The 70,601-nt window shown below is 36.0% G+C and overlaps 8 protein-coding genes across 10 annotated transcripts; 3 read left to right on the top strand and 5 right to left on the bottom strand.

Moving 5' to 3' along the window:
- Positions 1 to 1,212: 1,212 nt before the first annotated feature.
- Positions 1,213 to 2,770, bottom strand: LOC135133927 (chitotriosidase-1-like). The gene is made up of 7 exons (XM_064062475.1): positions 2,665 to 2,770; positions 2,438 to 2,611; positions 2,159 to 2,376; positions 1,988 to 2,106; positions 1,625 to 1,937; positions 1,462 to 1,578; positions 1,213 to 1,413 (listed from the first exon to the last, which is right to left on the bottom strand). Exons 1-7 carry the CDS (start codon positions 2,720 to 2,722, stop codon positions 1,288 to 1,290), a joined length of 1,125 nt encoding a protein of 374 aa, XP_063918545.1. The 5' UTR covers positions 2,723 to 2,770; the 3' UTR covers positions 1,213 to 1,287.
- Positions 2,771 to 20,360: 17,590 nt separating this feature from the next.
- On the bottom strand, positions 20,361 to 21,524 carry LOC135134640 (uncharacterized). Its single transcript, XM_064063366.1, has one exon. It carries the CDS (start codon positions 21,522 to 21,524, stop codon positions 20,361 to 20,363), a length of 1,164 nt encoding a protein of 387 aa, XP_063919436.1.
- Positions 21,525 to 29,004: 7,480 nt separating this feature from the next.
- LOC135133926 (acidic mammalian chitinase-like) lies at positions 29,005 to 30,500 on the top strand. The gene is made up of 5 exons (XM_064062474.1): positions 29,005 to 29,296; positions 29,349 to 29,691; positions 29,749 to 30,055; positions 30,103 to 30,219; positions 30,337 to 30,500. Exons 1-5 carry the CDS (start codon positions 29,059 to 29,061, stop codon positions 30,460 to 30,462), a joined length of 1,131 nt encoding a protein of 376 aa, XP_063918544.1. The 5' UTR covers positions 29,005 to 29,058; the 3' UTR covers positions 30,463 to 30,500.
- A 4,387-nt stretch (positions 30,501 to 34,887) lies between these two features.
- Positions 34,888 to 40,023, top strand: LOC135134639 (uncharacterized). The gene is made up of 4 exons (XM_064063365.1): positions 34,888 to 35,137; positions 35,195 to 35,635; positions 36,065 to 36,120; positions 36,175 to 40,023. The coding sequence occupies exons 1-4, from the start codon at positions 34,888 to 34,890 to the stop codon at positions 40,021 to 40,023; spliced, it is 4,596 nt and encodes a 1,531-aa protein (XP_063919435.1).
- Positions 40,024 to 42,507: 2,484 nt separating this feature from the next.
- On the bottom strand, positions 42,508 to 43,206 carry LOC135134638 (uncharacterized). Its single transcript, XM_064063363.1, has one exon. It carries the CDS (start codon positions 43,204 to 43,206, stop codon positions 42,508 to 42,510), a length of 699 nt encoding a protein of 232 aa, XP_063919433.1.
- A 50-nt stretch (positions 43,207 to 43,256) lies between these two features.
- Positions 43,257 to 52,349, top strand: LOC135134637 (acidic mammalian chitinase-like). Its single transcript, XM_064063362.1, has 7 exons — positions 43,257 to 43,290; positions 43,851 to 43,874; positions 51,070 to 51,240; positions 51,298 to 51,640; positions 51,690 to 51,999; positions 52,050 to 52,166; positions 52,218 to 52,349. Exons 1-7 carry the CDS (start codon positions 43,257 to 43,259, stop codon positions 52,347 to 52,349), a joined length of 1,131 nt encoding a protein of 376 aa, XP_063919432.1.
- A 1,395-nt stretch (positions 52,350 to 53,744) lies between these two features.
- LOC135134468 (phospholipase A1-like) lies at positions 53,745 to 56,243 on the bottom strand. Of its 3 annotated transcripts, none has more exons than XM_064063154.1 (4): positions 55,130 to 55,300; positions 54,543 to 54,923; positions 54,110 to 54,471; positions 53,745 to 54,046 (listed from the first exon to the last, which is right to left on the bottom strand). In XM_064063154.1, the coding sequence occupies exons 1-4, from the start codon at positions 55,182 to 55,184 to the stop codon at positions 53,903 to 53,905; spliced, it is 942 nt and encodes a 313-aa protein (XP_063919224.1). In that variant the 5' UTR covers positions 55,185 to 55,300; the 3' UTR covers positions 53,745 to 53,902. The 3 variants fall into 3 exon arrangements, with proteins under 3 accessions (XP_063919224.1, XP_063919223.1, XP_063919222.1); XM_064063153.1 differs by lacking the exon at positions 55,130 to 55,300 and adding an exon at positions 56,169 to 56,243 and having other exon boundaries at positions 53,746 to 54,046; positions 54,097 to 54,471; XM_064063152.1 differs by having other exon boundaries at positions 53,747 to 54,046; positions 54,097 to 54,471.
- Positions 56,244 to 58,262: 2,019 nt separating this feature from the next.
- Positions 58,263 to 61,315, bottom strand: LOC135134636 (phospholipase A1-like). Its single transcript, XM_064063361.1, has 5 exons — positions 61,245 to 61,315; positions 61,130 to 61,194; positions 58,950 to 59,321; positions 58,524 to 58,898; positions 58,263 to 58,468 (listed from the first exon to the last, which is right to left on the bottom strand). Exons 1-5 carry the CDS (start codon positions 61,313 to 61,315, stop codon positions 58,263 to 58,265), a joined length of 1,089 nt encoding a protein of 362 aa, XP_063919431.1.
- Between the last annotated feature and the right edge of the window lie 9,286 nt (positions 61,316 to 70,601).

Here is a 70,601-nt window from a genome sequence, read left to right as displayed (position 1 = left end):
ATGTTTGGAGTTACAGATAACAACGATTAATTTTTTTCATACTTATCTGGGTGTACATATCGTTTTCATAAAAATAAATTCGGAAAAAACTAGTTACAGATCTTGAAACATGATCTATTTGTCTTGTTTAAATTTGAAAATAATGTTACGATTTACGGATATTTAAAATCGGTTTGAGTAAAACTCAACAATTTATTTCTCGGTAATACACATTCATCCAACTAACAACTCGGCGATTATGTTCAAAATAATCTCGACGCAACTTAGACTCTAATTCTCTCATTGACTGGAGTAGACCAGTTTGTTTCGGATGTGGTCCCTATTTAAAGAGCCGTACGCTTATTTAGGAAAGATCGTGAACGCTACCTTCGAGGTTGTTCTGGAGTCCACCATCGAAACTTTCCGTGACTTCCGGTGGACCGCTTCTAGGTTTATCTTTATTCGAGCACCGCCGCCTCCCATGATGAGTCACCGTGGCGTACATACCAATAGGCGTCCTACCGGAGCGGCGTATGGCTTACTTTGTAATATACATTCTGATATCTCAAGCTATAGGTAGATAGGTAGTTTCAAGAAATAGAACTTACAAATAAAATAGTATTTAAAATGGAGGTAAATAATGTAAGTTAAGTTCTTTCTTGTAAAGATCTGAGATATAATGAAATTTTAACTTATTATTAGACTTTATCTTTCACTGCTTTCTTAAACTAAAGTTTAATTGGTGTTGTGATAAGATTAATTGTTTTATAAGTTATAGAATACCACAAGTTATAAAATATTTTTGGTTCGTTCTAAGTAATTTATCGGACGGGAAATACTTGAAATTACCAAACCCTATACTTTGTATAACATAATATAAATATGATCCTTTGTATGTGGTTTAACAATCCACCACTGTTCTTAACTATATACAGGATTCTCTAAAATATGTATTAATGTACAAAACGATTTATTTTATTTTGTTAATTTAAGAAACTTTAATTTCCATAAATAGTAGAAACACAAAGACGTTATGATTAATTTCACAGCGTGTATCTAATTTTTTTTATTATTATCCCCAATAAAAATTTGCTGATGTCATACCGCAAAATTATTAAATAAATTGCATTTGTTATTTGCAATTTTTTGTGCTTTGGGACAGTTATCTGTAATTAAATTAATTTTTGAAGCACTAAACAGTTATTAAAACAATTTACAAATAACAAAACTGGCAGTGTTGAAATTAATTTCATTTATTTGATTTTTACTGTATATTTTTTGTAGTTTATAATACTTCCGTTAACAGTTTTAATTAATGTTATCTTTAATTGCATGCAACAGAGGTCTTGCATCCCCACAGTGCCCGTGAATATCATCCTGATCAATAGACCATATCATAGCACCACCTAACCCATTTGAATTAATGTAGGCAACCTAAAATAAATTTCTGTAGACAGAACTTTATAAATTCCTCAAAAATACCTTGTTACGAATAGACCCTTCATCATCAATACCAAGCCACTGATTGCCATTCACGCAAACAGGCATTTTCTGTTCTGCGTCCCAAGTACAATGCCAAGAATCTCTTTGTTCACAAAACTGTAACAACAGATAAGAATGCGTTTATGAAAAAAAAAACACTTACTTCTAAATAACTCCAGCTTCCCTCTTCTTTAATAATAGGTCCACCTTTTCCGGGTCCAGTAATTGGAGCATGTAACCAGTTATTATCAGGATCTTGAAGAGTAAAACTGTGCCCATAGAACGCTATTCCTGCTATAAGTTTACCAGCACTTGCCCCAGAGTCTATCCATTGCCCGATGGCAGCATCCATATTTAGATTATTTTTCTCCCAATCGCTTTCAACAGAAGAAGCCCAAAGAGGCGAGTTCTGTCCTGTGTAGTCGCTCCAGGGGCCATACATATCGTACGTCATCACGTTTATATGGTCCAAAGTACTAGTTTAAAATTAATTGTTTCTAATTTTGAAGAAGTTTTTCAGACTTACTCAGATATCCTGGAAACGTCGTAACCATCGCTGACATCAGCACTGACAGCAGCACTTACTTCCCATCCGTTTTTGTTGAAGTCGTTCTTGAAGTCTTGAAGAAGAGAAACAAAGTTATCCTAAAGTAGGTACTGAAATTATTTTTGTATAGAGGTTTTCGTCTGGTTTTACCCTATCACCGCTTCCAGGAACTTCCCAGTCCAAGTCTACCCCATCGAAACCATAAGTTTCCATAAACCACCTTGCGCTACCTACCATAGCAGCTCTTTTTCCAGAACTAGCAGCAATGCTCGAAAATGTCTGAGAAGGTGCATCAGCACCACCGATACTGAGGAGTACTTTAAGACTTGGATTTTTTTCTTTCAATGCAATGATTCTTGAATATCCACCTGGGAAATATTAAACGTTAGGAATAAACTTCTACTACTTATTTCAAGTGGTAGGTACTACCTTGATCAATGTCGGCCCATTCGTCTTCAGCTGACAAACTACCATCACTGTTAATAGCAACGAACGCATAGTTTATGTGTGTGCACATGTTCGGGTCCAAATCTTCAGGTTGTACCGCACCATCGCCTCCATAATAGATAGCCCATGATGAGTAATAACACACAATTTTTTTAGCTACAGTTTTTATACTTTTTAACGGTTCTTCTATTTATAAGGAGTAAAAATACCTGCAGATGCAGCAGAAAACGTAGTAGCAACAAGGATAAAAGCACTAAACACCTTCATTGTGGGCGTTATTTTGTGACTATTCGTTTTTGTTGTTTATATAGTAGGTATCTAATTTTGGATTATCTCAACACTTATGTTTTGAAATAAGTGATATATTCCGCTGGAATGACTTGGTATTTACAGAAGTTGTTGTTGTTGGATTGAGTACCTGTCGGAGTGATTTTTGTTTTCACGATTTTCCAAAACCGTTATCAGTGCTAATTATTTTTGAATAGCTGTTGAGAACTTAACAAAAATATATAAAAAAGTTGAAAGTAATTGTGGATGATGAAACTTTTGTGTGTACTTTATCGTTCGTTGTTGTAAAATTAGCCTTTGAGAAAAATATATCTATCCGTAAACTAGGTATATACTTTTACTACTTATAGACTTACTTAAAAGGTGCAATCGAATTTTGTTTTGCAAATTTTTAATACAAAAGTTAATTATTTCTTTATTAAAAGTTGTCATAATTTTGTTGTTCCAAATGTGTGCACAAACTTTTTGTTTACTGATGTAAAATAATATTAGGAAATATAATTTTCAGTTGTTAAGATGAATTTTTATTTATACTTTAAACACTCATACAAATCTCATCTTATACTTCTTTTATCTTATCTCTCGAAAGATTTGTGAAGAAGTTTTCATTATATGTAGTCACGTTTGCCATAAAATCTTGTTTATCAGTTATAATATATTAAGTGCATCGCAATGTTATCGATAATTTTGAGCAACAATAACTCGAATGCTTGTTGCATTGAAAACGCACGAGTGCTTTAGCACGAGTGCATTTTTCTTAGGCAACAAGCATGAGAGATTATTGTTGTTCAAAATTATCGATTTCATTGTGATGCACGCAATATATTCAACAGATTATTGCAAGAACAAACATTTTAAAAATAATTTTATAATGATTTACGAAGTAGTTTGGTGTGCGATACTATGGCGACGCAAGTAAATAAGAACAGCCATTTTGCAAAATTTGTGTGGGTTTAAAAAACCATGTCCAATTTTCGTTTTGGTCGTAACACGCCAAAAGAAATTGATGATTCTATTACAAACATTACGCCGCTAAATACGAAGAACTCACGAAATTCAATCTGGAGGCAATTTGAGAAGTTTTGCGGTGAACGCAAATATGTTTTTGATGGAAACACTTCCACGGAAAAACTAGCATTCATCCTCAAAGATTGGGGGTACAATATGAAAAAAGTCGATGGTAATGACTACAAAGAAGCAGTAATAAAAACGATGTGGAATGTAACGGCAAAGCAGTTGCAAGAACTGTATTTCAATAAATTTGGTATAAAGTTTGATCCTTTTGTTGACCTGGAATTCAAGGGTAGTAGAAATGCACGCGACGCAAAACGCCGGAACCTACAAATACAACCGGAAAAACGCAAAACTAGTTCCTCAATTTTGACTCTAGAAGAATACAACAAGATTCTAAAGATTTATAACGAAGACACGCCAGATGGTTTACAGAAAATGTTTTTTTATGTGGCTGGATTAGAATTAGCTTGGAGGGGATGTGAAGGTGTTAACGTTACTATCAAACATTTTAAGGAAGAAAGTGATAATTGTGGTTTGCCTACGGGGCGAATAGAATACAATTGTATTTTTTCCAAAACAGCTCAAGGAGGTAGCCATAAATTAACAGACAGCAAATGGCTTGCAACAAACACCACAGATCCTAGAATTTGCCCTGTTAGGTAATTAAATACTGTTTCAAATACAAAATAATAATTATTTTATTATTTAAGGCTCTACAAAAAAATGCTGAGCAAGAGAGGTAAACATATAACCACCGATCGTTTATTTTTAACGCCAAATCCTGCATGGAGAGAACCTAGTTCTGTAGGATGGTTCAAAAATTCACCCGTTGGAAGGAATGAAATGGGGAAATGGACAAGAACCGCCGCAGAAGAAATAGGCATCGACATAAAGAAAAAGAAGATTAGTAATCATTCATTACGGTCAACTGCAGTGTCGCAACTTGCAAAAGCGGGAGTCGGTGAAGAACAGCTTATAAAGATTACCGGTCATGCCAATACTTTCTCCATCAAACCATACCTTCAGCTCGATGGAGATCATCATTATCAAATGATTGACAAATTACGCGCCAACTCAACGGCTATGGAAGAGTCTAATAACAAATCCACAAATTGCGCACCGTCTGCTTTGGTACAAATGTCTAAAAATATAGTTACTACTTCACCAAGCACACAAACCCCTGTAAATTACTACAACTGTACCATAATTAATTACAATTCTTAGTTTCATAATTAAATATTTGGTTAGTAACCTCTTGTTTTTTTTTGCAATTAACTGGTACTTGCTTATCTTATAGTTGGCACATCTGGCTAGTGATAATTATCGGTAGTGGTAATTGCACAGTGTGCAATTATCACGTAATTGTATGCTGATTGGTTGAATTTACAAATATTGACGCGTTTGATTGGTCAGTTGACATCATGTGACATGTGAGTGCAATAATCTCAAAAATAATTAAAATGTCAATGATATAATAGTACATTATGGAACTAGTGGATGAAGTTGAATTTCAACGGCGAGAGTGATTTTTTCACACGAGCGAGTGCAACGAGCGAGTGCGAAAAAGAAACTCGAGCCGTTGAAATTTCTTCATCCGCGAGTTGCATATACTATTTTTTCTAAGAAATTAGGAAATAAATGTTTGTTTATGGTAGGTATTTTATTTTTGAAATACATTAACTGTAATAGAACAATTTGTGCAATTATCACCAATAATATTTACACTTTTATCGTAAGTATTATTTGAACTTGTATCTTTGTTTAAACTTAGTTGGCTGCTTCCTGTATCAATAACTGCACTTGTATCAGATTCGAAAATGCCGCATTGGCAGCATTCAAAATTTCTTCAGAAACTTCGTCAGTCTCACTCATGTTCATTGTTTTCACTTGTGTAAACTAGCAGTATTAAACGTCAAACACTAACGGGTCGTCCAGCCTAGGCGTCATGATTTTCGAAGCGCGCGAAGCGGACGGTGCGGTCGGTGCAGGCGATACGCAACACGTTTCGCTAGCTGCGAAACGCTCAGGCTGGACGACCCGTTAAAATCGTAGACGGCCGAGTATTTTTCCACTAGAGGGTGAAATGAAATTTCATCCACTGCCAGCGATGGGAAAATGACAAACTTCAACCTTAATGAGTAGAAAAATGTATTTTTTTCACTAGCAGCCATGAAGCATGCAAATGTCGACTCATTTAGAGGTAGCAAATTCAACTTTTGCGACCACGGTTTCAAAAAGAAGATCGAGGTTATGTACGCAATACTTGATGTGATTATTTCTTAAAAAATTGGTCTAAAGAGTTTCGACAGTACTTCCCTCGCTGTCGGAAACGTGACGACTGCATGCCTATTATGGTTTTTTTTTTCGCAAAAAATATGAATGAAATGATAAATTGCAAGTACTCATCATATTTTGTATATTCTAGATAGGATTTATTCGGCAAACTTTTGAGCTGACGTCATCAGTTTTTTGGAGAAGATATCCAAATATATTTTGACTAAAAATTTATTATGCTCTTTATAATCTTAAAACATCTGCAAGATTTCAAAACATTCGGTTCTGTAGTTCCTGATTAAATCAATAAAATACATTTACGCATTCATTAATTTTTTTGGTTTACCCTGTATATGCAAATCCAAAAAATATGAATGGAATGATAAATCACAAGAAGAGACTCTTCATATTTTGTACATTTTAGATAATAAAATGGATTTATTCAGCAAAATTTTGTGGTGACGTCATCAATTTTTTGGAGGGGGCAAGCAAATATATTTTGACTAAAGATTTATGATGCTCTTTATAGCCTTAAAACGTCTGCAACATTTCAAAACATTCGGGTTAGCAAATTCAAAATTAAATTGCAAAATGTAGTTTTATACTTTTGATTTTTTTCCAAAAATTTCGACGTTTCGGGGAAAAACTCAAGTCGGAGTCGTAAACTACATATGTAGGACTATGTTAATTTATACAATTTAAAACCGATTTACTATGTACAATTTTGAAGTGACGTCATCGCATTAGTGATGGGGATGATTAGACAAATTTTGGTTAGCGTTTTACCATCTACATGATATTTCTAATATAACTACAAAATTTCATAACAATCGGTCCAGTAATTTCGGAGATTATCTGTCAAATAAAAATCCGGGACGGCAGACAGACGGACAGACGGACAGACGAACAGACGGACAGACGGACAGACGGACAGACAGACAGACGGAAATGGGAGACCTATTTCTTCGTCTTCTAGGGATCATGAAGGATCGAGAAAACGTAAAAGTAGAGAGTCGGCCGACGGACTCGATTACAATACTTCCTTTGCTTGCGCTCGGGAAGTAAAAATGAATAAATATGTGCTACTAACATTACTTGAGTATACGCATGGTACTTGGTAGACGGTAGAAGATAAAATGATTAATTCAGCGACAAATGTAAACGATTTTCTTTGTGTTGAAGATTTAGATTAAGTTTGATTAGAAATCAAAACAAAATCATGTTGCATCAAAAAATTCAACGTTTATTTTTTCAATTTATTGTCTTATGGTTTCTACTAGTGAAAAAAATAGTATATTAACCACGGTTGCAAAACCACTTCTATACCTCGCGTTTCAGAGCCCTCGACGCTGCTCGTCTCGGGGTCTAATTTGCGCTCGGTCTAGAATGCTTGGCTTTGCAACCTTGGCTAATAATATACTAATTGTAAAACAAAGCACTGTTGCCCCATGAAAAATATATATCCTTTTAAAGTATAACATTATAAAGTAAAGTACGGTAACAACAGAAGTAATTTTTGTAAGTAAATATGCGGTCTAATCTTGTAAATTTTATAATCGTTCTTGTAAAATTCTAAAATGCAGGTTACCCGTGTAATATATTTTGTATACAGACAGACAGACTCTGATACTATTGAACCTAGTAAGTATTTTAAAAATAATGATATGGTGGAAAAATTCTAATTGTAATTTTTCTTCTCTCTGTTGTTCTGTTGTCAAAAAAACAGAAGGCAATCTCTTAAGTTTTAACAAAACATGTGTTCCTGAAGATGAGAACTGAGGTTCTCAAAACATGTCCTTGTTTTAATAATTTCCATTTAAAAAATGTAGAGTTTGACCGAACACGTTTTTATATTGTTACGAAATAAACTCATACGCCGCCCCGGTACGATGCCTATGGGCCGTTGAGAACTTTCTAGTGTATACGGAGATGACTAATCGTCGAGGAAAGCGGCCGACACTCGCTAGAGAAAGGGTTGGAAGCGGAAGTCGCGCTGGATTCCAGAAAGACCTGGATCACAAAACTTCTAAAAGGTGAGGCCACCTTCGGGAACGATTATTATTCAGTCAAGAAGTCGAGTCCAGCGAGTGAGCGAAATCATTCAAGTTGCACCACGAAGTTATTTTGTACATAATAGCTGTAATAGTTAGTCGTGTAAATTCGACTTACCCACGCCGATTTTAATCACCCGTTCAAAATAACAATATTAATTTTTAAACCTCCACTTTGAGAAATCCGGTACAAAAACAATTTCAATATCTTTTCATTCAACCTCCACGTTGGGCGCCTTCACAACACTTCAATATGCACTTTATTGAGAAAACTATACAGGGACATCTTTTTAACTCTGAACATACACCAGAAAGTCCCTATGTTCAATCTGAAAAAAAACACATCAATGTATTGAAAGTATACAACCAAGATTACAATAAACCTACGTGATTAATAGAAAAAAATTAAGCTTGTCAACTTGTCGACTTGTCAAAATATGATTTGGAAATTGAAGAAATGAATACAAAAGAAGAAAACGTACAAATATTAAATTGGTACTATCGCCACTATTCGAATTGTGGGTAGGTACGTGTTATGTTTTTGGTCAATTGCTCTAAAAATTTCGTGTAAAAAAAAATGGACCTGGTTTAAGGTTTGGTTTATACATATTTCCTTCCAACATTTTAGCCCTACGGTTATATTGTGCTCTTGTCAAATTTTGCAGACGAGGATTAGCATTTGACTAATATCTGTAAAGAAAGGAAAAATATATGAAGGGACAAGGGAGTTAATAGGACTAACCGATAATTTTGGGAATAGACTTCACTATCTAATGAGAAGAATGCTTCATCTGTAAATACGATGTTTTGTAAAATGTTTTTATTGTTTCTTAAATTAAATACTGTTTCTCAAAAATTCGTCTTTTAATTTTACTTCTCGACTTAGTTATTGATTTGGTGAATTTATAACATTTGTATTTAAACTGTTTTAAAACTTTGCGGGGATAACATAAGATGTTTAATTGTATATTAATACTTCTTCAGTTAGGACATAATTTGATCTGTTTCTCTAGCGATGTTTATATTCGACGCATCCGTGGGTGTTGACACAGTTGGTCTATTGGCATAATTGACTGAAAAAAGATCACGTACAATTCTGTGCCTACGATACCAAGTTAAAATTTATACTTTCTCTTCCGTTGTATAAAACATTGTTTGTATTCTCAAATTTTCAAATTATATTTTGACAAGTTGACAAGTTTAAATGATTTTTTACTTCCCGAGCGTAAGCAAAGGAAGTATTGTAATCGAGTCCGTCGGCCGACTCTCTGCTTTTACGTTTTCTCGATCTTTCATGACCCCTAGAAGACGAAGAAATAGGTCTCCCATTTCCGTCTGTCTGTCCGTCCGTCTGTCCGTCCGTCTGTCCGTCCGTCTGTCCGTCTGCCGTCCCGGATTTTTATTAGACAGATAATCTCCGAAAGTACTGGACCGATTGTTGTGAAATTTTGTACTTATATTAGGAATATCATGTAGATGGTAAAACGCTAACCAAAATTTGTCTAATCATCCCCACCACTAATGCGATGACGTCACTTCAAAATTGTACATAGTAAATAGGTCTTAAATTGTATAAAATAACATAGTCCTACACATGTAGTTTACGACTCCGAATTCAGTTTTTACCCGAAACATCCAGATTTTTTGAAAAAAAATCAAAATTATAAAACAACATTTTGCAATTTAATTTTGAATTTGCTAACCCGAATGTTTTGAAATGTTGCAGATGTTTTAAGGCTCTAAAGAGCATCATAAATCTTTAGTCAAAATATATTTGGTTATCCCCTCCAAAAACTTGATGACGTCAGCTCAAAAGTTTGCCAAATAAATCCTATCTAAAATGTACAAAATATGATGCGTCTGTGCTTGTGATATATCACTCCATTCATATTTTTTGGATTTGCATATACAGGGTGACTCAAAAAAATTAATGAATGCGCAAAATTTATTTTACTGATTTACTCATTAACTACAAAACCGAATGCTTCGAAACCTTGAAGATGTTTTAAAGTTATCATAAGCATGGTAAATTTTTTATCAAAATGTATTTGGTCGTCCCTCCTAAAAAATGTATGACGTCACCACAAAATTTTGCCGAATAAATCCTATCTAAAATGTACAAAATATGGTGAGTCTCTTCTTGTGATTTATCATTCCATTCAAATTTTTTCGATTTGCATATACAGGGTGACTGAAAAAAATTAATGAATGCGTCAATTTATTTTATTGATTTAATCAGGAATTACATAATCGAATGCTTTGAAATCTTGGAGATGTTTTAAAGTTACCATAAGCATGGTATTTTTTTTATCAAAATGTATTTGCTCTTCCCCCCTAAAAAAATCGATGACGTCACCCTAAAATTTGGTGAATAAATCCTATCTAAAATGTGAAAAATATGATGAGTCTGTACTTGTGATTTATCACTCCGTTCATATTTTTTCGATTTGCATATATAGGGTGACTGAAAAAAAATATTGAATGCGTCAATTGATTTTATTGATTTAATCAGGATTTACAGAACCGAATGCTTTGAAATCTTGGAGATGTTTTAAAGTTATTATAAGCATGGTAAATTTTTTATCAAAATATATTTGCTCATCCCCCCTAAAAAATTGATGACGTCACCCCAAAAGTTTGCTGAATAAATCCTATCTAAAATGTACAAAATATGATGAGTCTGTACTTGTGGTTTATCATTCCATTCATATTTTTGGATTTGCATATACAGGCTGACTCAAAAAAATTAATGAATGCGTGAATTTATTTGATCGATTTAATCAGGAATTACAAAACCGAATGCTTTGAAATCTTGGAGATATTTTAAAGTTATTATAAGCATGGTAAACTTTTGTTCAAAATGTATTTGTTCATCCCTTCTAAAAAAATTGGTGACGTCACCCTTAAATTTTGCTAAATAAATCCTATCTAAAATGCAGAAAATATGATGAGTTTGTACTTGTGATTTATCATTCCATTCATATTTTTTAGATTTTCTTAAAGGGTGGCTCAAAAAAATTAATGAAGTCAATTTATTTTATTGATCAAATTAAAGGCAACACTTATTATTAGTATTACATTGGACCAACCCAATTTGGTAGACACAAAATTTTTTAAAGTTAAAACTCGGTTGAAACATAGCTGACTAGGTTCCGCGAATGTGGTATAGACATGTTTTAAATCAATCAATTGTGAATTCCACCGTCAAAAATTAAAATAAAATCCAATGTTTTATATAATAAGCGGAAGTCAACGCAATAAAACCGATTGTCGTTTTGTTTACAGTTTCTTTGTTTGACTCTCACGTATGCTGTTACGCCTGTCATCTTAAATTAAGAATGTTTATACATACACGATTTTCAGTTGCCTCTGATATGTATACGTGAGTAAATTGTTTCGTTATTTTATTGATTATTACAAATCAATATTCAAAACGACCCAATTCATTTTCCCGAAAATTTGAGAATATAATAATTTTATTCTTAGTATTACACTACATCTATCCCAACTGATATACGTGTCCTTGCAAAAATGTTGATGACGTCATCGCAATTTTTTTTTAAATTCCCACTACAAAAATGTAATGAGAAAAAAAAACACAATAGGCATGCAGTCGTCAAGTTTCCGACAGCGAGGGAAGTACTGTCTAAACTCTTTAGACCAATTTTTTTCTAATTATCACGTAGGTTTCATGTAATATTGGTTGCATACTTCCAATACATTGATGTGTTTTTTTTTTTCAGATTGAACATAGGGACTTTATGGTGTATGTTCAGAGTTAAAAAAATGTCCCTGATGTACAAGAACATTTTATTGTATTATGTAACGCTAATGCTCTTTTCTTTTGAGAAAATGCATTTCGTGAGCTTCTTGGTTGAGACAATGGATCGCCACCCTTTTTATAGAAGCGCTAACAAAAACGTTCGAATGAGTCAGTGGAGTACGGGTATAAGCGGGGATTCTTTAGTAAGGTTATTTAGATCAACAAATCTGATAGTGTGCCTGATAATAAATTTCTAACCACAATTATTATCAACACGAATATTCTCGTCAATAACATAATGACGTCATTTTCAAAAAATAATAAACAAAATTGTTAAATAAAAAAAGCATTTCTGACATGCATATGATAGTTTACGCGCTTTGAAAGAAAAGCAAGTTTTGTGTAATAACTGTAGCAGAATCCTTCGACAATAATCGAAATCTGATAGGAAAGAATGGAGCAACGATGTGCATCTTTTTAGTTTTGAGGTACTATACAAGTGTTGGTAAAAATTATTAGATGCAAAACATTTTTATTACTAAACTGAAATTTTTGTTATAAATGGCAGTTTTTATTTAAAAAAATATTATTTACCTTAAAATAAGAATAGGATACCTTACGGTAGAGTACGACTAAATTACTTATTGTGAAAGTCTGGCGGTAATGAATTTGACAACCCTGTCTGAAAGGCGAAAAAGGGGTGACTTAGTGACGGCTTTCCAATCTTTGTCCAATTCACAGTCGCCTATTCATCATCTGTTTACTTTGAGCACGGATCAGCGAACCCGAGGACATCGTTTTAAATTGGTAAAAGATCACTTTACAACAACCGTTCGACAGTTTTTTATCGTCAACAGGGTTTCCCACGACTGGAACTCGCTACCCCAAGAAATTGTTGACAGTCAGTTAACTGCGAGTTTTAAAGTTAGATATGATGCCCAGTCCCGTACATTGCACAACAACTAACCTGAATATCGCTAATCGTAAGCGAGGGCATAACAGGCCTCGGCCTCTGCCCGGTCGCATCAACTAATAAATAAGAGTAATAATAATAAATGCTGAATGCAGAATGTTTCCTTTAAAGTCACTACATCCACTATTACGATTGCTTTTAAAACTGTTTTTGTGAGGACTTAAGCAATTTATTTGTGAAAAATATTAAGACATATGCTTAAAGAATGTGGAATTTTGATTTAGACCTACTGGAAATACACTGACCGGCAAAAAAAACCGGCCACCCTGAAAAATTTCCCAAAACCACTTTAAAAATTATTAATTTAATTAGTGATCCTTATTTTAAGAATCATTCACTATTGACACATGATGTACAAATTAGCAAAAAAAAAGAAGACAATTAGACGCAAAATTAAATTTAATTTAACAAAATGACAGGTACAGGCCAAGTACGATATTTTCTTAAAAAAAAAAAAACAATAAAGGAGGCTGTTGTTGTAAAACGTGTTTTTCATTATTTAATTATAAGTTTGGCAATTAATAAACGTAAAAATAATTCCGTTAACTCTTACAGATGTCTCTCAAAGTGTCGCTCTGTTTCTGTTATTTTGTTAAATTAAATTTAATTCTCCGTTTAATTGGCTTCTTTTTTTTGCTAATTTATACCCCATGTGTCAATAATGAATGGTTCTTTAATAAAATAACGATCACTAGTTAAATTAATAATTTTTAAAGCTTGGTTTTGCGAAAATTTTAAGGATGGCCGGTTTTTTTTACCGGTCAGTGTATCTAATTTCGTCGCAAAAATGTTTTGTCTGAAAATAGTACGTAATGACATGAATTAAAACGATTGCAATGGTTTCTGTTCGAACACCGTCTAAACCACGGACACAACAATTTTTTTTGTGATTTCCGAAATCTACATGCTGAATAGGTAACTATGACGTCACATGCAAAACCTCTAAGGGAAAACTGGAAGCGCGGGACAAATGCTGTTTATTGTGCTAAGATTCCTTTTTACTTCCCTAGCGTAAGCTAATCGAGTCCATCGGCCGAATTGCCACTTTCATATTTTCTCGACGTGTCATGAGTACGAAAAAAGTGGTCTCCCGTTTTCGTCTGTCTGTCTGTCTGTCTGTCTGTCTGTCTGGTGTCTGTATCTATTTTTATTAGACACGTAATCTCCGAAACAGCTGGACCGATTGTTGTTAAATTTGGTACATATATTAGAAATATCATGTAGATAGTTAAATGCTAACCAGAGTTTTGTTAATCATCCCCCCAACAATTTGATGACGTCATTTCAAAGAATTCTATCTTTATTTGATATGCCTGTTATATAATAATATACTCATATTAGTGTAACTAACGAATCCGCTTTGAATTTTTTTCCTAACCGTTAAAATATTTGCAAAAAGCATAATCTTGCTTATAATAGTAGTTTACCACTATTGTACTTAAGGGGGTACTGACTCTTACAACGTTTTCTAATTCCGCTGTCCCAAAGAAAAAACACGTCAACCAGAGGGCGGAGTTTATGTTTACTGTTTCTTCTCCTCTCGAATATATCAATACGTCTGTTCTTTTCGCACTATTACAGGCACCCATATTAAATTTACAAAGAACGATGCTAACATCAATAGTGAGAAACGAACTGGACTGAACTGCTCATAAATCAAAGTGAAGTGACAATTTTAGCACCCCGTTTTAGGTCACATTTCCGAAGAAGATGAGGTTTTTGCCGTAACTTATTAGACAAGTACTTGTTTTCTTGTTCAAGTATCTATGTAGTCACAAAATTTCAGTACGTACGGTTGTGTAGGAAATTAGTGATGTGATATGTGGTATCTGTCAGTCAACTCATCAATTCAAGTAATAATTTTATACACCTTTGGATTTATAATAAGGCACACTAGGCACTGGCCTAGGGCATCAAAGCTGGAGGGGCCCCAAAACCTTTAGAAATGCATATTTAAAATAAAAAATTGCAACATTTTATTATCTTAGTACTCATTGCCAAATTTTTAATTGTTCGGGTAATTCTTTGTGGTAGGTCACCGCTGCCGACACAGGAAATCACATGTGCAAAGGCGGCCAGTTTGCGAGCAAATCAGTACGGAATACTGAACCTTAGAGAGCGGATTTTATGAAATTTGCATATCCGTTATTTTTTGCATATAAGTCTTGATATTTAATATGTGGACGAATCAGGCTAATTAAAAATGAATACAGCTATAAAAAAATTGCATATTTGCATATATTTGCCTTCTGCTGCATATTTCACGTACCGGGTGCATATTTTGCATTTTTATCAAGTTTTGTGCTAATTTGAAAAAGAAAATGATTGTCATTCTATCGGCATTTATCTAGAAAGACGAAATTTCATGAATCATCTTGCAAATATTGTCCTGAGCTTCATGTAACTAGGAAAGGTTTGTGTTTTATGGTAGTTTGGAGAAACCACTGGATGTTAAGCAATCCTTCCAGGTAAATTCGCGCCCTAATTACTTTTGGAAATACGTTCGTTCCCAATATTTTTGTTCGTTACTTCATTGTATTAATGATACGTTTTGTGGTGGTCGAAGAGACGTTATCCTATTATTTTTCATCGTGAGTTTGCATTGAAAGCATTTAAAGCGATACAGGTGTGTCAATATGTCGAAGATAACTCAAATTAATTTATGGATTAAACCTTTTCCTGAACTTATTCTTCAAGAAGGAACTGTGTTTTGTCACGCCTGGTCTAAACCAGCAAGTATTTTTACATCTGTGGACGTAGTACGCAGTTTTTCTATTTACAAATACATAATACTCTAGATTCACCGGAAAAACTTTTTGTTAGAAGATTTCGAAAAATATTTAAAAATAAATTGTTACCTAAATAGTAATTAAATCGTCGATTACTGCTATTTTTTAATTTGTTCTGTTTATATTTATTTTTTAGTATAAGAATATTATCAATAAAAATGTGATTTGTGTGTTAATGAGATGTAATTAAACACTTTGCAATGTGATTTATGTATTTTTTGTAATAAAACGTAAGCTCGGGAAACCTGTTTTTGTAATTTGTAAATAAATTTAGTTCGCTTATTAATCTTTTTTTTTAATTTTTGGCGCAGATGCAACTGCATATCTCTGCATATATTAAGAAAGTTACTGCATATTTGCATAAATTTGGTGCATATCATATGATCATATTTCCCAAAATTTTGCTGCATAGTTTCCGCTCTCTACGTGAACCTTATAGAACCCGTCTCCTTATTCTAACAAACGTTGGTTTGCCGTACAAACCGTGTGCAAAGTAGTTTCCGAAATTCCTGAAAATTTAAATAGGAGATCTAAACAGGTCATTTAAGAAACAATATATTTCAGCATCGTACAGTAGCAGATTTAGTAGCTTTCGGTGCTTCGCAATTTGTGCAGTAGCATTACAATTTGATTTTTATTTTAGTACCTTTGTACTGTAAATGTTATTGTTGTCAGTCATATTTAGAAAAGCTAAGTTTTCAGTTCTTGTAATTTTCATAAAAGTGAACCCCATTACATTTTTTATTGAAGAATTTTTTATGTTTAAAATAAAATTAAAATTCATAAATTATTAATAAATTTAAAAAGGCCCTTTGACATTGCCACAAATTTTAAAAAAATGTCAAATTGCTGTTAATTTTTTTGAGAAAAAAAATCACACGATTGCGGAACCTACAGCTACTTACCGACCGGTAACTGTAGGAAAAATCTTTCTTTTTTTTTTATTGTACTGGTGCGGTTGCAGTGAGGAGTAGGAAGGTCACTGTGACCCCGTCCAGGTTTTATTAGTAAAAAAAAGTAGTTTATTTCCAACAGGAAATATAAAAATTAGAACAATTAATTTTAAAGTGGTTGGTTAAAAATAAAAATAAAAATATATAAAAATTGGAGCTAAACTAGTACACTTAGTATATGAACAAATTATAACATATTACCAATCCAAATTTATGAGTCTTTTTGTAAAAAAAAAAACTGAGTGTGGTCAATTATTTAATTAGAAAATCTATGTCGTCTTCTTGGGTTCTCTTTTCCTCAAATCACGAATTGGCAGATTTTTGGGATGTTGAGGATAGAGTAGCTCAGGCAATAAACAATTGTAGTAAAATTGTTCAAGACGGTATTCCATTTTTTGTGACCAAAATACGTCGTCTCTGGAAATCTGTAAATGAAAGGTAAACATATTTTTTTGTTTTGATTATACTGATAGCCACTAGGTTCTATATATGATCGTAGCATAATATTTACCCTTTCAACTTCTATACCGAGAGGTGTCCATATTACAAAATGGCAAATGTCACGCCTCGTAATATGCAATTGGCCCTGAATCTGAAAATAGTAATCGGAAGATTTTTTTAGTTGTATTTTCCCATTATTTGAAGTGCAATATGCAAGCTTTTTTTGTAAAATTGCATCTATTGGTGTCATCTGAGCCGCAGAGTAGGGGCATTTAATCTCTATGATGGCGTTATTGCCTATTAATCCATCTGGAGATGCGGCCAAAAATCCAAAATTAGCGTCTATAAACAACCCGCAAGGTTCAACAGTTACATCGTTCGCAATTGTGTGTCTTTGGTTCCTGTGACAACGTCTTTGCCCGAGCACATATGAAGCAGTATTTATTTTTGATGCCCAAATAAAGAATTTTTTTGGTACGTTGACCAATGATAACTCCCTAATAAAAAATTGAAATGAAATGCTTCTTGTCTTTTGCGATGAATTATAGGTACTCACGACTCCTGAAGGTGCGTTATAATTTGTCTTGTAGGAACGTTTACACCACGCTCCATCGGCAATGACAGTAATTTTTGGGATGCCATCGTTATCAATGTCACCAGCGTCTGTTGCTAGTTGCGCTTCTTCTTTCCCGGCTAATAACATTAAATCATGTGCTGTTTCATAAATATGAGAAGCCACATCACTTTGACAGTGAGAAAATGTCCGAAAAGACATACAGGGAACATCGCAAAAAGCAAGAAGTTCTTCTAACTGCGAATGGCCTCCTCCGGTTGAAATTGTTCCCAGTACTGCTGCCTTGTTTATATCCATATGATTTGGTTCAATTTTATCCGTGGAAACGATGGCAACTTCTTTACACATAGAACATTGCAGAGTAAATTTGCTGATTAGTCCTATTCGCAACTCTTTGACAATGCGTAAATGGCACGCACCGCATTTAAATAATTCGAGATGTTTGAAGCTTGTAATAGACTCGAAAATAAGTTTAATATTGTGGTGAGATGACAAATTATTCTTCAAAAATGAAGAAAAACAAAATTATCAAAGTCCCCTCTTTTACGGAGAACCAGAAAAAAATCGAATATTGTAACGTTATAGTGATTAGACCTGTGATCGTCATTTGTCGCAACTTAAATAAAATAAAATTTCACTTACCCTACGTTGTGTCTTATTAATAACAATTGCACTAATATTTTAGTTGTTTTCTTTTCGCAAAATTTACCACTAAATTTCCAGATTTGTTTTATAAAGTAGTGTCATAACGCATGGGAGAACATGTTTTAAAGACAACACAGAATTATATTTAATTTACAAATTTATTAATTAAATCACAGAAATCAACATATTTCCAGTCACAGTTTCGGAAATTAAAGATAATAAAATAACAGAGGCAATACATCAATATTGTACCCCTAATTATGATTTGGTCAACAAAGAGAGGTCATTTGTGTGACTAAGAGAATTTTTCTTCAACAATTTTCAGAGAGTTAGTGTTTGAATATTTTTAAAACAAAGTATTACTAACTATTATTATTTACTCTTTACGAGTTTCCCCATCTAGTTAAGAGTTTTTTTTTTTATTGTTATAATTTCTTTAAGTTAATTGTTTTATTTATTTGTTTTTTTCTTAAGTAGATGAGCGGTAAGAAACCAAATTTTCAGCCCTAACAACAGGTACATTTAGCCGCTCCGATCCAAGAGAAATGCAAACGACCAACAAAATAATAAATTTCTCTAATTACATCAAATCGTGACGCTGCCACAAGTTTACGCCCTATCATCCGAAGTTACGCTGTCGACAATATTTCGCTTTCGCTTAGCGCTTATGAAAGGGTTAATTCATGCCACAAGTTTAGTTTCGCCCTAGCAACGCGAGCAAAATCGAGTATTAGTTACGCTGAGCAAAAGTTACGTTTACGCAATGCCTTACGCTCACATGCTATCTCGCCAGGTGATGATTAAAAAACATTTCTCGGAACGAGGCGTACCAAAAGAACCGGCGATTTATGTGGACGCGCCTCGGCGAATTGCGATGGGGTTGTAACAACGGCACCATCGACGAATTGGCCAGTTTATTAACGAATGACTCGCTTACATAAAAAAAATGATGTTTTGAGCGGGAAACGGGGCTTCTATAGTTATAGGACGTTTCTAGCGCTCTGTTAATTTTTTGAGAAACAACTTCCTTTTTTTTGTTTCTGTGTTTTTTTTTGTGTGTGTGTGCTTTGTTTTGTGTATCCCGCGGTGGCAAACGAGCTCGTAATTTCAGGCATTCAACAATTAGCAAAGACGGTCCACGTTAACACAACAAAAAAAAAATAATCAAATTAATTTATGCAATGCAGTAGTACGCATATGAAATTTACTCATTATGCGTCCAAGTTTTGAAAGTCATTAAATTCGTCCTCATTCTTTTTTATATCCTACTAGCGCAACCCGGCAGACGTTGTCCTGCTTGTGTATATATTTACTTTGTATATATGTGGATATAAATGTATGGTCTGGAGCGCATAATTGTGTCGTATGCAAGTCGTTGATTCTTTGTTAAGAGCCTTTTCTGAGTTTCAACATAAACTTGTAGCGCATCGACGTTGTATTGTTTTTCTCGCAATACGTCTCTATCGATAACATCGTTTCTGTCACGTTCCGGTGAAAACAGCCCAAGCTGATTGAGGATTTTGTTGTTAATCGACATACACACATCCTCAAGTGATATCAGTGCTTCATTGAAAATGTCTTCCGAATACTGTACATCCAAGCCGGGATTATTTCTGCGTGCTCGGAGAAGTATGTCTTCGCTCATACTCTCTTTGTGTTTTTCCCATAAACCTTTCGGATCAGAAGGTGCGCAGGTTGTCAAAATTATGGCAAACAGAGTTCGTATTTGATGGGCATGACATGTCTCAGATGCTTCCGCTAATGTGTTGTCCCAATGTTGATCATTTTCAAGCAAACCAAGTTTAAAACATGCTTCTCTGTATGTCTCACACTCTTGACCATCGATTGTTTTGATTGCTTGAAACGATGTTGGTCCTTTGACCACGTGAAGCAGCATTCGCAAATACTAGCATTCACCATTATTTGGATGAACAGAATATACTCTTCCCAGTGCACCAGTAGAAAATATGCCAGCTATAGAAGAATGCCTGGCGTCTCGTTTTCTTCTGCAAAATTTCTTCGTCGATTGATTCCAAGTGTAGTACTGCGGGACTTCGTGATACATTAATATTTTTGCGAATTCGTCAGTTGCACACAATTGGAAAAAAGCGGTCAACGTTGTATTTGGTGGATCTGCAACTCATTGGGGTGCGTTGTCTTCCGTGAAGTAGACTCGTTGACCGTTTTCCAAGTGAACACTGAGATGCATGACAGCAGGAAAGCGTTCATGAATGTCGAAACTAAGAATTCTCCATACAGCTTCATTACTGCTAATATAACGTCCCATTTGAAATTGCTCGTTTTCATTGACGGGCGCATTGGGATTCGCAATTCCGAAAATTGCCATATCGCTGCCTTTATTCACGTATTTACATATGTATTTTATTGACTTAACTGAATTACAGGACTCCACGTTGATATGTGCATTGAATGATTTCGAAAGGATAGGAGAGTAGGGCATAATCCATCGATTATCAACTTCGAAATCAACGTTATTGATTTTGATAGTTGTGGTGTATCCTCCATCATCTGGTTTTCGTCGTCTGTACAACGGATAACCGTCGCCACCAGTTTGTGTTTCTTGCAGCAGCTGGCGTGGATACTTTTTGGTGCATTTTCCGTCTTTCATGCATGGCGAGTGTGGGTTGTGTCCCCCACATGGTCCGTGAATCATATTTTTTTTCACAATTTCAAATAATTCTGGATCTTCTTCTGCGTTGGGCAGCTCAGCAGTAATGATATCATCAATTTGAGTTGGAACAATTTTTTCAACCAACCAAATTAAGATATGAGCATGTGGTAGACCTCTTTTCTGCCATTCGATGGAATACATCCAACAGCGAGTTTCTCCAGATATATGGTTCTTAGTGATGAGATCCATAAAACGTATCAATTTTTGTTTGAAAACTCTCGCTGTGAGGTCATGCCGATCAGATGGTTGTTGGGCAGGCAAAAGTAAATATTTGATTTCACACCAAGATGGATTGCATGTGAACGTGATGAAAAGATCTGGACGTCCATATCTGAGAACATATGTCAGAGAATCCTGAGCATATTCTTGCATATGTCTTAGACTTCCAGTATACGAAGTTGGAAGTATAACCGTTTGTCCAATGTTACCAATTGTTCCATCATTCGCGATTGCATCTCGCAAATGAATATAATCTTCGACTCGAAGCTTCGATTGATTGTAACGAATGTAATTGAGTCGTTCGCTTTCGACTTTGGCGTACATATCAACGATGAATTGTTGAAAAACATGACGACACTTTAAGATATGGTTGGATTGTTCGACTCGAATCATGATGCGATATGCATAAAAATCCATACAACTGACTTTTTTCGTTGTCGCAGCACCTGTGACGGGATGAGTTTGATACAATTCGAGATGATAACCGTCTTCTCCTCGCGGAAATAGAATTGGATATTGAAGTGCGTCGTAAGATCGATGTGTTTCAGCAATACGTTGCTTGGTTTGATTTCGTCTGCTGATAACAATATTTCGCCGAGTAATTTCTGTACCGACAATTACAGCTGCTACTTCAGGGGCTATTGGAGCATTGAAGCGTCTTTCATGCTCATTCGATGGGGTTTTGTCTGCTCTAATAATGAGTTTGAAGTCATCGCTCTTACATTCTCCAATGCGGATTTGAAATCTCGGACCAAATAGTTGTGCTCGTGGAATAATGCTCGTAATTCAGCAATAATCTTTCGATGTTGCTACACTAAATGCGCATCGTCGATCAATCTCCTTCTCCACATTGTCCATGAAATAAATTTGCAAAAATTGCGGATCTTCTTTGGATACTGGAAGGAGTGTACCAATCTGATGATACACTTGTCCTTGCACTTTAAATGTGGGCATAAAATTATTATATCTCACAATATTCGTCGCTCCAAACGATGTCATCTGAAAGCATGAGTTGTATTTCCGAATATGCTGTAGAAAGTGTTTGGACTCCCGAGTAACTCCAGCAACGTAAGTGAGCAGTGGTTCTGGTGGTTCAGTCAGTGGTGGCAAACTGATTTTGAGGTTGGAGCAACACATGCCAGGCGCTTCTTTTTGAAACTTCAAAGTGCGACAGTGTAGACACAATTTAGTCATCGGACCAATGACAACATCGCGATGCATTTTGTAGTCATATCGTAATTGAACGCTGTTTTCTTGAGATCGATTCTTGTTCTTGATCGAGTCTGCCGTGAGCGTTCTGCTTCACGTCGTGTGTCTCGCTCTTCTGGTGTTGCAGAAGCTCTTGACGCAGACGCTCTTGCTCGAAGATCTTAAACACGTACATCATGCTGTTGTGATGTTTCGGCAGCTCTTGACGTAGAAGCTCGCACTCGCAAGTTTTCAACTCGTGCATCTCGCTCTTCAGATGTTTCGGTAGCTCTTGACGTAGACGCTCGTACCCGCAGGTTTTCAATTCGTGAGTTTCGCTCTTCGGGTGTTTCGGCAATTCTTGAAATAGAGGCCCTGATCCGGTCAGTTTCCAGTCGCGTGTTTCGTATTTCAAAGGTTTGACCAGCTCTACTGGCTGCCACTTGCTGCGCATGTCTGGTTGATCTTCCAATGTTTGATTTTTTGGGTGGCATTTTCAATAATCTCTAGTAATTCACTTTTTGTTATTACTGAGGATTATAGACAGTGAACATCACTAATTATTTTCTTTTGCGGTCAATACGATTTTTGTTGTAATACCAACGAAAACAATGTTGTCATTGGTCCCGCCATATATCTAATACTTGCTAACTCTTCAGAAGTAACATAGAAACGGTGTTCACGGACAAAGGGAGACGGAAGATATTGTTTTCTGTCTAGAAAAGTACCGAGGGTCTGTGCGCACGTACACAAAATAGAAGCGAACGTATGAAATGTCAAAACACATCTAGTCACGTTATCGACTAAAAATCAAGCAAGTACGAGTATATGAGCAGTACTGTTTGGTACTATAGAGAGACAAAGAGGTCCGATATATTGCTCTGCCGTTGTGTTTTCGGACTCTTTTGAGGCCTGATAGCAATATAGTAGTATTAGATATATGGGTGCCGCTGATTCTCTAAGTTCATAATACTTTAACAGAGAGGTTGATGTGCTGCAGTGCCATCTAGTGGCAAGTTACAGCAAAATCGATAGCGCGAAAATATTCTCCATGGTCAAATACCAACGTATATCAATTTTCATGAGGATCGGTTGATTGGTACAGAAGTTGATGTGTTGCAGCGCCATCTAGTGGCGAGTTACAGCAAAATGGATAGGGCGAAAATATTCTCCATAGTCAAATGGCAACGTGTACCAATTTTTATGAGAATCGGTTGAACGGTGTAGAAGTTGATGCGTTGTAGCGCCATCTAGTGGCTAGTTACAGCAAAGCGGATACCACAAAAACCTTCTCCATGAAAAACCACTTACATGTACCAAATTTCATGGTGATCGGTCAAGCGATTTCGGAGTCTATCGATCACAGATATATATACCAACATCCATTTTTATATATATAGATTTGTGGTGAAACCCCTTTCTTTTTCTATCAATTTCTTAACTGCTCATTTTAGATTTTTCGTTCATGTTATAAAACCTCAGCAAGTAATTTAACCACCAAATAAATTTCAGATAAATTTTTTTTATGTTCCTAAATTTTGAAAGTGGACAACAAAAAGAAATGACATATTTAAATTTGGATAATGGCAATTCTTTTCCACTCAAGGCTTAATTCAACAAAAAACATTTTATCAACATTATTTGTGACCTACTGGAGTAAGTTGATTTTTGGTTGTTTTTGAAAAAAAAAAATGACTAAACACGTCTAAGTGTTCAGGATTGACGATTTTTGAATTACCTGTGAATACTGTTGTACTGCAACGAAAGAACCCTCTGGGTAACTTCACTAGCACCAAATTTTAACTAACTGAAGTTAACACACAATTTTTCTTTTTCACGAACTACGCAAACGGCTTTTAACCCCCAGAAGGCAAAGTTAAAAAGTTCCTTTCTTTCACCCTACTTTTACTTAAATAGTGACGCCAAAACTGGAGACGTCGCAGTACCAGTGGGGCAAAATTTTGCGAATTCTGTGCCGTGATTGGCTCATTAGCTGGCTTAAGCTCAGCTCTTCTACTCCCCTCTCTTAAATTGACCGAACCAATTTTATGTAACAATCTAATTATTCATTATAATCGTTTATGACAATTAATGTCCTGAAGTTTACAAAATTGTTATCCAACAATATCCGTTGGATAACTGGCGTAATCAAAAGTTATAATCACCGAATAAATCTATACAAACTTATTTCCCAAAAGTTGTTGTAGATGCGTTTTTTTTTTTGACAAATTTTACAAAGCATTGACACTGAAATGTCTACAACAAATTTTGTTTATTATTCCTGAAAGAAAGATTATTGAATTTAAATCGATTGTTCTGTGTAAAGGAAACTGGAATAGTTGTTAAACTACCCTCTCAAAGAGGTCGCCCCTTGTCTAAAATCGAACTGCGCAAAGAAAATCGATGATTTTTCCTATTTCCTCACACCCAACTAAATTGTTAAGCTATGTTATTGCTGGGCGACAATCGTTTACACCTCTCGCCTACAATTTTATACCTGTCTCTATCAAAAAGGGTTGACTCTATTCTTGAACAGCAGAAAAAGATATTCTAATTTCCATTCAAAATAATGCTATTATTAAGTTTGAACCATTCTAAACCTCATACCTACATGACATTAAAATTAATGGGATAAAATAATAAAAAATAAAACAAATAGCTAACTAAATTCTGCCCCTTGATTGTCGCCTCACGCAAAGGGTTGAACTAAATTATTGAATTTAGATCTTCTAAACAAATCAGAAACAAATTATTCCTTTCAACAGATTTTTGTTTTTGTGTTTATCTAATTGTTTCCTAAATATTTCAATTATTTCATGTTTAACTAATTGACTGAACCTGCACTGTAATCTGATACTTTTTCACATTTCGCGGAATGCAGGGCCATCTGCACCCTTATTGGGATCAAGTGGATGTTGACGCTGGGAACCTGTCGACTTTGGCTACGCTTTATTATCGCGCATATGTGCATTACAGTGGACCATCCCAAAGTGGCCAATTGTTGCAAACTCACTAATAAATGGCTAGAAAATTGTTACCGGTGATTTCAAGTTAACAGAATTTATTTAATTCTAACTGGATGTGTTTATTTATAATGTTTAGTGTACTTAAACTTTGAGATTTAAAACTGAACCTTCATTTAATTTTAAAAGACAAGAGCAAATATCACAAGATCAATTATTCATGTTGTTATTACACTTTGACTTGCAATTAAGGTTATTTGACTAAATTTGACGATTGCAATTACTTTAACAGCCGCTGAAAGGGAATATTTTAAACACTGCACTGGAACCAATATGCATCTGGACGATTGGACACACCCCTAAATTTTAACACGACGCAATACTTATTAAGTGGATTTCGTAGCTTTTACGATTTCCAGAAATCCCTAACATTTTTTTTGGCGCCGTGTGCAACCGAAATTCTGAGAAAGAAATAATCTGGTCCTACGCTAACATGCATACAAAATTTCTTAAAGTGACCCATGACAGATATTTTCCAGATCTACGAAACACATGTGTGTTTGCTTAAAATTTCAAGTCGTAACGTTCAACATACGTATTTTTCTCAAATCGAGATCAAATAATTGCACTATTAAATGATTGGCCGCTCGGTATAATTAAAATATACTGGCGCTTACCACAACATCCACAATTCTTCTACCACAAATTTCGTAATCACTTGACGGATTAGAAATATTTTCAATTTCAAGTTGACTGCTACGAATAACAAAATTCTTACAAATATGCAGATAATTTAATTTCGTAACTTTACCTGGAACTTGGTTCATCAAATTCTCCTGTTTCAGTTCGTTTATCACTAATTTCGTAATCACTTGACGGATTGCAAATGCTATCCACCTCTAGTTGATTGCTGCGAATAACAAAATTGTAACAAATGTACATTGTTAATTTTTATTCCGTAACTTTACCTGCAACTTGGCTCAACAAATTCTCTTATTTCTGTTTGAATGCGTTTATCATTTATTTCGTAATCATTTGACGGATTACAAATGCTATCCACCTCTAGTTGATTGCTGTGAATTAACAATCTTAACAAATGTGCATTGTTAATTTTATTCCATAATTTTACCTGCAACGTGGCTCAATAAATTCTCTTACTTCTGTTTGAATGAATTCACTTTCAGAACACTTTTTTTTAGATATGCGTTTTCGGCTTTTACGCCGTACGCTTAGCCGCGGATTTTTTTTCAAATTTCGGTCACCTCTCGCCATGCTGTCTGTACCTACTACACTGCAGTTGCACGTTTTCTGGTCTGCAATCTGCATCGACCATAATAATTTCCAGATGTTTTTCTTGGGTTTTTTCAGTTTAGGGAAACATTTGACCAGTCAAGTTATACAGACAACAAAAGGCAGCTAAGAGCTGCCGACACTATTGGGGAGATGCAGTGGTTCTGTTTCAAATAACTCCCTCTACACGCCAACCCGTTGGCAGCAGCTCGAGCTGCTGATACCAAATCGTATTGTGCAGATGTCTAGAATTTTGCAAAATACAAGCGCATTGTTAACTTTTTACAAATTTTTATTAACCATAACTGCAATTCATGAATGACACTACACGGCCAGCTATGCTTATATTTAATTGCTGAATGCTGTTTATCTATATTTACGTTGAAACATTACAATAAAAACGCTTATTTTATACCGACTTATTTCAACTGATTTTTAGAATTATAAGCATTCATGAAGCTAGCCGTGTAGATAAATCCTTTCTACAGGTACAATCCAAATTTTGTTAAATTCCAATGAAAATTCGACTCGCTGTTTGCAAAATTCTAGACCCATGTAAGTATGCTTTTGCGAAGTGAGTCAGTACCCCCTTAAGCGGGCCGTGGCCCAGTGGTTGAGGGCCAAGAATTCGGATTGAATGTTGGGCGCTCGATTCCAAACCTAGCTATTCTTTTTTTCTCTTAGATTTCTCTCGCATTGTGTATTATCAATGTTTATGACGCCATAACAATTTTTATTTGGGTGACAGTATCCCATTTCTTCGAAAACGTAAGAATACGCCCGTCTTTACTGAATAAAAATTGTAATACGTAATAATTAGAGCTGTGCGGTTGAAATTTATTTATCCCCACTATCCGTCCCATCAGGCCAGCAGTGCAGGCCGCTGCAATCTTGCCTTCCTCGCTTCTCGCTTCCCATTGTGTATTATTTTTCGTAATTCACATCAATCGTTTTATTGTCAACGAGACCGACACTTGAACATTATTAAAATTATTATTCTTATTATTTCGTGGATATGGATTTTAAAATCATCAACTGACTTTCACTGAACATTATTTTTCGCGTAAATTTCTTCGCGATACGTAACATCGGCTGTGAGCCGCTGGTCTGCCGTAGTAGGGGTCGATTCGAAGCGTTTAAATTTCGACCGCACAGCTCTAGTAATAATATTCAGAATATCATGGTCGACTGTGACTATATCAATAATTTTACTCCCCTGTTTTGTGGCGACAAACAGATTCAAATGTAGAATAATGGAATTTTACCTACTGTTACTACATATATTAAATTTGTTTCATTTAAAGGGTGGAGTGACGAAGAGATGTTTAAGGTAGCTTGACCCGATGTGCTAAACTTTTTCTCAATGGGGAATCATTTTAAATTTTACGAATTTATGAAGAAAGTTTTGTTTGGATAGTTCTAAAAAGTTGGATCTGTCACTAATATAATATAGCTCGCTTCACTCGTTTCAAGAACTTGAAGGGTCAGTTTATTTTACTTTTAGAAATAAATTAAAGAATCTTGATACTCATTTATTTATCTCTCTAGTTCCCTTTTCTCTTCGGGGTTTTCCATGTGTATGTTTCTTATCGTTGTCACAAAAATAATTTCTTAAAAACTTCCCAGACACGATAAAATTTCTAACTTTATTTGGTTCCTCGCCAGTATATTTCCTTCTACTGTGATTATGTTTTATCAGTTATAAATTCAATGTAAAATCAATCATTTTTAACTGAAATGATTTTGAATTTTTGATTAAAAAATAAATGAAAAAGTTAAATTTATACACAAGATATTACAAAATAGTAACATTCTGAGCTGGCGATAAACACCGATAAGTTTATTTTCGTGACACTAGATGGGATATCTGTGCAGTAAAACTCCTTCCAAGTATTCTACATACTTCCTAAAACATTAAATTTAAGTGATTCTATGTTGAAAGTGTTACTGGTTACGACACGAAATAAAACCATTCTTATATATTTTTATATGGCTTTCTAGTATCGACTTGTTACAGTAATCAGATAAACAAAGTAGGTAATAATTAATATTTATCTCTAAACAATATTTTTACAACAAAAGTATTTTGAAAATTAAATATTAAGCTACTCCCCCTACTTTTTAAAAAGTGTTAATGCCCTGAACTTTTTAAGAGAAACGTCTAAATTTATTAACCCAGGGTACTTCTCTCTTAATAACAAGAAACTTTGTTAAGAAGTTGATAAGAGAACTAATATTTTGAAACATATTTTAAAACTTTTCCCACTTTTACAAGTGTAGTACCTACTTAAAATGATAAACAATTGTATAATACATAGCAAAACAACATGATATCAGTGTGTTGAAATCACACATGATCTGAGTGTACAATCTTCAGAACCTGATTTAATTTAGACAAACATCAAGATAAGCAATGCTACTTTAAGCAAGATATCTATAAAAGCTTGGAATACGTCAAAAGGGTACACTTTTGCTAAGATTGCAAAATGGAGTCAAAATTCCTTCTCCTTTTACTATTGTTGGGCTTCTTGGGGCACACATGGGCCGCCACCGATAAGGTAATTTGCTATTATGCAAGTTGGGCAGCCCTAAGACCAGAAAAAGGTGCTTTTGTGGCTGAAGACATCGACCCAAATTTGTGCACGCACGTGAATTATGCGTTCTTGGGACTCAATCACGATGGTACTTTGCAAATCCTGGATGAAGAGAACGACGTAAACCAAGGTACGTAACACAAAAATCATATCTTTCCCTTTGACTGTTTTTAATTTACAAGGTGGTTTAAAGAGAGTGAGTGCTCTGAAAGAAGTCAATCCTAATTTGAAAGTACTGCTGAGTATTGGTGGAGCATCTGCTGACACTGGCGTTTTCACTACAGTAGCAGGAACTCCGGAACTCCAACAAGCTATGGCCCAAAGTGCTATAGAATTTTTTGAAACGTATAATTTTGATGGTTTAGATGTGGATTGGGAGTATCCACGAGGTGGTGATATAGGAACATACATCGACCTTCTTTCTGCTTTAAAAACTGCTTTTGAACCAAATGGCTATCTACTAACTGTAGCTGTCAACTCCATCCCTGGAGAAGTTGGAGGATACGATATCCCAAAAATGTCTGAGTAAGTATGCCAATGGTTTGTTTTCCGTGAAAGAAATAATTAGGGGTCTTTATTTAGTATCCTTGACGTTATTAATGTCATGACCTACGATTTCCATGCTCCTTGGGGCAACACTGCTGAAAATTCTCCGTTATATGGAGGAGACAATGAAAGTCAATGGAACAGAGACAATCGAAATGCTGATGCTGCGATCAGGTACTGGCTAGATGGCGGTGCTGATCCGCAAAAACTTGCCATTGGCATCGCTTTTTATGGTCACACTTACAAAATTAGTCCAGAAAATCATGATCTGGACTCTTCTGCTGAGGGTCCAGGAGATCCAGGACCATACACAAATAACACATTCAGTTTGGGTTACAATGAAGTATGTTGTTTTTTATTATTATAATTTTCTAAAATTGGTCTGTGCAGGTTTGTGAATTCCACCCGGATGGAACTGTAGTATTTTTGGACGATATGAAAGTTCCGTATCTTTACGATGATGATTTTTGGATTGGTTACGATAACGAAGAATCTGTAACATACAAAGTACGAATTATTATGGTTTATTTTACTATTAAGTTTTGTGATACCAGTATTAAGAGTTACATTGAATTTTAAGTTTATTTCGACAATAGAAAAGATATTTAAGATTTTTTGTTGTAGGTACAATATGCCCAAGAGAAAAATCTAGCTGGCGTCTTCATTTGGTCAATAGACACAGACGACATGCAAGGACTTTGTGGAGAATCAAATGGGCTTCTGAAAGCTATAAATAAAGCTATTCAATAAATGTATCTATAGTGGTTAATAAATTAAGTTTTATTACATCAACCTATTTTACTTAACCTTAAAGTTACGCTAAAGTACACCGAATCAAGTGGAATCCAGAAAATCAATAGTTGATGTTTAAACTTGCTCAACAAGTCGAAAAAATGTAGTCCAAAAATTCAAGTTAAGTACATTGGTTTTAAAAGTTTATTTTTTTGTATCTTTTCATTAATCATTCGAGAGACTAAAAGAGTACATTTCAAAGTTCGAGAATGCATGTTCATCAATAAAATAGTATATTATTAGCCAAGGTTGCAAAGCCAAGCATTCTAGACCGAGCGCAAATTAGAATCCGAGAAGCACAGCGTCGAGGGCTCTGAAGCGCGAGGTTTAGAAGTGGCTTTACAACCGCGGTTAATAATATACTATTTTATTGATGAACATGCATTCTATTTTTTTCACTAGTAGAAACCATAAGACAATAAATTGAAAAAATAAACGTTCAATTTTTTGACGCAACATGATTTTGTTTTGATTACTAATCAAAGAAAGACTAAGAAAACCGTTTACACTTGTCGCTGAATTAATCATTTTATCTTCTACCGTCTACCAACTACCATACGTATACTCAAGTAATGTTAGTAGCACACATTTATTCATTTTTTAAGAAATAATCACATCAAGTATTGCGTACATAACCTCAATCTTCGTTTTGAACCCGTGGTCGCAAAAGTTGAATTTGCTACCTCTAAATGAGTCGATATTTGCATCCTTCATGGCTGCAAGTGAAAAAAATATATTTGTCCAAAATATGTTTGGTCAGTTGGAGCAAACTAATACTGGACCATACCTGTTTGTCCTACTCTTGAAAGATAGACGGCTCGATTTGTCACTGCAAACATGTGACAGCATAGTGAATATAATGAGAAACTGCAGAACGTACTTCATATCAATTTTCGTAAAACAACTACACCACTTAGACGGTTACGCAATGTTAACTGAAATTTGGTCATTTATACACTCCATACAATTAATGACGTTTTCTTAAAAAAATTATGAAATCATTGGTAAAACATTAGGCTGATTTGAGGAATTTTTGTAACTCACGCACATGTTTTTCTTAAAATCTCTTAAAAATTAATGTATGAGTTTAAATAGTTTTGCGATTATTTAAGAAACGGTGAAAATACTGGCAACCCACTAAAAGTATGAACATTATTAAAACAAATATTAAAATTGACGTAACAATAGTTACTATACCAAAATCATTATAGGAAACATTAAATACCCTATATCCCTATAGATCTTTAAGAAAAGATAACGAAAGCTAAAGAGAAAAGAAGATAAGTAGAGTAAGAGGAAGTAAAGGAAAACAAAAAATGCTTATTTTTAAAGTACATAAATTTATACCAAAAACGAGAACACTGAGCAAAAACAAATCACCCAAAGCTACCACTGTCACTCGGTCGGGGGTGGAATTGGGACTAGAAAGGTAAAACAGCTTTAATTTTCTGGAGACATTAGCGGAGGTTATGAAATTCGTTATGTGGGTGGTAGCGGGAGAGCTCCCTGCTTTTTCGGGGGTGTCGACTCAACTGCCGTTCTGGTTTTTTTTTGTGGTGGAGGGGAAATGTCTACCCAGATCACCGTAATGGTTCTTGGCCTCTTCTGCGGCCTACGGTGGTATTGGGGGAATAGTTACCGCCCTAAAACCCCTCCTTCTTCTGCTCGGGTATCAGAACTTTGTCCCTTTCACCCATATCGCGCTTCTCGGATAGACACAGCGGATGATGCGCTACCAAGTTCGGTTGAGCTATTGATTGCCTAGGAGTTGGCCCCCATCGTCGGCTTTTCCTCGCGGTTCCTGCGGCCGGTGGAGATCTGAAACAGAAGAAAGTGCGCTATACCCTGTCGTTAGTTGTGCATTACCTTAGGGGCGATGCGGTCGGGGTGGTGGGGGAGGCTGGGAACGGCCGGTCGGTGGAGACGGCAGCTGCTGTTACTTGCCGATTTGGTCCTCAAGCAGCGCCCTATGGGGCCGCTTGTGACTGGGGGGGGGGGCTTCTCCGTCGAACTCGTAGTCGACGGCTTCTCGCACCAGGGGGTTGGGGTGTTCTTCAGCTTTCCTGAAGGATCAGAGGGCGATTTCGTGCAGAAATTCCTGCAGCTTCGGGAGATTGGCCTCTCGGAGCAGTTGGGCGTTTCTGACGAACCAGAGGGCTTGGAAAACCTGTCGGAGGGTTTTCGTTTGGATGACTTCCAGACGATGGAACTGGGATTTGGCCACTGAAGCATAGGTCATGGTGGGCGCATGATTCTGCCATACAGCAACAACTTCTTCCTGATGGACATCTTGCTGGGCCAAAAATCTCTTTGTTCTCAGACAAATGCATGGTGATGTTGCACTTGAAACATTGTTGACTGTGTATCATTCTTGTGTTGGTAGCCTAATTTCCTATGGTATTCTTCTGTGGAGTCATTATCCCCATGCCGCAAGAATCTTTTCATTTCAAAGGAAATGTATACGTGTCATAGCTGGTCTGGGATACAGACAAGAATGTCGACATGTATTTAAAGATTTAAGGATCCTTACCGTCCCTTCCGTTTATATACTTCATTGTTTAACGTATATTCATTCTCATATTACAGAATTTAACACTGCCTTTCATATGTACATGACAAGATCTTGTGATCTCTTTCGCCCTAACTTTACGCGTATAAATAAGTCAAGAGGATCAGACTATTTTGCTGTTAAATTTTATAACGCTTTTCCACCTGTTATAAAAAGCTTGAGGAAAGAGGTTTTCAAAAAAAAGAATTAAATCATTTCTAGTGAGAAAGGCATTCTTTAGCCTTGATGAACTTTGTGTTGTTTCTCAACTTAAAGAAATTTGATTTTATTGAGATATATTTTGAATTAGTTTAATTTAGTATCTAAGTGTGTGACTTGAGTAAACATTTGTAATGTATATTAGCTTTAATAAACTTATTATTATTATTATCCGCAGTAGAAATCGCGTATAGGAGCGGGGAGAGCGCCGAGCCCTGGGGGACTCCGGCGCTTATTGGATGTTCCGCAGATAAAGCGTGACCAATGCGTGATTTAAACGTACGGGCATCCAAAAAGGAATGGATGAGCTGCACCATCGCCAGCGGCACGCCTGCTTAATGAAGCTTGTAAACAAGTCCATCATGCCAGATGGTACCGAAGGCTTTGGCAACGTCGAGAAATACCGCGCCAGTCAATTGTTTCCATTCAATTGATTTTGCGGCGAATTCTACTACTCGGAGGAGTTGTTCGGAGGTAGGGTGTTGGGGGCGAAAACCGAACTGTTCATCGGGGATGACGCCTAGTTCGTTGACGAACTCGGCTAGTCGGACGAGAGGCGGCTGATGGGGCGGTGGTTTTCCGGAAAAATGTGATTTTTACCAGGTTTCGGGATGAAGATGACCTAGCTGGAAAGAATCGGAATTTGAACATTGCATTAATGATACCTGCTACCCAAGCAGCAGACTGTCGTCTAATTCACGTCAATTTTTGGTCATAACTCGTCGGCGACGTCATTCGCCCAAAAAAATCACGTGATAATGACGAGATTTTTATGACTTATTTCTGACGTCAAGTAATGACGTCAAAAGGCCGTCCTTTCTTCGTCATGTTTTATAGATTATATGATCAATTAGATGTGGGTCGTCGTATTCTTTAAAAAGTGGCCTTCATAATGCTTAATTATATTATATTTAGAGCAAAAAATACAACGGCTTTATTAGAAATACACCAAGTTTTTTCATTCTAATAATTTCTAATAATTATTTTTGAAAACGTGTTTACTCTGGAAGTGGCATTTTGTAAGTACCTGCTTGGCAAATTATAAATAGAACATCTGGGGTTGAGCGTAGTGAAGATCCAACAACACAAAGTCATAAAAATTTTTTGTCCATTGTCCCTATAACGGGACAAGGTTTTAAAGAGTTCATTCGTCGAATTTTGATTTTATAAAGACGTTTATAAAGTGATGATGGTAACCAAAAAAATTAGAGAGTGATTCATTTTTAGTTTTATTAAATTTATTTCATCTAATGAAAAAATAATGCTCAACTTCCGTATTTACTATTGTTCGAACAGTAAGTGCTCCATTCCGGCGCACGCGCGAGTGAGCGGAAGTAGTACGCTACTGAACGTAAAAGGTGCATGAGTGAACGTTTTTTCCTCTCGCGTGTTCCTCGTTGTACTTCTCAACATCAGGCTACCAAGAACCAGGGGCCCCTGTCACCGCCAGCAGGATACTCCAGGTTAGTGGTACTTCTCAGTTATTCTCGGTCCTTCGCGCAAAGTTAAGTCACGGCACCCCGCGTGCACATTTGGTCCTAATCGAAGCCGGATCATAACCTCAAATTTGTCGGTTTATCGGTTTCTCGATCGACGCTTTATCGCGTATCGCCGCAATGACTAACGAAGAATTGTTGCAATCTCAAATTAAGAAGCTCGCCGTACTGAAATCTACACGGGAAAAGTTATTTGCTCAAGTTCAAAACTGTTATGACTCCGTGAAGAGAACCACCGTTGATACAGCTCTTCAGTTCAAGCCTCGGTACGAAAAACTAGAGGTTATTGAGATAGAAATGGATAAGACTCAGAATGCAATTATTCAGCTAAATGCAGATTTATTGGATAATCGCCATGCTCTCGAAGTCTGTAAGGTGCAAACAGCTTTCGATGATTTAGTATTTAACACACGTGGTCGTTATTTAGACCTGGTGAAGACACAACCTCCGCAGCAAACCAGCAGTAATTCGGTCGCCAACAGCAACCAGCATTTGCCCAGAATAAATATCCCTACGTTCACCGGTCGCATCGAAGAGTGGTCGGCGTTTTTCTCACTGTTCGATTCGGTTGTCCACAAAAACGATGCGTTATCAGAAGCTGAAAAATTCCAGTATTTGCGCTCTTATCTGCGAGATGACGCATTAACAGTCATTGCCAATTTTCATTTAACCCCCGAAAATTACGCACTGGCGTATGAGGCATTGCAACTTCGCTACCAGAATAAAAGACGGTTGGCGACTCACTACGTCAATCAAATTCTAGGTTTTACTCCTTTATCATCCCCAAGTTCTAGAAGTTTGAGACATTTTTTGAATATTCATTCGAATTCCATTAATGCTCTTAAGGCTTTGAATCTTCAAGACCTTGGTGATTTTTTGCTGTTTCAATTATCGTTTGCAAATTTGGATCCTGTATCTAGAAAAGCTTTTGAGAACAGGCAAAGTTCAAATTCCGTTCCCAGCTATCAGGCGTTAATTGATTTCATAACGGATCAGAATCGAACGTACGAACTTCTCTCTCTCAGGACACCAAAGCACCGAAATGTAAATCTCTATCAGTTAAGTCATTCCGTGCTTCACTCATGACAAATGCCAAATCCGATGCCTCCTCTACGTGCTCTGTCCCGTGCGTGCTCTGCAAAGGTTCACATCCCTTTCCGGCATGCAGCGAATTTCTCCAGAAAACAAATGAACAGAAATATGATACGTTGAAGAGATTGAGACGATGCTTCAACTGTTTGGGTGCTCATAATCGAAATGAATGTCAATCTCGTAAAACTTGTCGTATTTGTCACAGCAACAAGCATCACTCCGTGTTACACCAGGAGTCCAAGGTGGATACCTCCGAAACTAGTACTTCTCCCTCTGTAGAGGAAAAAAAAATCTCCCGTTGTGTTTTCGTGCAAGACCTCAGCGGAGCGCAACACTGTTTTACTAGCGACTGTGACAGCCCAGATCCAAGACTGTAATGGAGATTATCACAAGATAAGAGCTGTGGTTGATCCCGGCTCTCAAGTATCAGTGATTACTTCATCAACGGCGCAACATTTGGGATTAAAAAGAAGCAGATCTCCCATTGAAGTTACTGGCATCGCCAGTTTTCCTGTCCGAACTCAAGGTCTCATTCGTACCACTCTACGCTCTAGAACTCGTGCTGATGTCGTAAACGTTCACGCTGTTGTACTTTCGGATATTCCTAATAAATTTCCTAGTCAGACGTTACCTTCTCACATTAAGGATCAGTTCAGTCATCTAACGTTAGCTGATGAAAACTTCCATCAAGCTGCTCGAGTTGAATTCTTAATTGGAGCAGATCTATATCCTCACATTTTATGTAATACGCAGCCTAATGTTATTCAAGGACAACCCTCTGCCATTGACACAATCTTTGGATGGATAATTATAGGCTCGATTTCATCTTCAACAAATTCCCCCTTGTGTTCTCTTCTCACATGCAACGATTCTCTTGATGATACCGTTCGTAAGTTTTGGGAAACTGAGACTCTCGCTGATAACCTTTCAGTCTCCAATCCTGAAGATGACTTTTGTCAAGCTTATTTCAAGGACACGCACTATCGCGAACGCTCAGGCAGACATGTGGTATCAATGCCAGTCCGTAAGCAGCGCTCGCCGCTTCTCAGCAACCGAGAGACAACTCTGAACACTTATCTCAAAATGGAAGCTCGAATGTCTCGGCGTCCCCAACTCAACGCTGCTTATATTACTTTTCTCCAAGAATACCGCGATCTCGGACATATGCAACTAGCCGCACAACCTTCCATGTACGTAATGCCTCATCATTGTGTTCAAAAGGAAACTAGTTCAACTACCAAAGTGCGAGTTGTGTTTAACGGATCCTCCTCTGACCCAAACGGGACAACGCTTAATCAGCAACTTCTGCCCGGTCCTAAGCTACAAAAGGATTTGAGCCACATTCTCATGAATTTTCGCCTTCATGCTATAGCAGTCACAGCGGATATTCAACAGATGTATACACAGATTTGGTTGAATCCAAAGCAACGTTATCTCCAGCACATATTCTGGAGGCCAGATCCCGCTTCTAATGTGCAGGAGTATGAGTTAAAAACAGTGACATATGGTTTAGCACCATCAGCATATCTTGCTCAACGTGTCCTTCTCCAGCTCGTCGAGGACGAAGGGCATGAGTTCCCATTGGCAGTACAAGCTATCACAGAAAGCACCTATGTGGACGATATTGCGCATGGTGCCTCTACAGTTGAGGAAGCGAAGTCGCTACAGTTACAACTCGCAAACCTACTCACTCGTGGCGGTTTCCAGCTGAGAAAATGGGCTAGTAATGATCCAATTGCTCTAGATCATGTTCCAGAACAGCATCGTGAATCTCCGTTGAATTTCTCAAGTGACGATCCTTCTATTAAGATTCTTGGATTACGGTGGGATCCTCGGTCTGATACTTTCACCTATTATGTACAAGAATTTGATTCTCAAATTACCAAGCGCACTGTTCTTTCTTATATCGCTCGAATCTTTGATCCCATGGGGTGGTTATCTCCAATTGTATTTTGGGCTAAGCATTTTCTGCAACAGATATGGATCTCTAAAGTGGGCTATGATGATATCCTGCCGCCTTCCCTAGCGGAGGCTTGGGGAAGGTTTTCTTCTCAAATGCGGTGTCTACGCGCACTTAAAATTCCTCGATACATTCTCCAAAGTTTGCCACGTTTGCTCTTGGTGGGATTCTCGGACGCTTCCTCTAAAGGATACTCCGCTTGCATCTATTTACATGCGTATGATTCCAGTAGCACTTGTAGCAATTATCTTTTGAAGGCCAAGAACAAAGTGGCACCCCTCAAGACATTGACTATTCCTCGATTGGAACTCTGTGGAGCGTTGTTATTATCTAGACTACTTCGTGATGTGATTAAATCTCTTAAAGCCGTAAGATTTGAAAATGTTCATCTCTATACCGATTCTCAGATTGTCCTTGCATGGCTCCACACCTCTCCTCATCTTCTCAAAACCTACGTGGCCAATCGTGTAGTTCGCATATTAGAGCATACATCTCTTCACCAATGGGCACACACAGTGTCGAATCAAAATTCAGCCGACTTTGCGTCTCGAGGATTATTTCCCGAAGAGATCATGGATTGTCATTCCTGGTGGAATGGACCAGATTTTATGCAGAATCCGCCGTCCAAGTGGCCCCTAAGAGGCGATAATTATGTCGCACCCGAAAAGCTCCCTGAGCGTAAAAACGATCCTATAGTTTTGCGCATCCAAGCCGACCCAGAAAATCCTCTGTATGAAGTTGTGTCACGATTTTCTTCATTTAGTAGACTACAACGCGCTTTCGCATTTATTCGCCGATGGCTACTCCGAATAAGATGTCCCGAGATGAAGGGTCCACTCTCAAGCGAAGAGATGCGATACTCGACCTTATCGCTTGTGCGTCTCACACAGCAAAACCATTTTCCTCTGCTTATAGAAGAGTTGCGTTCCAAAGGTCACACCACAACTCCATTAAGGAAGCTGTTCCCATTCTTGGATGCAATGGGTATAGTTAGGGTGGGCGGACGGCTACGACACTCCGCCCTTCCCCTAGATGCGAAACACCCTCTGCTTTTACCTCAGAAAGCTCATCTCTCGGCTTTAATTTGCGACTACTATCATCTGTACGCTTGCCACGCTGGACCTAGAAGCGTGCAGACGCTTATACAGCAGAAGTTCTGGATAATATCGATTCGATCCCTCCTACGGCAACGCATTTTTCGCTGCATTCGCTGTTTTAAGTTTAAATCGAAACCTGTATTTCCCTTCATGGCTGATCTACCACCAGCTCGAGTTCAACCTAGCAAACCGTTTTCCTCTGTTGGCATTGACTTTGGCGGACCCTTCACGGTCAGGGAAAGTCGTCGACGTAAGGCCCACACATACAAAGGGTATCTCTGTTTATTCATATGTATGTCTACGAAAGCGGTCCATTTAGAAATGGTCTCGGAACTCTCCACGAAAGCCTCGCTCAACAGATTCACCGCACGCCGTGGTCTACCCTCTGACATATACTCTGATTGCGGACGTAACTTTCTCGGCGCCGCTCGACACCTGAGGGAGGTGAGTCAGTTTCTACGTTCGCACTCCTCTGAGATAACGAGTTCCTTAACTTCTTTGGAGATAAAATGGCATTTTAACCCTCCAGCCGCCCCCAATTTTGGCGGCCTATGGGAGGCTGCGATCAAATCCGCAAAGAGTCTCTTGTATCGATCAATCGGCACCTCTCTCTTAACTTTCGAAGAGTACAGCACGCTATTTTGTAAGATTGAGGCTGTATTGAACAGCCGTCCCTTATGTGCCGTCACCTCTAACCCAGAAGACGCTGTAGATTACCTAAGCCCTGGACATTTCTTAGTCGGCAGACCGTTATTGCAACCTCCTGAAGCTCCCTTGGAGGACAACTTGAATTGGACCTGTCGGTGGCAACTACTCTCCCAGCTGTATCAGCGGTTCTGGAAGAGGTGGTCTACGGAGTATCTCCATACTCAACTCCAACGTCAGAAGTGGAATAAGGATCAACCAAACATTCAACCCGGCGCCATTGTCGCATTGTATGGCGCAGAAACTACCCCCCTTTCATGGCCGTTAGGACGCGTACAAGAGGTACATCCTGGAACCGATGGAGTCGTCCGTGTGGCCACAGTGAAAACCTCGACCGGTTTATATACGCGTCCGGTAAACAAGCTCGTGATTCTCCCAACCCAATTCTCAATGGAGAATTGAGTGAGCTCTCATAATGTGCATAAAGAACTCTCTTTAATTTTCGTTTAATTTTTCGTTAAATTTTGTTAAAATTGGTGGGCGGTTATGTTCGAACAGTAAGTGCTCCATTCCGGCGCACGCGCGAGTGAGCGGAAGTAGTACGCTACTGAACGTAAAAGGTGCATGAGTGAACGTTTTTTCCTCTCGCGTGTTCCTCGTTGTACTTCTCAACATCAGGCTACCAAGAACCAGGGGCCCCTGTCACCGCCAGCAGGATACTCCAGGTTAGTGGTACTTCTCAGTTATTCTCGGTCCTTCGCGCAAAGTTAAGTCACGGCACCCCGCGTGCACAACTATATAATACACCAGATGTTTGGGGCGTGCATTCAGACTTTCCCTTTTTTCCGTATTTATGTTTATTGCACTTCACAGTGGAGCTTTAGAATTTCAATATTTCCATTCCAGTCCAGTTGGTTCTCAACCACCGGAACTTTCTCGTGTACTTCATTTTTAAAGCAATTTTGTGAAAAATTCTGCCATTCAGTGTGGGTTGTATTTACACTAGGTAAGTTTTAATATCTAATAAAGTAATCATTTTAATTTTTACGTGTTTCTGTTATTTTTGATAACTGTGTAGATAACAAAAGCAGTTTTTTCAGATAAGCTGGAAAGACCACCACTGAAGATACTCCCGCTGATTATAAAGAACTTACGGTGATTGTTTTTGAAAATAAGACGCCATAAAATATTGCAAAGGTATCCTACTGCAATTTTTTATGAACTAATGAACATAATTTTACTCTAGGCTTGAAACAAATACAAAAAACATGTGCGAAACCTAAGAAATGCTAAAGGAAACGAGTGAAAAAATCTCCAACATAGATACGTCATCAAATCTGACAACTGAAAAAGGAAACAAAAATAGAAGATATGCTGCCAAGACCACAACTAAACAAATTTTGACGAATTAGAAGATTATTTTTGCCTGTTAGAACAAGCAGGTTTCTTTGTAAGTTAAAAAAAATACAATGAATTAATATATACATATAACGTAATATTAGATATTACATACAGCTAGATGCCTATAATACTAGATATTTTTTGGTAACTTACTATACATGGCACATTTCGCTTCATTGTACTAAAAAGTATTGAAAACGAGATTTTCCTGATTGGCTATACGTTTTTGTCAATGTAACCATTTTACGATTATAGGTTAGATTCAAGTAAATTTAACATTTTTAAAGTGCAGAATTTGTCTTCTGCTTTAAGCTGTAATCCCTTAAATTTAATAATAGCCAAGTGCTTGCTATTGCCCACAGACGAAAAAATGATTGCATTTCCATTAATCCATGCACTCTAACGGGTTTTTCTTTTCAGTGCAATAAATTGAGGCAGACTTAAAAAACTTAGTTTATTAATATGATTGTTTAAACAGAATTAATTTTAGTGGTACTTTTTTGTGTGTTGTGGACAGTCAAGTCGTCGCGAATTAGATAGTTTTACAGTGCATTTTCAAATCAATTAATTCCAACAATGCGATTCAATTCTCTTTTCCCTTTATTCTAGTTTTTTTTTTTTTAATATTTTTGTCAATAGATTTGTTTGTGTGTTTAATACTGATTTATAGTTTATGATAGTTTTCTTTTAATATTCGTTGTAACTAAATAGATTTCTTTGTGTTTTTAAAACTGATTTTTCTTTAAATAGCATATTTTATTGCAACGTTTATTTTTGATTATATATTGTATATTATCATTTTTTTTTTGTTTATACTAATTATACTCGTAATTACCTGTATGTAGATGTGTATCTGTTCTTAGGAGTGGTTTATCTTTATTTTGTTTAATTGACATATATTTTTTGATTTGTTTTTTTGAAGTTCATTGTTGGTTGTATAGAACTTTAGTAATTTTTTTTTTTTACACTAATTTGTTTAACTTTAATTAATATATATTTTGTTTTGGGGTTTACCTGGTGATTATAACGAATTATAATATTTTATTTAAGGTAAACGATATAAAAATATAAAATTATTTCAGCGTTTTATTTATTGCATATTTTTTTCTAAAAATCCTGTTCCGGCTCGAAGACCAATGTTCCGGCTCGAAGACCAATGTTCCGGCTTGAATGCCAATGTTTCGTACAACCCGAATCGTAATACCAACGTTTTTTGTAATTGTTGATACGACCATGTATGGTCTTCCGAATTGTACCTTGATATTGCTCGTGGTACCTTTGTTTGCTATAATTGAAATAATGGACAGCGTTCGGTTTTGATGTTTAATGTAGGACGGTTACAGAAGTACTAAAATTACAGAGCTATTTACAAAAACAGGTAAAGATACCCAAAAGGGTCAGTGGCCGCTTCCGGAAATGCAACATCCCGCCGGCCTTGAAGGGTTCTTCAATATTATTCTGTACAAATTAAAACAAACTATGACAAATGAAAAAAAAATGAAATATACAATAGAAGTGAACTTAATAAAATACATATGATATCCACTATTCAATTGGTAAAACGCACACTTTGTTTATTGGACGCTTCACTATACCGCTAATTGTTTTCACGGAAACTACCCGCACATGCCCGTCACTGCCCGGATGGAGCTCTTGAATTCGGCACATCTTCCACGCAAGCGGGGGCAGGTTGTCCTCCTTGAGCACAACGAGTGCTCCTGGTTGGAGTTCTTCCTTCGACGCCGCCTTCCACTTCGTGCGTTGTTGCAACTCGTTCAGATATTCTAATGACCAGCGTCGCCAGAAATGCTGTTTAATTTGTTGAATGCGCTGCCAATGATTTAGTCGATTGGATGGAACATCGACCAAGTTTTCTTGAGGCAACGCAATTAGTGGACTCCCGATTAAGAAATGGCCAGGAGTTAGAGGTGATAGGTCGTTGGGGTCATTTGAAAGGGGTGTCAAAGGACGAGAATTCAAACATGCTTCGATTTCAACTAATAGGGTATAAAACTGATCGTAATTCAGCAATGCGTTTTTCGTCACTCGACTAATGTGGTATTTTGCTGACTTAATACCCGCTTCCCATAAACCGCCCATATGAGGGGATCTACTTGGTATAAAATGCCAGTGAAGATTTTGCATTTCTAATTTATTGGTTAGTTCACCGAAAGCTTGTGATTGAAATAATTTACTTAATTCGTTATTACTCCCTACAAAATTAGTTGCATTGTCCGAATACATGTTAAGAACCTTGCCACGACGGGCTACCATGCGATTAAGTGCACTCAGAAATGTTTGACTTGAACAATCGCAAACTAATTCAATGTGAATTGCCTTTGTGGCCAAACAGATAAAAAGAGCAATATATGATTTGATTGATTTTGAAGTTCGTAAAAAACCATTTTTGATAAAAATGGGACCAGCATAGTCGACTGCGCAATTGACAAATGGTCTAATTGTTTGCTGTATTCGAGCTCTAGGCAAATTACCCATCAATTGATTAAGGGAAGTAGGTTTTGCTTTAAAACACGGGACACATTGCCTTAAAACACTCCTTACGGCGTTACGCCCGCTCAAAGGCCAAAATTGTTGTCGTACAGTGGCTAGTGTGCATTGACTTCCTGCATGTTTTAGTTGCCTATGTATGTCTGTTATTATTATTTTGGTAATATGATGGTTTTTTGGGATTACATAAGGATGTTTTTGTGTTTCTTGTAAGTCAGAATTAACTAGTCTACCGCCTACTCGGATTAGACCATGGTTATCCAAAAATGGGTTTAATGAAAGTAACTTACTTGGTTTATTAACCTGCCCGTTACTGGTTAATTGTGCAATTTCGCTAGAAAATACTTGTGTCTGAAGCAGTTTAAGTATACATTGCTTAGCATTTTCAACCTCCTCAAATGTAAGTGGTTTCGGTTTTTGCATAGGTAATCTTGCTTTGTGTTTGGGTTGATTAAGCTGGGTCTGGTTTCTCAAAGCATTGTGTTTGAACCTAAAGATCCATGCTACAATAGTTATTAATTTCTTAAATGAGGAAAACCTATATAAAATTGAATAGTCAGTTACACTGTGCGTTTGTGCGGCAATCAGTGTAGTTTTCCTTTCTGGAACATCGGATAAATTATATTGAGGAATTATGGGCCAATATGAATTATGTAATTGATTTAAATTAACCCCATTGGATGAACTTGTAGAACTGTTGAAAACCACTCGCACCTTGGTGCTAATACTTGTTTCCTTTATTACTGGATGGTGACTAAGATAAAGGCGATTTTCTTTCAGAGGGTCTGGGGTATTTACTACCTCCATGTGTCCCAGTTCAATGTATTCGGTCATAAATTTACTGTAATCATTATGAAGCTTAGGAGCTTTCACCAACCGCCTTTCTAATGAGTAAAATTTTGAAAGAGTTCCGTTGAAAGAATTACCTGGCTCCAGGTGGCAGTCTTTAAAGGGTAGTTTTACTATAAACCTACCGGAAACATCTCGTTTGAAGTTTGCCGAAAAATTATTTTCGCATAATTGTTCTTCCTTGGAGAGAGGCTTACTCATGGGTATTTCCTCAATTTGCCACAATTTAGCTACCTGAGTTTCTAATGAATTAACTGCCACATTGCACGATACCTGTTTAATCCTTTCCGGAATTTTAAGTTTACCACCGAAAACCCAACCCAGTTTTGTTTCTCGGAGGGACGGTAAATCTGTACCAAAACTTAATGAACCGGCTAAAATTAGTTCCCAAAAAACTTCGTTGCTAATTAGCAAATCGACAGGTCTAGATTTATGAAATTCAGGATCCGCCAACTGGATATTATTTGGAATTTTGAATATTTTATGCGAAAAATTGAATGGCGGGGTGTTTCTTGTGATCTGCTCTAAAATTAAGCAATTCAGCTGTGTGGTAAATGAACTAACTCTGGACTTGATTGTAACGTTTACACTATTGTTAATAATTGTAGGAGATGAATTCTGAGGGTTAATTCCAGAAATTTGCACCTTAGTCGGTAAGTTATCCAATTCAAGTCTATCAGCTAAAGATTTTGTAATAAAATGTGACTCCGATCCTCCATCTAATAAGGCACGACAGAAATGATAATTATCATACTTGTCTTTTATGTATACAAGTACAGTTGATAACAATACTTTAACATCCTTTACTTGCGAACCGAAATTTGTTAATGTGGTGCTAGTTTGAGGATCTACTGTAGGTTCAGTTGGATTGTCAAAATGCAGAAGCGAATTATGTTTTTCTTTACATATTTTGCAAGTATAAGAAGATCGGCAAGAATTTAAAGAATGCGATTTTAAGCAATTAACGCACAATTTTAATTTGTTGATTTGTGACCGACGTTGCTTGACAGCTAATTTTAAAAATTCTTCACAATGATAAATAAAATGATTACCCTTACAGTGAGGACAACTTAATTGATACTTGTTTGCGATATGAACAGATTTGTGGTTGACGGGCCTTGGTTTTGGATTAAATTGTTGTGTTTTAAATAACTTATTGGATTCTAATGACTCCAATAATTGATACCTTTTCGTTAAAAATGCTTTCATTTGAGCCATTGTTGGCAATTCAGTTCCTACTAATGAATTTTCCCATTCTCTAGTTGTAATAAAATCGAATTTAGTTGTTACTAGATAAATTAAGATTGGGTCCCAACTTTGAACTTCTAATTTCAATGCCTCAAGAGCTTTCAAATTTGAATTTAATTTATCTGTAAACATGCGGAGTGTGTTAGCAGAATCTTTTGTAACATTAGGTAAATTGAACATTTCACGCATGTGATTTTTGACTAAAAGATTTTTGTTTTCATAGCGTTCTTTTAATAATTCTAAAGCAACTTTATAATTTTCATTGTTGATACACAAATCGGAAATTATATTACCAGCTTCTTTTTTAAGGCATGATTTTAAATATTGTAATTTTTGGACATCACTTAATGTTTTGTTGTCGTGAATAAGTGATTCAAACGTATTATAAAAATTAGGCCACTGTGTTATTTCACCATCAAAATTTGGAATTTCTAATGTTGGTAATTTAACTTGAATATTATTAGTAGGTTGTAAATTAGGATTTGGTGATACCGATCTTTGTGAATCGGGTTGAAATTTGGAAATAAGATGTTGTGAGCGTGTGATTACTCTATAATATAAAGATTCGTATTGTTCACGGGGATCACTAAGAGGTTCTGACTAAGTGCTCTCTTCATCAGTTTGGCCAGTAGAGGAATTTTCTAATGACTCGATAATTATTTGCAATTTATCTAACTCGTCTAATAAAGGCTTAATGCGTGTTAGTCTGTATTTAAGTTCTACAACATCATGTTCAGAGTTAACATTATTTAAGAAATTATCGTACCTATTGAGCTGGTTAATGATTATTTTTTGTTGATTCTTACTGTGCTGTAACTTTTCTATCATTTTGGGAGGCATATTAGCGAATAACGAAATGCAGTATTATTGATCGCGAAATCGAAATCGACACTTACCGAATTCTCGAATTATGGATTGGATAGGAAGTGAAATGATGGAGTCCACTAACCTTGTCTCTGGTTCTGGAGATGGTGTTCCTCCTGCCGTCCTGCGGGATTGATTGCGGTGGTGACTCTCCGCCGAAGATGCTGTCCAAATTTGAAGTTGATTCCAACTCGGTGCAACGTGGTGGTGATCCTTTTGTAGGAATGCTGCCCACTGCTGCCGTCGCTTCCAGTTGATGATAATGATGTCGATTAGCGAAATGTATTTCTGCGCGATTTGATCCAACCCGGGTCGATATGGACCAATGTTCCGGCTCGAAGACCAATGTTCCGGCTCGAAGACCAATGTTCCGGCTCGAAGACCAATGTTCCGGCTTGAATGCCAATGTTTCGTACAACCCGAATCGTAATACCAACGTTTTTTGTAATTGTTGATACGACCATGTATGGTCTTCCGAATTGTACCTTGATATTGCTCGTGGTACCTTTGTTTGCTATAATTGAAATAATGGACAGCGTTCGGTTTTGATGTTTAATGTAGGACGGTTACAGAAGTACTAAAATTACAGAGCTATTTACAAAAACAGGTAAAGATACCCAAAAGGGTCAGTGGCCGCTTCCGGAAATGCAACAAATCCAAACATAAAAAACGTCTTAAAATGGACAGGAAATGCCGTCTCCAAGACGTCAGTACATCACGTCAATAGTTCGTTACAAAATCACGTCAATAGTTCGTTACAAAATAACTTCATCTGGACGAGACATTTGACCGTCATTGGTACGTCAATATCACGTGAAATCTTTGGTCACTATGACGTAATTGATGACCATTTATTCCCGTGAAAAAGACGAAATCATGTTGCCTGGATAGTACGACGATGGCTTTGTCGGAGAGGTTCTTCAATGCTTTGTTCGGGATGCCGTCTGGGCCTGGAGGTTTCCTGGGCTTGAGGAGTTGGATGATTGCTCTGATTTCATCGGGATTGGTTTTACGGATGAGCTCGTCTTCGTCGGCTTCTGCCCATCGAATTTCTTCGACGATTTCTTCGACGAGGTCCAGATGCTCGTCGTCTGCATCAAGGTCGATGTTCGTCTGGCACTGGTTCTCCAGACTGTGAGCGAAGGCGGCGGTTTTGTCCTCATCTGTGAAAGTGGCCTCTTGTCGCTTCTCAGTGCTTTGGCCATTCTCCAGGTCGATAGGTCCATGGTGTTGAGGGACTCGAGTTCTTTGGTCCCACTGCTCGTTCCTAAGTGCTTGCCGGACTTCCCGTTGGAGGCGGTTCGCTGCAGTCCAGTCGGTTTGTTCTCCGGTTCGTCGTGCAGTTCGTCTGGCTCTGTTCTTTTCCCTGATGAGATTCGCGATACGCTGTGGTATCGCGGGCCGTTTGAGTGACCGTACAGGGCGTCGAACTGAGGTCGCGTCGATGGAGGTCCAGGGTTGCTCTTTCGACTTGCTCGCTATCCTGAAAATTCGTTACAAACTTACCAAAGTTGCCCTTGATATGTTCGGCTAATTTCGTCCAGTCCGTGGTTGTGATTATGTTGGCCGCGGGATCGTTGGGTTCGTTCCCGATGCGCATAATCACCGGGAGGTGGTCGGAGTGGAGCTCGTCGACGACGGTGACGTCCACTTCGTGTCGGAGGTTCTTGACTAGGGCAATGTCCAGGACATCATCTGGTGCATCTGGTCGGGCTCAGGGGTAGAACGTCGGTTCCTCGGTGGAGATGACGTCTACTTCTGCGCTGTTTTGGAGGAAGGTTCGGAGTCGCCTTCCGTTCGGGTTGTTCTGGCGGCTGTGCCAGTCGGAGTGCTTGGTGTTGAAGTCGCCAGCTGCGATGACGGCCCCGTCGCCTTGACGAGGTCAGCGATGTCTTCAACCTGAAGCGTGTCGGAGTTGTTGTAACAAGCAATTAGGTGCAGAGTCCCTCTCGCACTCACAACGGTTACTGCCGTTGTTTCCAGTTGTCGGAGATTGGGGACGTAAGAATAAGAGTGTTTAATCTCTTCCTTACGTAGATGGCCGTTCCTCTACTGTTTCCATCCCGGCGTTCCATTCGGTGCAGGATATAACCCGGCATCTTGGGATCTCGGGAGTTCCACAGGAGGTTCGTCTCGTTGTCGAGGATGGCATCGAACTGGCGGTCTTCCATGAATTCTTCGAGTTCAAAACGCCCGGTCCGGAGTGAGTTGGCATTCCAGAAGGGGATCTGCAAAGAATTAACAATTAGTGGTGTACTACCCATCTAATTTTTAAAGAGGAGCGGAAGGAATGCCACCATTTTCTCCGCCATGGATTGAGAGTCCTTGGCGGCGGTGATGGCGGTCATTAGCTGGGTCTTCTGGAGCTAGAGGTCGGCCTGCTGGCGAGCCGTGAGGATGACCTTCTTGGCGACGGGAGCGGCTTTGGGTTTGGGGGCGGCGGTCTTGGGGACGGTCGTCTTGGACGATGCGGTGGACTTCTTTGAAGACTTCGGTTGCTGCGGCTTGGAGAGCCTGGGACACCCCTTGTAGCTGGCCGTCTGTGGCCCGCCACAATTAGCGCATTTCGGGGCCTGCTTTCGCTGTTAATCGCAGTCTCTGGTCTGGTGACCAGCTCCGCATTTCACGCAGCGATGCTCGGCTCTACAATGGCGCTGGGAGTGGTGGAAGCGCTGGCAACGGTGGCATTGGGCAGCGTCCTTGGGCTTGTGGGGCTTCTCCACCTTCACGGAGACGCCGCAGAGAATCTTCACCTCGTAGATTTCGGCCTTCGTGCACATCGGTAGTTCGGTGAGGACGAGAAGCATCGGGGCTCCCGTCGGTGTCCCGCCGTGGGCCTGCCTGGGACTGCGGCGTCTTCTGCTGCTTGGCAGCAGGGGCGCCTGTTTGGGGCTTGATGTTCTTCTGTTTCTTATTGCCAGCAGCAGAGGGGGCTGGCTTCTCCGTGACCGGGTGCTTGGGCTCGACGGGCACGACGGTCGGGGGAGGAGCGGCTCTCTTCGGTTTTTTAGCTGAAGTGGATGGCGTGGGGGCTTGTTCCTCGCCTCTGAGGGCGTAGAACATGTTGATAGTCGTGAAGACTGGCTCGAGGGTGAGGGTGGCGAACCTTTTGGAGCCTGTCCTGGCGGGGACAACTCGAACGGGGCTTCGTCGAAGGCTTCCAGGGGGGGAAGTCGCCTTTCCGTGCGACGGTCGCTTCTTATATGTCTGTTGAAGGGGACCGCTGACTGGACACTTGTGGCGAAATGGAGCTGAGCCCTTGAAGAGCCCCGTGACTTGCCAGCGCGACGAAGTGCCGTGGTGTTTGTCCGGCCACGGTGACACCACCTCGTTATCATATAAATCCTGATCAATCTGATAAACTAACCTACTTAACACATTTTCTTGATTGAAACTGCAAACAGCTCGTAAGTTCTTTTATGATCACAATTAACTAAAATAATGAAAACAGTGTCATTTAGAAACAAATTTAAAACCAACTTGCGTTTGTAAAGTTTGTTAAATTCGAACAAATTATTTTTTGATATCCAGGTTGCATACTCCCACCATTTGGAAAAAAATCTATGGTACTTGTATAACGAGCGAAATCAACAATCCATGCGATAAAAAAATTACTAGAATTTAGTTTTGACGTCTTGTTTTGATTCTTCTGATGTTACAATATCATATGCATAATTCATTAGCAGATTAGTGGGAACGTTAGATATTTTCTGATTCAACAATATAGCTACTCCAGCTTCTCCAAAATGAAGAAGAATGTAAAATAATGCTCTAATAATACAGGTCACGATATACAGGTTTATTGTTTATAATCTACTGATTTCAGTATTTTGTTTACGTATTTTTGTTGTCCGGAAAAAGTTGTTAATACTCGTGTACTACCTGAATGCATATTTAAATAAGAAATTATCACTTGTGTTAAACTGTTTTAAAATGTGAATGTTAGTGTGAGGGTTAATTAAAATAGATAAGTAAGTTATTTTTATTTAGTAGCTGACTTAATTAATCTAATAACAAATTACAATTACAATTACAATAATTTCTTTAACACTATCGTCTTTTCACGTGTTTTTCTTTGGAGGGGTTCTTACATAAAGCCGCATACCAAGGCTTTCTCATCCATTGTGTGCTACTGCTCATAGTATCGCCTAAAAAAGAGGCCTATACCATTAATAAAGCCTAAGATACAATTTAACTATCTTTTTCTTACGTCTAGTCCATCAATAATAAGATTTAAACATTCAACCGTTTCAGATTTCCTAATTTGCAAAGTCTTTAAGCTTATAGTCAAATTTATTTTGTCTGTCTCATAAAGTTTTTATTAAGTCTCTGCACTTAAAAAAATATTTCTTTAAATCTGCTGATTCTTGCGTATCAGTATTTGAATCAGATACTTAATACTTACCTACTTACATTTTGAAGATTCTTTTGTTTAAATTTGATAACGCTTCCTCTTGAAACTAATATAAAAGCTCCCAAATGTCCACGCTTGTTTGTGTTAGACAATCACGCAAAGAAAAATGATTTTTAAGTTACTATTTTTCACAGTTATATTTGCGTCCATTGATTATGGATTTACCGCTACAGGTTTAAAATTTCTACTTACATTTATCACAGAAATAAAATGCAGATTTCCAGATAAAGTAATTTGTTATTACGCTAGCTGGGCTGCAACGAGACCAGGAAATGGTAAATTCGTACCGGAAGATATTGACCCAACTTTGTGCACACATGTGAATTATGCTTTTCTTGGATTGAATGATGATGGTACTCTTGAAGTACTCGATGAAGAGAATGATATAAATCAAGGTAATATCTTCAGAATATATGTTTTTTTTCATAATTAATAAAGTTAATGAAAATTAGGTGGTTTTACACGTGTCAGTGCTTTGAAGGCCATTAACCCAGACTTGAAAGTTCTAATAAGCGTTGGTGGAGCTGCTGCAGATACAGGAGTTTTTTCAACAATTGCTGCTAGTCCAGAAAAACGAGAAGCTTTAGCAGCAAATGCTATCGAATTTTTTGAAACTTATAATTTTGATGGTCTGGATGTCGATTGGGAATACCCTGGAGGTGGCGACATAGAGACATATATAGATCTTCTTTCAACTTTGAAAGAAGCATTCGAACCCAAAGGATATCTGGTTACTGTCGCTGTTAATTCAATACCTTATGAGGTTGGAGGCTACGACATAGCAGCAATGTCAAAGTAAAACACCATTTTATGAATATTGTATAACTAATTCTGGTGCCATTAGCGTTTTAGACTTAATCAACGTTATGACCTACGATTTTCATGCCGGATGGGGAAATACAGCGGAAAATTCTCCTTTGTATGGTGGAGTGAACGAAAGTCAATGGACAAAGGAAAATCGTAATGCTGACGCAGCAATTAGGTATTGGTTAGATGGTGGAGCCGATCCACAAAAGGTTGCCATTGGTGGGGCTTTTTATGGTCACACTTGGATTCTTTCTAATCCGGATAACCATGGACTGGATGCTCCTACCGCTAGCCCAGGTGATCCAGGAGAGTACACGCAAAATATGGGAAGCTTAGGGTACAATGAGGTATGGTATTGCAATTTTCCAAAATGTTTGGTCTAAGTTGGTTTGTAAAGGTTTGTGAGTTTCACCCCAATGGAACTGTGGTTTTCTTGGATGACATGAAAGTTCCTTACCTGTACGACAATAAATTTTGGATTGGTTTTGACAATGAAGAATCTTTAGCTTACAAGGTATAAGTGTTTACAATTAAAAGAGATTATTAAGCCATGATGCGTTTTCAGGTGCAATATGCTAAAGAAAAAAATCTGGCTGGAATTTTTATTTGGTCTATTGAAACCGACGACATGCATGGATTTTGTGGCGAAAAGAACGGATTGTTGAAAGCGATAAATAAGGAAATTAAAAGTATATAAAAAGGCATACTTCATCTATTTATTAGAATAATTGTCACAATTATCTTTATTACCAATAAAAAAAAATACTTTTAAGAAATTATTCACTTCAAAATTTACCTAGTAAATGTTATTTACATTGTACTCTTATTAAATAATTCTCCCACTCCTACACGTGTATTTTATAAATACGTTTTGATTTTTTACCCGACATCCAGATTTTTAGAAAAAAATCAAAATTGGACAACAACAACTTAACTTTGGAACTGAAAAACTAAATGTTCTGAAATCGTGTCACAAACAATAAATATTTATTCATTTATTCTCTATCTAAGATGTGCAAGATATTACGATTCTGTACGATGAACGAGGAAATTTATTTTTGCTTGAATATTTGGAAATACTGTACTGTTATTGTTAGTATTATCCTGTACCTATCCAAACTGATTACGTGTTTTTGATCAAGTGTTGATGACCTCATCACAAAAGTTTTTAATGAAAAAATTCCCTAGAAACTTACGCATAGCATCCTTCTTTATATTTACTTAACACCTCACACATAACTTTTATCATTTTTCGAAAAAGCTAGAGATATGCTGTGACTAAATAAGTTACTTTTTATTGTTTCACGAACTGTTTTAAAGAATTCGTAAAATAATAGAAATAGAGATATAATATACAATATGTTTAATTGTATTTCAGACAAGGGAAGTTCTGTCTAAATAACCTTAGATCAATTTGTTGGGCGATAGCTTAAATTTTAAATGAAATTATGCAGACCTCCTAAGAAAATGTTTTTTAAATCCTTTGCAAAAAAACATAAACCTATATCTGTACTAAAATTTCCTTTCAGATCCCTGGAGACCTGGCTGGTGTTAACTGCCGGACGTGACAATGTGGCAAAAATACTCAGTCGATCTTGTACTTTCATGTCGTTTTAATCGTCTTATGGCGGCTAGCCAAGACACCACAGTATTTATCAATTTAGGTCGTAATTCGCAAATTTGATGAACATATGGACAAGATGAAGTTTATTGACACAAAAAATGCAAGGGTTTGCAACTGGGTTCATTCTCGGCATTTTTGTTCATTAATTATTTTTTTTACTTCCAGAGCATAAGCTAACAAACTACTAATACCGATACTAATGCGTTCTAATCAAAAGCATCATCGTGTAGATGATTAAAGTGTGGTACATTAATGACTTATATAAAACAAGCTCTTTAAACATTTTTCTTACACTGCGATTGTTTAAGTTAAGTTTAAAAAATGGAATTCATTTAATTGTACATCACGGGTGAGAGAAGTTCTGTTTAATAATATAAGACCAATTTTTAATTTTCATTTTTTTTGAAGTTTATATAATTTTAGTTCACGAATTTTCAATAACAATAAGAGATAAAATGTGTATCAAATAAAGATCAATATTTACCAAAAGCAGCAAATAAAACCATGCGAAAGAAAGTATATTAATCAGCTGTCCAACACACACACACACACACACACATGATACTATTTAGAATATGGTGGCTTGAAATTTGTCCTCAAATAAAACTTTCCCCGTTTAGTGGTTTTTAAATTTCCCATTGTTTCCTGTTCATTTCCACATAAATGTTTTGTATATTTAAGCCAACTTTCACATTTTCTAGCCACAAATTGTTTAGGCGCAGGTACTGCTTCCGCAAAATACTTCCAACTCCTCCAGTGAGAGCAAAATTCTAAGAAACCCAAATTTAAACTCATATTTAACAAAATTATAACTGATTACGTTTTCCACTAACATCTTTTGCACTCAATAGAGTTAACCGAAGGCACCCAGGTTGCCAAGTTCCATTATTCGGAAAAAAATCAATTGTACCACAGGCTTCTTGAAATCCAAAGACTCCGCCACTGGTGTGTATCACCTGAACGACTTTAGCATCTGTCCGATTTAGTCTTTCACGTTTTGGTCTAGTATGAAACATAGGTCCACCGGGATCTAGAGCCACTATTCTCGGTAATTTTTTCCATGTTAACTTATGAACTGTTTTTCCGACAAACCCAGCAACTTGGCCTCCCAGTGAGTGACCAACAATGAGAATATTATTAAGCGAAATATGATAATTTCTGTGTAAGTGGACTACAAATTCTCCAATAACACGTCCTGAAACGTTCGAATATTAAAGTTCTAATCTAAACTTTTGTAAAGTAAGTATTAACTTTGCAACGACTTACCTACCGGTTTAGTGTCATATGACGCTATAATATAATCTTTAGCTCCATAAAATGACCAGTCTACTTCGATAATGTAATAGTTTGGGTTCTTTTTAAAGAAGGCTTGTCGTAAGAGTCGATACCACTCAGTTTCTTTGTTTTCACTCCAGCCGTGTAGAAAGAATACATAGAAGGCATTTTTTTTAATGAGTGGATTGAAGGTGGTAAGATTTACGATCACAGAATCTTCAGCTTTATTGGTGGCCCATAAGTAATATGTAATATTCTCGGCAACTATTTTGTCGCCTTGAATGGCCTTGTCTACAAATGCCACACCTGTATAGATGTTGAATATTTGTTGTTTTACTGGTTTAGAAACCTTGGTCCAATCTACAACTGCATCTGAAATCCAATTTCATTAATATTGCCAGTAATATTTAATACTTATATTGCAAAAGGAAAAAAATAGATTGGGTTGGCTTTAAAGCTTCAGTTAATGATTAGGCTCTGAGAACGTTACAATGTTTAGCTTCAAAAAACAACTTTTTTCAGCATTAAGAATGTTGAATATTGATTGAATTATTTTTCCAGGTGTCTGGTACACTTACCTGACTGTGTCAAAATATTAATTAAAAGCAATAAAAACACATTTCGTTGAAGCATCCTGGATGTTAAATTTTGCAACTCATGTTTCCAGGACAGCACTGAATTTATTTTGAAAACCAAAACCGACGATGTATTTCATAACCGTAGTTTCAAGCGATAACAACTATTTTAACTTACCAATATGACTGCCTTTATTTACTTTAATCAGTAGATATTTATTCAACAAGGTTAATGCTTCTAAAACTTCGGAAGCATTAAAATTCAGGTTTTGCTAATACTTATCGTCCTAATACAACTATTTTTAATGATCATTATTTTTCTTAGCGTGCAATGCTTGGTGCTTTATTGAAGAAAAAGAAACAATTGAGATGACGAGAGAAAATAGTGTTATAAATCATATTTTGAATAAAAATTGATTATGCTTATCATATGTTTAAAACATCGGCAAGATTTCAAAGCATTCGGTTTTGCAGATTCAAAATTAAATTGTAGGTGAAACGAAGTTCACGGAGTCAGCTAGTTAACCAATAAATTTACAGAAAAAATCAATTGTCTAGTTCTTGTAAATGAAAATATTTCGTTTTCACAACTTTCATGAAGCAATTCAAAGCACTTTGTTAACATAGTCAAAATTGGTTTTTATTTTGGATCAAAGGTTTTTGAGAAAAACTGTATCACAAATTATATCCTTGCCATACTTAAGACCCGTTTACAGAATATTTTAAGTCAGTATCGACATCTGATTTGTGTAGAGTCGGCCACATAATAGTTTAATATTATATTAAAAAATTTATTGCAAACAAATACTTAATTGAGCCTCAGCTTTTAGTATTTTATCATCGCTGCCAATATTTTCAGCAAAATTTGAAATTTTATAATACCGCTGCAACTTTTTAATAAATTTGCAACAAACACGAGACAGGGAGACACAGAAAGGAATTCCAGCATTTTTGTACTTTATATAGTGTAGCACATCGAAACATGAAATAGCTCCTTTAGTTCAAGTAATGAAAAAATGAAGATTATTCAATATTTAGCTACCTTCGTTTGCAAAAATACCCGTCAAAAGTAGAAACAATACTTTACTTTGCATAGTAAAGGTATCGTAGTTCTTAAACTAGGACACTCGAAGCGACTGCAGTTTTCATTGCAGAAAATAGTGACGTACATATATTATTATTATACAAATTTATTTATCAGGTAGCATGAATCACTTTAATCGAAATCGTGGGACATTTCTTTTTCGTTGATTCTTAACTGTACGAGGAGGCACTGGTAAGTTTCGAATTTCTCTATTAACAAGATTGGAAGCGGCTGTTGTGACAATGAGTATATTGTTTGACAACAATTTTGGAAACAAAAAATTAATCCAAATGCACACTGAATTTTTGCATACCTATATAAGAAAATGATCTGTTTACCAAAAAGAATTCAGACTGTCAAGGTCGCCGCTGCTTTGAAGAAACTTCTTTGGATTTTGTGGTATAAGTTTGGATCCATCATTACAAACCAGAAACAAAACAAAACGGAAGGGAGTGCTCAGGAAAATATACTTTTTTACAAGGTAACAATAAAAGCACCGTTGATTTAATTTGGGTTAACACTATGGTATTGAAACTTATAAACGATTTTTTCTACATTGCGTTAGGAAAGGCCTTATTGTTAAACCGAAAACAATGGAAGCTTTTGTGAAACTGTTTTTGGTAATTATTTTGCAATCTTGATTCCATGTTTTCTAGAACGTCAAATCTAACGCGTCAAAACCAAAAATTTGTTATTTGACAGCGTTGCCATCTAGATAGACCATGTCCGAAAAAACCCTAAATAATAATCGTGATCAGATTTTCTATTTTACTTAACAAAATCATGAGCAAAGTAGAAAAATGTATATTAGACTTGTGTAATAAGACATAGTGTAGCAGTCGCTGCGCTCGTCGTGCCCCGAACAACTTATCGTACAATAGAACGTCTTATTATTATTAAGACCCACCACTGACCCGGAAATGACAGGTATTCAGGCAAGACTTCTATCATTACGGGTACTAAGACCAAGTAATGATATGCATTGATTAGATTAGATTTATTTATTTATTTATTTATTTATTTATTTATTTATTTATTTATTTATTTAGTCCTCTTTAACTGATGAAGTTATAATCGAATACAGCAATAATAAATACTGTGGATGACTGGTTTGTAAACCAAAATAAAATAAAAATTTAAAGGCTTATAAGAACTAATTTCTGAGCATAGTAAGTATATAACATAAAAAAAATGCTTAAGCTGATAGAATAAAATGCACCAAAGTTTTCTATTTTGGGCTAAAGACTATCAACACCTCCCCGTACATTAAAAAAGTATTAACATTTATATCATGCAAATAATTTGAGTGCAGACTTGTACGACTTAAAGTGCGAAATTATCAGCGTCATTAATAGTCGGTAATTTATTCCACTTTTATTACTTCCAGGACGACTGCCTAAACTTGTATTTTAATGCTTATTTCCCTGTTCACCTCAGCTGTTTGAAATAAAAAAAATTATTACTACCAAAAATCCGATGACATGCTTTGACATTGAAATTAAAATCTTTTATTTATGAAACAATAGATTTACATCATATCTACAGCGCTGCTAAATAGTGAAAGGTAAAATGCATTCCTTTGCCAAAAATAAAACAAAATTTCATGCGAAATATGATGTTATTTTCTTACCTAAAGCACCAGATCTATTGAATAAATATATGAACACGAAATGAGTTTAAGGTTATATTTACACTTTTCAAGTAGTACATTACGACTTGATAAATATTGGTCAATTGAAAAAAAAACATTTTTTGCTTATTTGCTGAAATTTCAAATATATATTTTTGTCTGTGTTTATTTTTGCATACAGTCCTATTAATATGACGGTATTTCTTAAAACAAATTCGTATGTATTTCTAAAACACTTATTTTATGCAATTTTTAATAAAACATCGTACTACAAACTCGACAATTTACACGTGTGCCTACAATAACATTTTTCACAAATTTACCTCTAATAACTATTTATAGAAGAAAAAAGTAAAAACATATAGAAACAAAAATTTTGTAAGAAGACCATCACAGTTACACATATATTTCTAACGTAGTTCTTATTTCGAATATGGTGGTTTGTTGTTTGTTCTCAAGTAATATTTTCCAGTTTTATTGGTTTCTAAATTTGCTATAGTTTCATAATCGGCTTCACATGCATGCCTAGTGTACTGACGCCAGTTATCGCATTTTCTTGCTCTGAACTTTTTCGTTGTAGATATTCCTTCTATGAAATAACCCCAACTTCTCCAATGAGAGCAAAATACTAAAAAAAATCAACTTTACTCTTGCAGGTTATTGACTTGTTGTGAAAAATATACCTTTCTCTCTGATATCACACGGACTCAAGAAACTCTGGAAACCACAGCCGGATTGAAAGGTTCCGTTGTTCGGGAAAAAGTCAATAGTACCACAGGCCTCCAAAAATCCAAAAGCGCCCCCATTGGTATGAATTACATGTACAACTACAGCATCTTTTGGACTGAGTCTTTCACCTTCTGGTCGATTTTCAAATAAGGGTCCAGCGGGATCTAAAGCTATTATCCTTGGCAATTTTTCTTTCACCATTTCTTGAACTTTTTTTCCAACAAAACCGGAAATGTGTCCTCCGAGTGAGTGACCAACTACAAGAATATTAGCCAATGGGATGGCAAAGTTCTTACGTAAGTATACAACAAATTCTCCGATGAAACCACCTAAAATATATATTGGGAATTTTTGGGTCAAAATCGTTAAGGTTAACTGACCAATAAATTTGGTATCATATGATGCTATAACATAATCTTTCTCTGCGTATACTGACCAATCCACTTCAATGATGTAATAATGTGGATTACGTTTAAAAAAGGCATTTCTTAAAAGCTCATACCATTTAGTTTCTCTAGATTCAGTCCAGCCATGTATAAAAAAAATATACAGGGCGTCACCCGTGATGAGTGAATTAATGGTGGTAGAATTCACAATAGAGTAATTTTCAGCTTTATTTGTGGGCCACAAATAGTATTTAATATAATCGGCAGTTACTTTGTCACCTTGGACCCCCTTATCTACCAAAGCCACGTTCGTGTATATATCAAAAATTTGTTGTTTTGTTGTGTCAGAAGGGTTAAAATCTGTCTCTACAATAGAAACTATTAGGTATTAATATATTAATTCATAACGTTAATATGAATGCTGAATTTTTCAATGTTAGCTATTATTAAGGAGTGTACTCGCTAAAATAAACTTATTAATAGAGAGCGGATTTTATGAAATTTGCATATCCGTTATTTTTTGCATATTTTTTGCATATAAGTCTTGATATTTAATATGTGAACGAATCATGCTAATTAAAATGAATACAGCTATAAAAAAATTGCATATTTGCATATATTTGCCTTCTGCTGCATATTTCACAGAACGGGTGCATATTTTGCATTTTTATCAATTTTTGTGCAAATTTGAAAAAAAAAATATTGTCATCGGCATTTATTTAGAAAAACGAAATTTTATGAATCATATTGCAAATATTGTCCTGAGCTTCAAATAACTAGCAAAGGTTTGGGTTTTATGGTAGTTTGGAGACACCACTGGGTGTTATGCTATCCTTCCAGGTAAATTCGCGCCCTAATTACTTTTGGAAATACCGTTCATTCCCAATATTTTTGTTCGTGTATTAATGGTAGGACCTACGTTTAGTGATGGTCGAAGCAACGTTGTAGTATTATATTTCATAGTGAGTTTGTATTGAAAGCTTTTAAAGGGATACAGGTGTATCAATATGTCGAAGATAACTCAAATTAATTTATGGATTAAACATTTTCCTGAATTTGTTCTTCAAGAACGAACTGTGTTTTGTCGCGCCTGCCCTAACCGGTAAGTGTTTTTACATCTGTGGACGTAGTACGCAGTTTTTCTATTTACAAATATATATACTTTAGAATCACCGGAAAAACTTTTTGTTATAATATTTCGAAAAATATTTAAAAATAAATTGGTGCCAAAATAATAATAATAATCACAATAATATATTTTGCCCAACAGAATAAAAAATAGTAATTAAATAGTGGATTACTACTATTTTTTAATTTGCTCTGTTTATATTTATTTTTTAGTACAAGAATTTTATCTTTAAAAACGTGATTTATGTGTTAGTGAGATGTAACTAAACACCATGCAATGTGATTTATGTATTTTGTGTAATAGAATGTAAGCTCGGGAAACCTGTTTTTGTATTTTATAAATAAATTTAGTTCGCTTATTAAGCTTTTTTTTTTAATTTTTGGAGCATATACAATTGCATATCTCTGCATATATTAAGAAAGTTACTGCATATTTGGATAAATTTGGTGCATATCATATGATCATATTTCTCAAAATTTTGCTGCATATTTTCCCCTCTCTACTTATTAACTAAAATAGGTAAGACAAGAGTTACCATTAGGTATACTATAATTAAATAAAAAAGTTGCAGAATCTCAAACACTGATATTTCAATTTAACCCATTAAGTTAACCGATCAGAATGATAGTGCTAGATGCATTATTTGGGCAAAATTCGTATCCATAATTATGGTATTCAGTTGTTGCGCTTTTAGGACATGATTTGAAATTCAAAGTGTTGATAACCACATACACTCTTAGTATAAGCACATTTTTAACCTTATTGCGTTAACACGTGTAGGTTCATTCTGGGACATTGGTATCTTGTTTGATTCCAAACCGGAGAATGCTGCTTCATATGAAGGGAACATGTTTGTTTCAATACACTATAACTACATATACGGAGTCACAAGTTCCGCACAAAATTCATACATAATTTTGTTAATTGCCGTTTTCTTTTTTAATTTTATTTGTTATAATGACAACCGAATTTCTATAGTAAAGCTCCAACAAAACTATCGTCATTGTTCAAATTGTCATCCACCAACTAAATATTTGGCATATACGTTGGTGTAACACTTTATATTGCTCTTCAATGGCATTTGGGGTGATATTCTGTTCGAATTCGGTTCTTGAGATCGTCAATTAAGGAGTGTTAAATGTGGTGAGAAACTGTCTCACTTCCACGCCAAAATGCGGATATGCCCTATCTTCTTGGAACCAAATTCTCTGATTGAGCATATTATCACCATTTTCGTAGTTTGAAATTTAAATAGCATACAGCTGTTAACCTTTCGCCAAAAAAAGAAGGTCCTATCACACGATTCCCTAGCATTCCAGACCATACATTTATTTTGCTACGTGTGTCCAATGAAAGTTATTTCGGGACCAGTATTATTGACAAATATGGCAATTTACTGTTTGGTTTAAATTAAATGTCTTCATCGAAAAAAAAAAAAATTTAGAAAATTGACTGTTCCATCATACCATAACATCAAGTCTTCGCAAAATTTTAACCGTCGCTTCTGTCGAGATCGTTTTCATTTAACTCACAAATCAAGTCCACTTTATGCGGGTGGTATTTTTCTTTTTAAAAAAATTTTCTAACAAATGTGTAGTCGGTATTTGAGTTCAAAGCAAGTTGTTTTACCGAGATATGCGGACTTTTTTAGATTTCCAGTTTTTAATTTAGTGGTTTGAAGTACAGGACCTCGTCAAAGTCAGTCTCTTGCAATAATTTTGTTAAAATTCTACTTATTGTAAATCTAACAACTGGGGGTCTATGAGGGTATTGTTATTTAAATAAAGCACCTTTCCTCATGACTGCTTACTCTGGTACTGTACCAAACCATCATTAAAATTGCGATTCTCTCGAGTTCGGTTAATTGCACCCTGATTGTGATACTGATAAGTGATTAGGGCTCTTTTGAACAATGTGTCACACATTCCCTAAATACAGAGGAGAATTCTACATTGCAACATGAAATTAATGTGTATGGAACACGTCCTTTAGCACGGGAAGTAATATATAAACATTGAAAATTATGCAACTTTGTTACCTCCGAATGTAAAAATGCCCATCAAAAATAAAAACGACACTGTTCTGTGCATACTGAATACAGTTATTGGACTGGGAAACTCGAAGTGACTTAATTGCACCTTTTGTAATTACACAACAACAGTGCGTGTGCAATCGTGATACACATTTATTTAACACATAACATCAATCCTTTCAACAGAGTTGTCGGACGTTTGTTTCCCGTTATCATTAAATGTACATTAAAAATGTATTAAATTTGTGTTTTTACAATTTTTTCATTGCCGAATTTTATGACTTGAAGTACCTAAGTACTAATAACTACTAATTTATTCACCTCCATTATGCATTTTTTTAATTTCCAGGACTTCGGTCCATTCTGAGTTCAGCAGTAGGAAATCTTAGCTAGTGTACTAGTTTACTGAAAAAAATTAAGTAGTGCTAGTCAAGTTTCTTGGAAGAGACTTTGAAATTCACTTAATCTCCAAATTCCTAGAAAAAGAAAGAGAAGGTTCGGTTGCCTACATTTACAAAAAATACGCAGCTATTTCAGTTTTGCTTTCAACAATTAAAAAATGGTCGGAGGTTTTTTTCTATAGAACTTCCCTCGCCCCTGCAGTACGGTGCAACTTATCCAACTTTTCCGAAAATTTATATAATTTGATTTTTCGAATTTGCTTTTTTTATGAAAAGTTAAAATAAAGATATGTGTGCAGTAAAGGTAGGTAAGCTATTCGCCGGTTTCAAGTGAATTTTTACACTACAAGTGTAAAACAGTTCTGAATAAAGTGTGACTCATAATAATCGAAATATCAAAGAAAGTGAATTGTTAATGGCTGCCAGCATTGTTAGGTCTGGTGATATATCACCAGATTTGGTGTTTTTTTCACCTACTTGGTGCCTTGGTGATTATTTTTAGAAAAATAGATACATCTGGTGACAAAATTGTCAAAGTCCCAATTCTTTACTTCATTGTTTACAAAAGTCCTGGCGAACCATTTTTTGTTTTTTACTTCCCGAGCATAAGCAAAGGAAGTATTGTAATCGAGTCCGTCGGCCGACTCTCTACTTTTACGTTTTCTCGATCTTTCATGACCCCTAGAAGACGAAGAAATAGGTCTCCCATTTCCGTCTATCTGTCCGTCTGTCCGTCTGTCTGCCGTCCCGGATTTTTATTAGACAGATAATCTCTGAAAGTACTGGACCGATTGTTGTGAAATTTTGTACTTATATTAGGAATATCATGTAGATGGTAAAACGCTAACCAAAATTTGTCTAATCATCCCCACCACTAATGCGATGACGTCACTTCAAAATTGTACATAGTAAATGGGTTTTAAATTGTATAAAATAACATAGTCCTACACATGTAGTTTACGACTTCGAATTGAGTTTTGACCCGAAACGTCCATATTTTTGGAAAAAAAATCAAAATTATAAAACAACATTTTGCAATTTAATTTTGAATCTGCTAACCCGAATGCTTTGAAATGTTGCAGATGTTTTAAGATTATAAAAAGCATAATAAATGTTTAGTCAAAATATATTTGCCTATCCCCTCCAAAAAATTGATGACGTCACCTCAAAAAGTTGCCGAATAAATCCTATCTAAACTGTACAAAATATGGTGAATCTGGACTTGTGATTTATCACTCCATTCATATTTTTTGGATTTGCATATAGAGGATGACTCAAAAAAATTAATGAATGCGTAAATTTATTTTATTGATTTACTCAGAAACTACAAAACCAAATGCTTTGAAATCTACTGCGAAAAAAAAACATATAGGCATGCAGTCGTCACGTTTCCGACAGCGAGGAAAGTACTGTCTAAACTCTTTACACCAATTTTTTCAATAATGTATGAACCTGCGGCAAATCCTGTCTTCGGACAGACTAACAAAATTATGAATATCGATAGTGGAACAGCTAGCAGTGGATTAATTATACAAAACTACACATTACGATCCTGTATTTTTAACATTACTTTGCAAAATAAATAAAAAGAAAATATTTTGAATTTTTAATGTATTCACAATAATTGAAGAAAAAATAGTATACATCACTATGAGTCGACGCTCTTTTTTTCTTTCATCTAGATTGCATTGCCTCAGCTAACGCCTCGGCCGCAATTATCTAGATTCAACAAAAAAAGAATGCGTTCTACTCCTAGTAATATAATATATTATTATGTTTAACTCAATCATAACGATCTCATTTAAGACACTTCCAACAGTCCATAATCTACCACGAAAACTAACAGATGCACTCAAAATGTACTTACTGATTAATACCTTCGGATTTTAGGTCGTTAAAAAATTAATAAAAGGAGACATTTTTAGGTCCCAAAATTGACGAATTTGGTTATAAAAATCTTAACTTTGCTCAACGAAAAAGCATACATCAAAAAAATATATATTTAAAAAAAAACATTAAACGAAACACTATAGAAACAAATATTTTGTGTAACAAAAAAAAATGATTAAATAAATAAACGATCTATAGTTACGTCCACTAATTCTAAGTTATCGCAAAAAAATGGTGATCAAATTAAAACAAGTCGCATTTAACAAAAACTAAAATATTAATTCAGGTATTTAAAATGAGTTACAAAAGCAAACTATATATTTCTCTAAATTTTCGATTGTAAATTTACACCTTTGATCGCTTAAAACACTTTTAAGTTTTGAAAACGTGCGTTCCACATCACAAGAAGTGATGAGAGCAAAATTAAATATTGAACAATCTACGTTTTCATTTATGTACCTATGTATTGTTGGTAGCATTTCCATTACCGCAAATTACGTTATTTACTGAGCATATAAAATTGTGTCCTGGATTCTTTTTTAATAGAGAACATAATTTTTGAAACGCCATTTCCCCCACCTTTCCTGGTGTGTTTTTAAAAATGTATACACTTTTTCCACAATTTCCGTACTTTGGTTTAATTTTAAACCTATAGTTTCTAATTGTTCTATTGCATCAGCAATAATTTTGAAGTGAGTTTTAATGTACAAGACTTCATTTTTAACGTTTGCTTTATTCAGGAATTCTTGAGTTTTTTTAATGCTTTGTGGATCTGTGGCTTCAAATGACATTACAACCTAAAATATTCAATATAAGAATGATAGTAAAAAACCATTATATATTTACTGACTTGTTTTAAAACATCAAAGTGTTCTGCATAAAACAATGCTGCTTGAATCCAAGTGCCCCACCTGGTTAATGCAGGTTCAGGTGGGAGAGGTGTATTTGGTAAACTGTTTTTATAAAACTCTACTCTTATTGGTGCTTTTAAAAAGATTTTCTTAGCATTGCTAATTATCCGTTTGATATCTGGATAATTTAGTCTAATTGTTTGAAATACTAAATGTAACCCATGTGCCAGACATGTTAAGTGTGTTATATTTCATAAAACAGCCTCAAATTAGTACCAGTTTTGATCATGTATGAAACACCATCTGGTAAATGCCCTACATAAATCGGTGCAAAATTGCGTAAAATCATTGTCGGAACGAATGTTTAATAAAGTCTGTTTACTGGATTTATTCTCGTTCTTTTTATGCGCATCGCCACTGCAGTGTTGTTCAAAGTGTGATTTTTTTTCGCACTTAAACTAGGAAACAAAAATGTGAACATAATTCAAGCTACAGTATTTCAAATGTTTACTTACAACTTTTCCACACACTTTGCAGAAAAACTCGTTGTCTTTGGTTGAAGAAGGAAATTGAAAATTAGTGTCTGTCATATAGTGTATATAGTAGTGGGGAATAAAGGAGTATTAACTGGGCACTCGTTGTGGCTGCTACCCCTCCACGTAACACATGGCGCAGTCGGTAAAAAGTAAAAGGTCATAAAGGTGACCGGGAGACAAAAGCGGGAGAATAAGGCGAAAAAGGAAGCAAGGAGAAGAAATAAAGTGAGTTAGTGAGTTCCTCAGTGTGGAAAAATTAAAAAGTTGTGGAACTGCCCAAGAAATCTCAAAATATGGAGAAAGATGCAAAGGTACCTGCAGAGCTCAAGTTATCAGGTGATAAGGCAGCGGAATGGAAATTCTTCGTGCAGAAATTAGACATATATATGAAAGCGGCGAAAATCGATAAAGAATCTGAAGAGTATAAATGTGCAGTAATGCTAAACTGCATTGCAGATACTGCTTTCAAAATCTATAATATAATACCTTCGAGTTCAAGAGCGGAGAAGAAGGAAAATTCAACTGCTTGTTGAAGAAATTTGAAGACATTTTCGTGCCTACTATCAACGAGACGTACGAGAGATACTTGTTCTTCAGAAGAGAAATGAAGCCTGGTGAAACAGTGAATGAATATGTAACACAATTAAAGCAATTCTCAGAAAACTGTCAATTTGGCATCCTATGTGAGTCGTTAATTAAAGATCGTGTGGTGTTGGGCATAAAAGAAAACAGCGTCAAGGACAGATTGCTTCGAATAAAAAAGTTGGAGTTGGTGAAGGCCATCGAAATATGTAAGGCGGCGGAGATAACAAGAAGACAATTGCAAGTTATAAGTGTGGGAACCAGTCGAATGAGTGAGAACGACGCGGAAGATGAAATCATGAGAGTAAGAAGAACTAATCAGCGAGAGGCGAAGCAACACTTGAACCCAACGAAGGAAGAGAGAGATGCATACAGCAGCGCAGCGGGAGTAAGACAGAAAAGAATACAGAACACCGGTACCAATCATCATCAACAACGTCAAAAGATAAGTGTGACTTCCAAAAACAACAAATTTAATTGTAATAAATGGGTTATTTTCATTCACTACGTGATTGTCAAGCTTTTGGAAAGAAATGCAGAAACTGTGGACAGTAGAATCATTTCAGTAGGTTTTGTTAAAATAAAAACGTTAATAACGTAGATAAAAATGAAGAGGAATTTTTTATAGGTTTGTTACAGAAAAGTGATAATAAAAGAAATGATTGGAATGTTGATTTAGAATTTTCAAATAAAAATGTTATTAAACTTAGGGTGGATAGCGGTGTAGACGTTAATGTTAATGTGTTAATGTATAAAAAATAACTATTTTGGCAACACTGAAATTAAACCAAATAAAACGAAATTGTTGGGTTATAGTCAAATCAGCGTCTTGGGATACATTACGACATCTAAAAATAAGGAATATAACATTGAATTGTTTATTTCAAAAACTAATAGTCAACCTGTTCTAGGCAAAGATTCGATTGAGGAATTAGACATCGCAAGGATGGTATGCAGTATGGATGGTTTTCGGAATTATTTTAAGGAGTACTCTGACGTTTTCAAGGGCATCGGATGTCTACCGGGCCAGTATAGTATAAAAATTGATCCATTAGTCAAACCACGCGTTCATGCTACGAGAAGATTTCCTTAAGGAATTGTGGTAAAACTAAAATCTAAGTTGGAAAGTTTAGAAAGGAAAGATCATTCTGAGAGAATTTGGACCACCCGAATGGGTTAATTCTTTGGTAATAGTTGACAAGCCTGATGGGGATTTTAGAATTTGTATAGATCCGACAGATGTTAACAAGGCTATAAAACGTGAGCATTTTACCATACCTACTTATGTTGATATAATTAGCAAGCTGAAAGATGCCAAAGTGTTTTCAGTATTAATACAAGTAATGGGTTTTGGAATATCAAATTAGATATTAAAAGTTCAAAGCTGTGTACGTTTAAGACACCTTTTGGTAGATATAGATTTAAAATGCTTCCATTTGGTCTGAAATGTTCATCAGAAGTGTTTCAAAGAAAGATTATGCACTGTTTTGAAAATATTCAGGGTGTGGAAATATATGTAGATGATATTTTAGTTTGAGGACGAAGTCAGGAAGAACACGATAAACGGTTAAAATTAGTATTAGAAAGAGCACGTAAATTTAACGTTAGGTTCAATCCAGACAAATGTAAATTTTCACTTAATGAAGTTAGATGTACTCGACATAAGTTGACAGATAAGGGTATAAAACCGGACGAAAGTAAAATTGAAACTGTAAAAAATTATCCAATCCCAAGAAATGTAAAAGAGTTAAAAGGTTTTTTAGGGATAGTAAATTATTTACATAAATTCATACCGAATGTGGCAGAATTGTCGACACCACTTAGAGAGTTGTTAAAAAAGCATATAATTTTTTATTGGGGACATGAACAACAAAAGATCTTTGATAAATTAAAAAATATAATGACTACAGAACCATTGTTAAAATTTTATGATCCAAATAAATCTTTAGTATTGTCGGTAGATGCTTCACGAGATGGTCTCGGAGCAGCACTGTTACAAGAAGTTTCATCAGTACATTTATGGCAGGAAGGTAGTAATTGAAACAGATCACAAACCACTTTTACACATATTCAAAAAACCTTTAATTGATTGTCCTATGCGCATTCAGAGAATGATGTTAGATTTACAAATTTATGATTTAGAAGTACAATATAAACCAGGCAGAGAAATGTATATTTCAGATGCATTAAGCAGAATAAAAATGCCAGAAGATAAAACTGAAATTTTTTATCACGAGTATGAAGCTCAAATCAATTATTTAAAAAAGAATTTTCCAATTTCAGAAAGTAAACTTACAGAATTCAATTTAGAAACGAAAACAGCTGAAGAATTGCAAACAGTTTTAAAATATATTAGAGAAGGATGGCCAAATTCCAAGGTACAATGTAAACCATTTGAAAAATTATATTATAACATTAGATCTGAACTAGTAATTATTGACGATTTGATTTGTAAAGGAAACTGTTTAGTAGTACCACGATCCGTAAGGAAAAATATGTTAGATATTATTCATGTGAGTCATTTAGGAATCAGCAAATGTTTCTTAAAAGCCAGGCAATTATTTTATTGGCCAGGTATGTATCGCGACATAGAAAATAAAGTTCTGTCATGTGAAGCTTGTCAGAAGTGTTCCAGGAATAATTTTAAGGAATCGTTAATACCGCATACTGTTACAGATTTTCCATGGCAGAAAGTAGGTTGCGATTTATACGAATTAAGGAAAGAGAAATTCATGATTGATTGATTATTTTTCTAAATATGTAGAAATATGTAAAATTCAAAATATTACAGCTGATACTGTTATTAAACATTTGTGTCAGATAATGGAACACAATTTTCAGGATTTGTGTTCGAGAATTTTGCGAAAGAATAGCAATTTCAACATGTCACCTCAAGTCCCCATTATACAAAATCGAAAGGCATGGTTGAAAGGGCTATTCAAAGTGTCAAAAATATTATAAAAAAATGTTACGTGACAAACATTGATTTAAATCTTGCTTTGTTAGATTATAGGAATACACCTGTTGACAATTGTATTTTATCACCTTCTGAATTATTGTTTAATAGAAAAACTAGAACTTTAATACCTATTAAAAATCATATGTTAACTCCAGAAAATGTTAATTTCAAAAAACAGAGGCAATTGTTAGTAGACCGAGAAAATAAACAAAAATGTTATTATTATAGAGCGTCTAGAACATTAAGAGCTTTGAGAATTAATGAAAAAATTTATATTAGAAAGAATGATATTTGGATTCCAGGCAGTGTAGTTAGAAAGTTTAATGATAGGTCATATCTTGTTAAAGAAGATGATACCAACCTAGTTATGCGTAGAAATAGATATTTTTTGAAACCACAATATTATATGAAAAGTTCCTATAGTTACATGTCAGATACGGATTCTAACGTAAGCAATGTAGAAAATAATGAGGAAGATGTAACTGATATGTCAGAGAACGTAACTGTAACTGATTTAACTGATAAAAATATAAAATCTGAATTTGTAAGTGAAAGTGACGAAGAAAGTGATAGTGCAACTGTAGCAGAAGATGAGCCAAATGAGACAACAGACGAGGCAACGCCATCCTCTTCTCACACCAGAAGGACGATTTATGTTTAAAAGTTTGGCAGGAGAGTAAAGAAGCCAAAAAATGTCAATTAGGTTTAATTTGTAATTTTTTTTCTCGAAAGGGAAAGATGTCATATAGTGTATATGTATAGTAATGGGGAATAAAGGAGTATTAACTGAGCACTCGTTGTGGCTGCACGCTCCTACCCCTCCACGTATACAGTGTCCAAATTATTCCCTAACCATAATTTGATTTTATCTTTCATGGATGATTTTACCTTAGGCATTTTGCGGATGTTATGTATTACTGTATGCACAAAAATCAAAACCGGCCCCAGCACATTCACTAACACGCAAAGACCCTCAGTATCACTAACAATAAACTTCTAAAATAAAATGCTTTTTCAGAGATTCACCCCCTTCCGGCTATAATTTAAATGAAATGCAGGCTAGCGTCGTCAGTTGGCGACACCAACCCGTACCATTAACCTCAAGGGCCTTGTTTACAACCCATTTTTAAACAATCTGCAGCCAAAGCAATGAATTCACGGAAAATCTCTATTGTGCAAGCACGTCCACTTCGTTGGTCGTGGAATCCTATTTTAAGCCTTTTAAAATTTACACTCTTAGGTAGTTTAATTAACACTCTAGGTCTC

The sequence above is a fragment of the Zophobas morio genome, unplaced genomic scaffold (genome assembly GCF_036711695.1).
Source record: "Zophobas morio isolate AGI-343-1 ecotype UQ-CSIRO unplaced genomic scaffold, CSIRO_AGI_Zmor_V1 ptg000023l, whole genome shotgun sequence".
NCBI classification, from domain to species: domain Eukaryota; kingdom Metazoa; phylum Arthropoda; class Insecta; order Coleoptera; family Tenebrionidae; genus Zophobas; species Zophobas morio.
Note: the sequence above shows the minus strand (reverse complement) of the source record. Positions and strands in the feature narration are given on the sequence as shown.

Coding starts and splice junctions, on each gene's coding strand:
- LOC135133927 (XM_064062475.1), bottom strand. CDS start 2,722: ATGAAGGTGTTTAGTGCTTTTATCCTTGTTGCTACTACGTTTTCTGCT. Junction 2,612..2,664: donor GTTTTCTGCTGCATCTGCAG/GTATTTTTACTC, acceptor TAAAAACTGTAG/CTAAAAAAATTGTGTGTTAT. Junction 1,579..1,624: donor GAAGCTGGAGTTATTTAGAA/GTAAGTGTTTTT, acceptor CTGTTGTTACAG/TTTTGTGAACAAAGAGATTC.
- LOC135134640 (XM_064063366.1), bottom strand. CDS start 21,524: ATGATTCGAGTCGAACAATCCAACCATATCTTAAAGTGTCGTCATGTT.
- LOC135133926 (XM_064062474.1), top strand. CDS start 29,059: ATGGAGTCAAAATTCCTTCTCCTTTTACTATTGTTGGGCTTCTTGGGG. Junction 29,692..29,748: donor GATATCCCAAAAATGTCTGA/GTAAGTATGCCA, acceptor GTCTTTATTTAG/TATCCTTGACGTTATTAATG. Junction 30,220..30,336: donor AAGAATCTGTAACATACAAA/GTACGAATTATT, acceptor TTTTTGTTGTAG/GTACAATATGCCCAAGAGAA.
- LOC135134639 (XM_064063365.1), top strand. CDS start 34,888: ATGACTAACGAAGAATTGTTGCAATCTCAAATTAAGAAGCTCGCCGTA. Junction 35,138..35,194: donor TCGCCATGCTCTCGAAGTCT/GTAAGGTGCAAA, acceptor GTCGTTATTTAG/ACCTGGTGAAGACACAACCT. Junction 36,121..36,174: donor GGTGGATACCTCCGAAACTA/GTACTTCTCCCT, acceptor TTTTCGTGCAAG/ACCTCAGCGGAGCGCAACAC.
- LOC135134638 (XM_064063363.1), bottom strand. CDS start 43,206: ATGTATTCGGACAATGCAACTAATTTTGTAGGGAGTAATAACGAATTA.
- LOC135134637 (XM_064063362.1), top strand. CDS start 43,257: ATGTTTGACTTGAACAATCGCAAACTAATTCAAT. Junction 43,291..43,850: donor CAATCGCAAACTAATTCAAT/GTGAATTGCCTT, acceptor TACATTGCTTAG/CATTTTCAACCTCCTCAAAT. Junction 52,000..52,049: donor GAAGCTTAGGGTACAATGAG/GTATGGTATTGC, acceptor TGGTTTGTAAAG/GTTTGTGAGTTTCACCCCAA.
- LOC135134468 (XM_064063152.1), bottom strand. CDS start 55,184: ATGCTTCAACGAAATGTGTTTTTATTGCTTTTAATTAATATTTTGACA. Junction 54,472..54,542: donor ATATGACACTAAACCGGTAG/GTAAGTCGTTGC, acceptor CGAACGTTTCAG/GACGTGTTATTGGAGAATTT. Junction 54,047..54,096: donor AAAAGATGTTAGTGGAAAAC/GTAATCAGTTAT, acceptor TGGGTTTCTTAG/AATTTTGCTCTCACTGGAGG.
- LOC135134636 (XM_064063361.1), bottom strand. CDS start 61,315: ATGGTGATAATATGCTCAATCAGAGAATTTGGTTCCAAGAAGATAGGG. Junction 59,322..61,129: donor ATATAAAGTGTTACACCAAC/GTATATGCCAAA, acceptor TTTCTATTGTAG/AGACAGATTTTAACCCTTCT. Junction 58,899..58,949: donor ATATGATACCAAATTTATTG/GTCAGTTAACCT, acceptor TATATATTTTAG/GTGGTTTCATCGGAGAATTT.